Raw genomic sequence first — 69,994 nt, forward strand, 5'->3', positions numbered from 1 at the left:
ATTTTAATATTTTATATAGTATTAATCACACTACATTCATTATAATGTGATCGGTAATAAACATATTTTATTATGTATAGAAAAAGTAACATTTTTTATACCAGAATCTTTTCTTTAGTTTGCTGTAATTATTTGCTTTTTGTTTTGTCAGCATGTTGTTTCATGAATACTTTTTTTTTGGTTTGTTTTACCTCCGGGTCCGCAGTCAGGCAATTATTCTGCAGAGGATGAGATGAATGTTTTTTAGCGTGTGTGAAAAATGCCATGCCTGACCGGGATTTGAACCCAGGACCCCGAGTGAAAGGCCGAGATGCTACCACTCGCACCATGGAGGCCAGCATTTCATGAAAACCTGGTCAGATTAAACTTAAATTTTAAAAGTAATAACTTCTGATCAGAAAATGGCTGGTTTTGATGTAAAATAGTCTTTTGAAGGTATACTTAAACATAACAAATAGGTTTAAGTAAATAATATATGAATGAAGAACCATGTGATGGAATCAGATCAGCTGAGAGATGGTACTTTATTAAATTTAATAAGGTATGACTTATGATGGTTCTGGCTTTAGAAGTGAGGTGTAAGTATCACTTAAGATAAGTCATGCAAATCAGATTATTGGATTGAGGTATCGGCAGTCAGTAAAAGGTTACACAAAAAGAAATACAATAAGTGATGAGAAGAATAGGGCAGAGTTAACAGTATGATTGCTTAATCAAATAGTACAGACAGAGGTGAATACAGTCAAAACATCTATTAAGATTGAAGTTTTTGATGCATTCATCAAACAGACCAGATCTTGCAGCGACTACTGTTTTATATGAAGGTAAAAGAACAGCTAACAGACATTCAGAATTTGATTCTTGTACGAGGTGGAGCTTTGCCTCACTTAGACATAGAAATTAAAAATTATCTGGGTGAACATCTTCCAATAGGTTGGATTGTCTAAGTGACTGATGAAAACATGGTGTTAAGTACCAAGAAGTTCTGACTTGCCATGCTACTACTTTTCAGTTAAACATAAAACTATATGCAAGAGATTATACAGACTTCTATAATGTTAACATCCAGAAATTTACTCCCAGGCTCACAAAACTATCAAGATACATGATGACTATATTGAAAAACAAATAAACATTTGTTCTAATGTAACAAACTCAAAAATAAAGTACTACAAAAATATTTTTGGATCTTTATATCATTACTTTCTGAAAAGCTAAAGTAAAATATACAATATATAAAATATTGAAACATTTCATTTCTTTAATTATTGTTTTAATTGAAACATGTTTCATTTTTTAAATTATAAGTAGATGATATGGATTAAAATTTGTGTAGCGCATTGTTTTTCTAAAAGGAATATTTTTTGTGACAGAACATAAGTTTGTACAAAATAATCTTGTACATATGTTGTGTGGTATAGCTGTACTAGTGATAAGTGATAAAAGCAAAAGGTATCCCATACCACGCTTACAAGGGAAAGTGAGGAGTGAAGTGACTTCCTGTTGTCTTTACCAAGCAGAATATTTTGTTGAATGTCAAAGTGAAGGTGATATTGTGCTCTGTAAGTGAAATTGATACTTTCACTCTGTTCACTATAGTAAATATATAGTGAAAATAATTTCTCACAGAAAAATAGCTGATAAGTGTGACATGTACCTCTAATGCTTTCCATGTGTCATAGCCACAAATAAGGTTGTGGTGGATAGCATAAAGTGACATATTGATTAACCCTTTCTCTGGAAAGTGGTACATTCATATACACATTGTCACAAACATACACTGCAGTAGGAAAATAAATAATTTAAAAAATAAAACAACAAAGATTATGTTAAGACAGTTTATAATTAGGCACATTTTACAGAAGACATTAAAGGTGACATAATAGGCAACAGTTTTATTTTAATTGAAAGATAATTTTAAACGCTACATTAAGTATAATTAATAGAATTGTAAATTTTAAATATCTTTTCAAAGAGAAATAAAATGTATATATTTTAAGTAGTTCAATACATTACTACGTAAGAATCTCTTTTTATAACATTAATATTTAAATATTAAATATACAATGAATAGAAAGAAGTTTAGTAAAATCTTATATTACTACAAATTCATCTATTATAATAGCATTTATTGATGAGAGAAAATTGTTTTTATGATAAATGTATTAAAATGATATATACAAGGTAATAAAAACTTTCACGAAAAAAAAATTTAAAGAACTTAAACTAAAAAATATTTAATTTAATTAGTCGGTCAATAGTAATAACGTTTACCATTCATTGTAAGCAAGTTAAAAAAAAGCAATTGCTCAAATGGTCTCAATGGTCCTTATACTGTAACATATTAAAAACATATGTATTACAAACATTGCCCAGCTTTAACTGAAAAACATCTCAAGTCCAAGGTGGATTTTTTTGCAACCACTAGATTAAAAACAAGAGCTTCTAAACAGGTCAATGAACAAAGTCAAAATATACAAATACATGTGAAAAATTAACCATTCAGGCTCCAAAATCTTTACTATATTATTGAAGGAGATTAAACTTAGACATACACAAATACAGTTCTCCATTACATTATATTTAATTAGGTGTATCATGTAGATTAAATAAAAATAAGATGCAAAAATTTATTTTATACAAAAATCTGAGAAAAAAAATTAAATTTTATAAGGGATCATTAAAAAGATGTCATGCTTTTAAGAAGGGTTTGTTCAACAGCAAATTGAAAATGATTGATGAAGGAAGTGCATGTAATAAACAACTAGTATCCCATTCTATATCATATAGTTCTCTTCTGACTAGAACCAGAAGAACTACAAAGACACGTACAGGAACTGCAGATGGTTGGTAAACCATCTGGTCTAATGATGAATAGTAAAAAGAGCCAGGTCATGTTCAACAAGTTTGCCGAGGAAAAAAGGATTTGGTCTCTGGAGAAGAACTTGAATAGATAAATAAAAATCTTATAAATATCCAACAAATATCTACATAAATATCTTGGCCAATGGATGTCAACTGAAGGTGATAAAGTTGAATGACGAGTTAAGCTTGGATGGCAGGCATTCGGGATACTTAACAGCATTTTCAAGAACAAACTACTCTTTTGCCTTAAAAAGAAGTTTTCAATCAATGCAAACTGCCAGTCTTTGCCTATGGAAGTAAAACTTGAACGTTTACTTTAGTCTAGATTTTGGTAAATAATACCAGGTAAGTCAGAAATTGCATCTTTAGTTCCAGTACCCTTTCTAAAATCATACTGTAAGTTAGACAGAATATTTTATCTTCAGGAAATTCAAAATTTTATTATGTAATAGTCTTTTATATACCTTAAATAGCGATAAAGGTACAGATTTTTATGCAATAGCCGAAGCAGGAATATCAACTGATAACAAACAATTCTTTCAGTAGCAGGATTACCAAACATCTCTTGAAGAAATCTAGAGTGGTGGCGTCCAGATTGCTTTTGGCGGCTAGATTTAAATCACCATCTGCTTTAAAGAAATAAAATAAATGAACGACGTGGACAAATTGGAGATGGCGGAGCTGGAGATATGGAAAAAAGAAATCCGATGCAGATTTATAATTGCTTACAACCCTTCAAGAAATCAACCAGATCTGAGCTGTCTGGAAGACACGTGGGATCGCCATTGTGTCCTCATAGGTGACTTGAACGCCCATTCAACTATTCCACATGGCTTTGGACATAAAATACTTTCGGTAATTCTAATTAGCCGGATGAAGATTCTGGAAAAGTTGCCAGCAAAAGGACTGTAATGGAATTGTAAAGCAGACTGGAAGTTGTGCAGGGAAACTGCTGAAACCCTACTGACTCAAGATTTGGTTGACGGAAATATCGATAGGAGTTGTTCTAGGATTAGAGAAGCACTCCTGAAAGCCGCCAAAAAAGCTATTCCGGGGGTTAAGGTAAAACGCTACTCCCTCTTTTGGATAGAAGAGCTTCAGCACTTAAAAGAGGAGCGGGACTTGACAAGAGATCAAGCAGAAAGAACGGGATCAGGGGAGGATAGGCTTATACTAAAACACAAAACTGTAGTCATCAAAAAGTATATAATTCACTGTAAACGTGAAATACAGAACGTTTTTGAGTGATAGCGATTTCAGGAAAGACGAAGTAAAGGCACATAAGTTCAATAATGACCCTTGTTCAAAAAAGAGAAATCCTTTCTCTAAGGGAGACGACAAGCTGTTCACCACTGATATTGGCGTAACAGACTAGTTTTGCAAGCATTATCCAAAATAAGTAATTTTACTCTGCATAAAGAGAACAGATCGCCAAAGACAAATGTTACTTGGGTATCCAAATAATGATGAGGAAAGGACGAACCTCATGTATAAAGATTTTGATATTTGAGAATTAAATTTTGCTTTGCAAGAAACAAAAGTCGGGAAAAGTTCAGATCCAGGTGGAAGCAGACCTGCATTTTTAACACACCTCGGGGATAAAGCTCGCAACCATCCTGAAATTTCTCAATAACATTTGGAGAAGATACTATCCCTGTGATAGTGCAAAGTAGAGATGATTCCTATACCCAAAAAGATAAAGAACCAAATCTGTCGGCAAATTTCCGGCCCATTCCACTTACGAGCGTATTTTTTAAAGTGTATGAATTTTTTTTTGGGGAGGCTATTTGAGCGAAAAACGCTTCGGCGTTATCATCGCCCGAACACGATGTATGTACGTGTTTCAAAAAACTAAATTTTAAAAATCAATTGAAAATGAAATAAAAACTCTGAAAACAAAACATGAAGTGTAAGTAAAAGACCTAATAGAATAACAAAATAAAAACTTAAAGTAGAAATTTAAAAACACAATCTAAACAAGCTAAAATACTAAAAACAAAGACAAAAAAAAACTTCAAATAAAATGTTAAGACACAAAACATACTACTGTAAAAAAAAATCCAAACACTATTAAAAAGTATGTAAAATGATAGCACCCCGGAGAAACAAAAAAAACCTGGTTCAAAACTTCTTTATTATTGCCCACGATTTGACGAAAATTCCTGGGCAATAAGGAACTTTCGTCACCGTAGCCGGTAGAATTACACCGGCTACGGTGTTATCTACCGTAGCCGTCCAGTCATCTTGCCACTTTGCGCGAAGGCGGAGCTTCACAGAGTTAATAAAGTCGGATGTAGTAACATGGGTACTGAAGGATAGTTGTCTACATGCATCTTTAGCAGCGGAATCTGCACGTTCATTATCCGGAATCCCCACGTAGCTAGGGATCCAGCAGAAACTCACTTGTGTTTTGCGATGGTTCAACTCGACGATTGCACTGTACATTTCGGCGACGATATGAAAAAATGCAGCTTACTAGACTAGGCGGAAATAGAAAATAACCTTCTTCTGTCCGACCGGCATTCAGGATTCGGTTAACATAGATATGCTGTTGAGCAGGTAGCCAAACTGACTCAAGAGATAAAGGACGGCTTTCAAACACAGCAAAGCACACTGGCAGTGTTTATTGACTTTCGCACCACCTTTGACAGGGTCTGGAGTAGAAGACTTCTTAGCAAGCTGCAGCCCTTTGGAATTAAGCCCTTCGGCTTTATATGTATAAAGCAATCCACTCATTCCTAGCCCAAAGATACATAAGAGTAAAACATAACGAGGCTGTATCATTCTTTAGACAAAGCAGGGATTACTACAAGGCTCAGTAATCAATCCAACTTTGTTTAACCTGATGATTAACGATGTAGTCACAGCGGTTCAATCTATCCCTGGCATCAAGCTCTACTCTACGCTGAAGACTTGATAATCTGGGCTACTAGTAGTAACATAAAAAGTCTGGAATCAGCATTAAATCAAGCCCTGGTAAGATTGTCGGAATGGGCTTTTGAGAACGTGTTAACATCCCACATCTCATCCTGCAAGCCCCAGTTCAACCTCCCTCCGCGAACTTCCTTCGACCAGCATAAGCCACGATGCAACACTTGCTGGGCACCTCAGCCAAAGGAGAGAATCTTAACTCCATCACCCACAATAATGGACCCAACACGCTGCCCTGGGGGACATCCCTAAGACAGCGTCATGCCAACCTCGTGACTGCCCTCGCGGAACAGCATATCCCGATGACTGAAGTAACTTTGCATAACTTGCAATTCACTTACAGTATATTCTCTTTTTTGGAGTTGGAGCTGGTCACCATAGATTATTAAATGCTTCGGAAATGTCCAGGGAAATCTCCAGAACATATTCCGTTTCACTGGTCGTTACCACACTCATCACACGGAGTTTGGGAGTTGGGTCTCAGTACCTTTTTCGGGACGAAACCCGCACTGATTCTCCATCAACAATTTTTGCGAGGTTAACCTTTCATTTATACGCAGATACAGAACCTTTTCAAGGACCTTGCCAATAACTGGAAGTAACTCAGAGGCCCATACGACGAACTAACAGCAGGATCCTAGTCGCCACCTTTAAACAATTTCATAATCACCTTCTTTCAACACACAGAGAAGTATCCTCCAAACAACAATTTATAAATACACGTGTGACAACTCTCACATTCATCCCAACTGAGCGAACAAGAAGCTCCGATGTTATTCCATCAAAGCCTGGGGCCTTACCCCTACCTAAACTACAGATAGCTTGATGCACCTCAGCCTCGGTAATCTCGAAGTACACTGCACCCCCACGAAACTGAGCAACCTCTCACCGCACCCGCAGATGGTATGCGGTCTCTTCAGCTTCACTATCAGGCAGTAAATCGTCTAGTAATTTGTGTAAAGTCTCAGAAGCATCCGAAATTACACCAAACCTGCTCGACAGAGCAGACAGAAGAACCTCCTTTCGTCGTTTGTGTTCCAAAACCCTATATACAAATCCTCAGGGATTCCAGTTCCCCTACTCATGAAAAAAGTAACGCCAGTTGTCCCTTTTCGTATTCCGGACTTTATGAAAGTAATGACATCTTAGGGTCCCGTATTCAGCAACAACACTACCCGTCATTCCAGATTACTTTCACGTTGAGAAACTCTCCGCAAACGACAACCTCCTTCATTCTGGAGAGCTCCCCATTCCACCATGATGCAATCCTCTCTCGACGAAACTCCGGAGAATCGAATTCTCAGCGGCATCAAGAAAAGCCACCGACAAACCAACTGCCAGATATTCCAAATCCAAGACATCCAGACTCCGATCCAAAACTCGGAGCCTGGTCAAAAGTAAATCAACAAATTTCTTCCAGTCCACACGCCTGTGCAGGAAATGACCTTACTGAACCGGAAGATTACATCGGTAGCGCACACTCAAGCCACCAGCAATCTCAGACAATCGATCAATTATCACTCGAGCAATCATCAACTACCTTCCAAATACAAACACTGGTAGGGATAAATCTATCAACGGAAACATCGATGTTCCTTCCACCAAACAATCGACGCCCATCTACCACCAACCTACGTAGGTAGGCAACTCACCAGGTACGTTATATATCTGATCATGCTGGGCTAAAAAGCCCTCTATTACTTCACCGCCAACATCGGTGTAACCGCTATGCCAGAAGATTGACTTAGCATTCACATCCGCACCTTTAGGGACTGGACCAGTGCCAGAGAATCGTAGGATTTTATTCCAGACCACAAGATGACGATAAGCAGGATCTCTATACTGGAAATATGAACTAGCAACATACAGATGCAATTTCTGAACATCCACACGGACATGATTATCCGAGAGCTGTCGAATAGACACAATTAAGTTCCCTTCTGTACAAAACAGCGGACATGCTTCCAGAACCATAATAGAACCAATGGACAAAACATGTTGACCAGCTAGTGCACAAAGAAAGCAAGCGGCTTGGCTTGCGAAAGCGATTAACTGGAACCAAATGGGGAGCCATCCCAAACCCGTAGGAGGAAGACACCTTGTGACGTTACTGGTCGCCACACCACCCCCTCTGTTCCGAGCCCAGAGGGACTTCACCGGAGGTCGTCTTTAGACCCTTTAACTCTCTCAGTCATCAGCCAGGTCTTGGTCGGGATGGCACCGATGTAAATGCCTCAGCAGACATATGCATCAGTAAAATACAAATCAAATTTTGCCTTCACGTAGGCCTCCAACGGACATCTCGATTCCCTCAAACTAACTGACCGAAACCGCGGACGTGCGAACCCCGCACCTAATCCAGATTTGACAGCACCGTTCGTGAGTGTGAATGCCTCAGAAAACAAACGAGTTGAAAGTTAAATCAGTGCTACACTCATACCAATAAAAATTATGTTTTACGCAACATAGAAATTCAGACATACAGCCAAATAAGTCGACCAAATTAAGTCACCTAACAAGGGGAACGAAACCTCATTCCGGTTCGCGCAGGAGCCGGGGGCACACCCCGCACCATCACCCGGTCCCATCATGGAGTCTCGTGCGGCATTACCAAGTCACAATCAGGACCGCCACCGGCGGAACGAAGCCACGCCCCCGGGTAGCACGGGCTACCATACCCCGGCAAGCGGGAGCCCCAAATCGAATCATAAACAATACCAATGTAACCACGATGCCAATGCGCCTACCTCCAACCAATCTAATCCCTAGGCCGGAACCCTAGCCACCCGGGATCTTACCACGATCAAATACCTCGACTAAACTTCCTCTGCAGACCTACACAACGCGAGGGCGCGAAGAAAACCAGCCACTATAGACCACTCCTCACGGATCATCCAATTAATACGGAGATCCAGAAAGGAATGTATTCTCTCAAGTTCCCTAACAGCTCGTGAACGTTCGACTTCAAATCGGGGACAGACATAGAGGACGTGGTTCACTGTATCATCAGTCCCACAATCCGGGCATCGACTCGAATCCACCAAATGAAACCTAGCCAAACTCGCCCGAAAGGCACCGTGCCCGGAGAAATTGTGTGATATAGCCGATTGGGGGAAACTCATCTAATCGCACTTACATCAGACACTAAGAAATATACCATGCGTGTAGCGACCTGTGGAGGATTTGTCCCACGTGACCTGCCAAGACGTAAGGCCCCGGTCTTCAATCTCCTGCTTTCGTTCTGACGTCAATAGGTTATTTACCTTGGAAGTATATCGTTCCTTATGCTCATTAGCCAAGATATCTATTGGTTTGATACCGGCTATAACACAGACTGCCTCCCGCGAGACTATTCTATAACCGCATATAACAACCAGCAAGAGGAGTGGCTGGGCACGAAGCAAAACGTCCGCGGACCACCTAAAAGCGAACGGTGAGCCCAGAAGGTGCAGCATATAGCATAATAGACTCACCGACACCTTTGTTAAGGATACGCATGGTACGGTAATTCAATCCCCAATCGGGATGAACGACGCCCTGTCTGTGGGTTATGCAACTCGGGAGATCTTACGAATGGTGTTCATCTCAATACATGAGAAGCACTGACTGAAGTCTGATGACTGCTATAAGGGCAGGAAACATTATCATACACGTATTCTTTATTGGGCTGCTCAATGTAGAATGTTAAATCAATAAATATAAAAGGCGTGAAAAAAAAAGTGTATATGCAATGTACATAACATTATATATATCCATAATGTTGATAAAAAAAAATCTGTCATATTTGTTAGAGTTAGAACACTGATTAAATTGTTATTAGTAAAAATATACTAATTTAATTAAACAAAATAAAATAAATTTTAAATATAAGTACAGGTATACAGGTAAAATTGGTTCTTTTTTGGAATCGCAACAGTCCCTTTATCCAATTTTTTATTACTTTTTCAGAAGGAATAAACAAAAATTAAATTTGAGAAATAATTCAAAATAACCTGTGAAGAGTAACTGTGTTCGTATTTATTTCTTCTGACTACTTGTGATTTGCATGTTATTATATCGCTGAATATAATGGCTCTATACACTTTTGTTTCAATTGTTCGAGATGTTAAGAGTCTGAAAAAGAAGTGAAATTTTTGCAAGAAAGTAAAATATTGCACACTGTAAGATAATATAATTTTCAGTTTCAAATTTTATTCTGTGTACTAATGATTCATACGTATATCACCATTCAAAAACAAGCTATTTTACAAGTATTAAGTTAAAAAATTCTTAAAAATTGACAGTTGGATTTGGAAGAACCATAAAATTACCTACATACCTAACCACAAGATGGATTTTTATTAATAAATGTATAATTTAAAAATATAAATTTTATTACATAACTAACAATAAAATCAATTTATGTAAATTAATCAGAATGTAGTAAAATATTACTATGGTACGGATCAGAACATTTTCAATTACTTCTTACATGATAAACATGCTTATTATAAGTGCGACAACCTGAAATTTTATCTGGCAACATTATTTAAAAAAAAAAAAAAAATGTGGATTTGAAACGTGGATAAATTGCCACTCACTAAAGACATTTAATAAACAATTTCCCATACATAAGTCGAGTTAAATATGTCAGCTCTTACATGTAATTAACAAGCTGCCTTGTCAATTATTTCTCCAATTCATAATCCATTGGAAGACTGATCAACATCTTTTGATAATGGTGAATGATAATCACATACCAGAGCAAATTTAGTCTACAAAGTTTTTGGCTGAATAACTGATGAAAATTTCAAAAGAAAACAGCATGTAGAATTTATTGTGCCTTTGCCTGATTACCTCTAAGGCATTTTTAACATTTTTTTGATACATAAAAGCTGGCAATCACATAGTTGAATTATCCTGTAATTTAAATAGAGTTTAAAAATTTAATCCTCCTGCCAGTGATGAAGTGGAAAATGATTACTTTTTAAATATACTTGTGGTCTAATTTTAATTTTGGTCTAATAAAAATGTTCATTTTACAAAAATCACTGATAACACTATTAACATGTTGCACACAAATAACAATAACATGAAAACTAAATGAGATTTCAACAGAAGAACATGTGGTTACAGAGGAGGTATGCGGAATACAATGTTGCCAACCGCATGTCACTAAATATTTCCATTGGCATGTAATTAAAAAAGTTCGGTTATTTTTTGAAGAGACCTCTTGTGTGTGTGTGTATATATATATATATATATAAAACAGGGCATTATAATGTAAAATCACATTAGATAATGAAGTGACATATCATTACAGAGATGATGGTATATTACCTGCTATATCTCTACCAGTAAAGTAATTCAGAATTTTCAAATTTGTTACAAAAGATAAATATTAAAAAACAACTGCCCAAAAAAAAAACTTGCTCTTTAATATACGATAATTAAAAAGAGCGTGCGGGTAACAATTTTGTATATAGTATAATCTTTTCCAAATTTTTTAATTTTATGTAAACATATACATATATATATATATATATATGTATGTATACATATTTATATACCTTAGACTATGACACTTCCGGTAACATAGGGATTCCAATGCGGGGTCATATATCTAAATCGGTTCAGCCGTTGAGTTGCTATGATGGAACAAACATACATACACACACCCTAAACACACAACACTCCTTTTTTCAGGACTCCTTCTAAGAGTGATGTGTTAGATCGAGAGTGTACCTGTGCATGCAAAAGTTAGCCTTCTAATAAATACTCCATTTGGATTTTGAAAATCAGATGATTTTTTGCAGAGATATTATAAGAGCACCCATTGCATCTTCCAAAACAGCGCCCCAAAGGCAATTCATTTGTTACCAGTTGTTGGTGATGATTGTCTAGCCTCACTCAAGGTGCTCCCATCACCTCACCACTCATATGCAATCCCCAAGTGAGATTTCCTGAGGGAAAGCTCATTAATATTATTATTATTTCAATTTAAAATTGTTTAACTTTATTTATATTACTTTATTTTATTTAATGTAAATTTAATTCTATTATTTTTATAAAATTATTAATTAGATTTATTTGAAACATTCAGTTTAAGCCATGCTCACACAGTGATAGAGGCTCACAGTTCATTGATTAAATTCATTAAAGTTTGTGCTTCAACCGACAAATCTCCATTACAACATACATATAATATATATACACAAAAAAAACTTATAGGATAATTAAAGAGCATTCGGGTGACAACATTGAATATAGTATAATTTTTTCAACACTTTTAAAATTTATTTAAACTGATATATATAAGTATATACGAGGTGCGACAATAAAGTAATGAGACTGATTTTTCTTTGCAAGATGTGGCAACCCTGCAGCTTGCGTAGGCACACTATCTTTGACCTTGGTCTATAAGCTACTTCTAGTCCAAGCGGCACATTGATGCAATTGCTCAGTCGTGAGTTGTGCTGTAATAAGTGAACACGTGTTTGTGTCTCTCGCCACAGAAATGAAATCGCAAAATATTGCGCAACGGTATGCCATTCCTTTTTGCGTTAAATTGGGTGAAAACGCGACGACAACTTATGGTAAGCTTCAGAAGGCTTTTGGAGAGGAGGTTATGTCAAGAGCTCAAGTTTTTCGGTGGCATAAAATTTTTAGTGAAGGCAGAACGAATGTTGAAGATGAAGACCGCAATGGACGACCATCAACCTCACGGACAGATGTCAACTTGACCAGGGTGCGTGAAATCGTACAATCTGATCGAAGATTATCTGTGAAAATGATTGCAGAAGAACTCAACATCAATCGAGAAATGGTTCATCTAATATTAACTGAAGATCTTGGTATGAGAAAGATTTGTGCAAAAATGGTCCCCAAAAATCTCACACAACAACAGCGAGAAACACAGAAAAATGTGGCAGCTAATCTGTTAGAGAAAACTGAAATCAATCCAGATTTGTTGAGCCGTGTTATCACTGGTGATGAAGGTTGGTTTTTTCAATACAATCCAGAGACAAAACGCCAAAGTTCGCAATGCTGCACAAAGGGATCACCCAGACCAAAAAAAGCTCGCATGTCAAAGTCAAAAGTGAAATGCATGCTTGTGTGCTTCTTCGATTCCAAGGGAATTATTCATAAAGAGTGGGTGCCTCCTGGACAAACAGTTAACCTTTATATATATACACATCCTAAATACATTACACATATTTTTGGGCAGTCGTGTAAAAATTGTAGAAAAAATATTCAATCTAGATAAAGGTATCATTTAAAGAATAATGAAATCATATTTAAAGAAAATATCATAACTTAAAGAAAAACAATCAAATAATTTAAATTTTAAAAAAATGTTTAGATTTTGTTACTAAAAATACGTTTTTAAAGTAAAAACACATAAATGAGTAATATTTCATAATCTAATTTCCTTCAGGATATAGAACTCACTTTTTATCACTCCAATCCTAGTATAACTTTTTAAAAATTTAATGAATCTCTTATGCATAATTTATCATTATGAATACCACTATTCATAATGGTAAGCTTATTTGTTTCTGAAAGCCAACATAAGCTGAGATGCACTCAAAAATATGCAGTTAAGATTTAATTTTTTAATAAAAAATCTAAATCCATTACCACTAGCTGGAAACCAAGAAAGTGAGCAAGAAATAGCAATTTAGCTCTTTACCAGAAGTGAAAAAAAATCTCTTTACGCAAGTATCAACAGAAAAGGTTTTGCTAACTATCTTTGGGATTGAAGAGGTAATCATGAAGTGTTACATACCTGGAGGAGGGAGACTGTTACTCATGCAGTTATACAGATCTGTTCAAAATGCATCATGACTGTGCGGAGACAGTTCAATGTGGACTTCTTAGTACAGGTGTTTTGTTGCGACACAACAATGAATGATCTATACCCATTCAACAATTGTGACTATCTAACATCTGCCTTTCAAGTGTCTTATACATATCTGCTGTATTTGTCTGACTTCACCTCAACTGATAACACATCTTTGGATCAATTGAAGAAATAATGGAAAGCAAATCTTTCTGGTTCAATGGAGATAATGCAGACTGTGGATAAGTATATGTTCTCAACCAAAAGATTTTATTTAGATGTATTATTGTGTAGTTTAGCGGAATTACTCTCAGATTTTTTTCCCCATCATTATACTAAATTAATTCCTACATTAAATGAAAACCTTACATTTTTTTATACTGTAGTTTATTATTGAATCAAAAAGTAAATACATGTATCATTTTTGTAAGTAGTCACCGTTTTATGAATTAATTTATAAGTTAAAAAAAAAGAGATAATTATATACTTTAATTCATTAAACTACAAAATAAACAATATAAGGTTTTCCTTATATTGGAGATTAATCCATGAGATTCTATCTCATGATTTAAAATGATTTAAACATAGCATCCACTATATTTTATTCATTATCAATATCAATATTAATAAGTAAACCACCGAGTTAACTGAACAGAACTCAGTGTCTATAATTATAATTAAAAAAAAAAAAACAAACAAATAAAATATTATAACTATATTAATGAAGTAATCGCAATTTTGTAAAAAAAAAAAAAAAAAAATATTCAAGGTAAACAACCACTATCTTTTTGATACACAGTGTGTATCAGCATCCTACCATTGGGATCTTACACACAAGATTGTTGTATTTATTTTTAAAGTAAAGATAATTAATATTATTTAAAGAAACATAACAAAATTTAAAAAAGTATCAATTTAATAATATTGAAAAATAATCATTACACAATCAAAATTCATGAAAATCTAGGCAAGTCACTATCAAAAATTGTTATACAATATATTGTCGATAGATGCAACTGGAAATGAGTATGCTCCTAAATAGTTATATTTAGGGAAAAATAAAAATGTCTAACAATTATGTGTTGTATCTAAACATATTAGAAAAACTGTGATTTAAAACAATGAAGTTGACCACCATATGGGAAAAAGGTGAAGATTTCAAACATGCAAAGGGTATTTTTAATGAGCTCAAAAATCGAGGAAATGTCCCCCATTTCAAGCTTTTCATGTTTATAGGATCCTAATAGAAGGATACTTAAAATGAAGTGTATATGTGAGGAGAAACCACTACTCCACAGAATATGCTTTGTGAAAAGTCAGATATGACTTGAATAATTAATTAGAAAAGCACTGCTAGCAATTTACCAAAAAAAGTTTCTTTAATCATTTTTTGTTTTTTAAATCAAAATTAGATTTTTCATATAAAACAGACGTTAAAACATTACCTACTGAAGTTATATTTGATGTTAGCAAATGTTTGTTTGATATGATAATTTGAAGAATCAAAAACAAAATATTCAACTAGCATAATTATTGAACAAATATTCTGATCCGTAAATACAAGCATAATTTAAATCTCATTATTAGACTTTAGTTTGCGCTTTAAGATAAAATTCATATGTTATATTACCAGTAAAAAAATGAATGTAAATTTTGAATAATATGTTAATACAATGTAAAACTAACCTACTTTCATACTTTTAATTTAGGAAGGTAAGTTATCAAATACATTCTTAGGGAAGTATTTTCATACATTACTACTAACAGTTTCAAATGTAATCAGAATAACTAGAAGACTTTCTATGGTAGTTTAGAAAAGTAAATTAGTATATTAAATTCCTATTAGTTTATATGCAATAACTAATTTTTCTGAAAAATCTAAAATTTTAAGTAAACTTCTTTCAGAAATACTTTTTGATTTATTATTATAATAAAATTAAATTCAACTTTTTCTTCTATCGAGTAAATTAAATTCTCATTTTAAAATTGTTAATTAAAATTCAATAACTGATATATATTTTTACATGAACTTTTTTTATGGATAACATTTGATGTTATTGTCAAGAATACATATGAAAGCACATAATATTTTGGTCGAAAATATTTCTAATTAAAATTTAACATTTAGAAAGAAATTTAAGGCATAACATTACAAAGTAATATAATATAATTTAGTTTGTAAGCTATATAATCTAAAATTCAATGGTAAATTTAATATTAATTATATATTAAACAATTAAAATTAGTTTTACCTTTTAATTAAAAAGTTTTTAACCGTTATCTATAAAATTCTGCCCATAACTTCTTCCTAATAATATCTTTAACAAGAATTCAAAATATTCAACATCTTAATATTAAAGATTTTTTACTTATTTAAATTTTCTTATACATTAACAAAATGTAACAGAAAAAAAGTATGGCACATTGACCATAAGACCAGTTTTGACTAGATTTGAGGTATATGCGGTAACAAAACTGCTAAGGACTTTATACTAATTTGTTTATTAATTTTATAAATGAAATAATTTATCATTTATCAGTAATGAATTATAATTTTAGTGCCATAATTTAAATTTAAAATCTCCCAACCACCTCAGGGGCAGTGGAAACATTTCTACCTTTCATTCAAGTTTTGGGTTCAAGCACTGTATGTAAGATTAGGCATTTTTCATACGATAAAAATTCATTTAAAGTAGCTGGAATCAGATCTAATTCCTGTAGTGCAATAAAAAATAATATTTTCCAATTTATATAAAAATGGAATTAATCAATTGTAATGGAGTACATATGCCTATTTAGAAACTTTTATGAAATTATTTGAATTATTATGTTCATGGAGAATTGATTGTATGAAATACCTGTGAAGATAGACATCTTTATAAAATGGGTAAACCAGCTTTTAATTTAGAATGGTTTTAGTATGTGAAGAATTCCTTTTTATCCTCAATAACAAGTTTCTAAGTACAAAGATCAACATTTAGGATCAGATTAAATTCAATTTTTGACTTGCTCTATACAGAATCACCAGAACACGGCACAACAAAAGTTCAGTTACAGTTGCAGGTTGACAATAAAATAATATTTCTTAAAACAAAAATATAAGAAACTTAATAAAATAACAACATAAATAAATATAAGTAACAAAATAAATATAAGCAACTTTTTATGTTGGATAAACAGAAAAACAATTTAATAATTTTATTCTAAACCGAAAAAAATCTATAACTTTTTTACAAGATTAACAAAAATATAAAAATAAATTGAAAATTATACTTCGCAGTTATAATGTGGAAATAATATCTGATCTGACTCACTTCAAAGCCAAACTCGAGTCAGTGGTTCCAGTCAAGACTGTTTTCTGATGCCACACACTGATTTAGTATGAAATGATAGCAATAGCTAATAAAAATAGAATTATAATAAATAAAAAGTACTGAATAGATGAATCATATTTAAAAATTAAGTGTACACACACACATATAAATTCAAAAAAATAACAACTTAACCACCAAAACACAGTAACAGAAAAATTAAAAAAAATGAATACTAATAGCTGACTATTGTGGGATCCTGAATCATCAGTCAGTAAACAGTTCTATAATTACATGAAACAAATAATAAAAAATAAAAAAAAATTGTGTACCGACTGATGATGCAAGCTCCCATTTTAGGTCCTTGTACGAAGTAAAGAAAGAATTGTGATCACGAAAAATTTCGGTTTTCAGATTTCTACGGAAATATGACAAATTTCAGCATGATGTCTGTACGTATGTATGTATCTTGCATAACTCAAAAACAATTAGCTGTACGATGTTGATATTTTGGATTTAGAACTGTTAACATCTAGTTGTGCACCTCCCATTTTGATTGCAATCAACTGAACCAAGTGTCCAAAAAAAGAAAAAAATATCAGTTATTAATGAAATAGAAATTTTTGTACTTTTCATTTTAAAAAAATGCATATATGTAATTTAATAGATGTACAAAGAAGTCATGTGATGTCTACATCAGATTTTTTTTAAATTAATTAGAACAGTGGTCAATAAGTTGACTTATTATTTGGATCTTCATAAAATTATATTATATATATATATATATATGTTGATTAATATTATATTACTTTAAATGTATTACATATTTATTAACGTACATTAAAATGTTACACGCAATAGTACTACTACCAAAACTACATTTCTTTAATATTACAATAATTCCAGTAAAATTTCAAGAAAAAAGACAAATACAGCAGAACCCTGGTTAAATTTAATTACATTATCAAACCTTTACTGCATGATATATTTCAAACTAAATGTAATTTATAAAAGAACTGCTGATCTCATAAGACATAAGCATATATTTTTAAGAAGTGTACATATGTACTATTTGATACTAAATATTATTTCTTCAAATTACCTTTTCAAGAAATAACTTGCTTATCTGAATCTGATATCACTGTAATAGAAACAATATAACCTGTTACTACTTCCCTTTCAAATTGCAATCAATTTGCTTATACAATTTTTGATTGCTGAATGTGTCTAATTCAAACTCTCTTAAGCTTATATTTAAAGATTTATGTTGTTATTTTTACTTTTGCCCATGTGACGTTTTTTAATGACTTGGTTTTAGAAACGCATTTAGTCATAATAACCCAAGCGACTGAAAATATAAATAAATTATTTAAAATTAACAAATAAATACAATTTAAATCATACACACTCTTTAAACACAAATTTAAAGATCATTTAAGAAAACAAATTATCCTTCAAAAACTAATCTTTATATTAGTGCTACATTCGATGGCGTGAAAATTTTCACTGCTCCCAGTGGCAGTTTTTGAAAAATCTGATTTAAAGTGAAAGTTAGCAGCTCAGATCATACTGGCATTGTATAATTTTTGATCTCTAAATTTTTAAAACAATGATCTTAATTTAAAATATACTCTAGTAAATAAAAACTATTTTACAAAATTTGTTAAGTGTTTCTTTCATTTAAATTGTTTAATATTGGTTAAATAGTTTACCAAGTTTAAAAAACAAAACAGAAAATCTATTTTATAATCAGATTGTCATTAACGTAAAAAAGAAAACTGAACCACAACTAACAGTCTATACTCATGTTATCATCATCATCATCAGCATCAGCAAATTTGCTGTTAAACATTGGAGAAAAAATTATGTAACTGAAAATTTAGTTTTTAGAAAAGAACTCATTTCAAATTTTAAACTGAATTACTTTCTACAAACTGACAATTTTCTCAATTTGATGTTTATAATTATAGAAATAATTCAGTTTAAAGAAAGAAAAGATATCTCTTATAGCTTATTTCAATTTTTAAAATAAAAATTTATACCTTTCTTAAAAAAAATTATCTTCAATTTTAACTGAATGAAAATAAGTAGGGGTTCTGCTTTATTTGAAAACCACATGAAACATATAGATTCATACATGAAAAATATTTATTTTAGAATACAGTGCTAACACACTACAGAATTACAGGTACCTTCTTATTAAACAGAAACCACCTGTTTTCAAAAGGAAAATGATGTTTTAAGAAAAACTCAAACATCTGGTTAAATTTACATTAATCTACACCTACGCTTGCTTTACTCGCTAGTCAAGGTTAGGTTAGGTTAGGTTAAGTTTGGTTAGATTATATTTATAATTATATAAAAACAAACTCAAACATATACACACAGTATAGGCCTTTATTTATATCCTCAAGCTAATAGTTGCAGTGCACTGTATTAGAATGGCTTCTGTTTAATCACAAAGTACTGAATTACATATTGCTAGAGCTAATATTATTACTTCAGTAGTAATACTTACAACTTTATTTAATATTATTTATTATAATAAATTTAATTTTATTTACAAAATGCATACTAATTCAACAATTATATAAATGGATATCTGAGAACCTTTATCAAAAGATAAAATTACTTAAGATATAATGTGACATTAATTCAAACAGTAATCTAGAAAAGTACACTGGAAATTAATTATAAAACTTTATTATCTTGGCAAAAACTCATTATCTACAAACACATTTTCCTACATGTGCAATATAATTTATGTACAAATATAAGTATTTAAAGAAAATAGAAATTCTAAAAACAGAAAAATATTTTATACTTTTAATAATGTAATATATTTAACACAATACCGAATAAAACAGTTAAAATTTATCAATATATTTATGTGCAGTAATAAAATAACAATTTGTTTTAATCAGTGCCAAGTGGGTTCTTTATTGCTTGTTACGACTTCATTTCTTGAAGTACCAACCAGAATAGGTGAAATAAAAAATTGTCTTATTTTACCTATATTTGTACAAACTACAACAGGTGCTGTCTTCAGATATGGCACTTGAGATTTCAATCCAACTAGAAAATCTAGATATCTATTGCTAGTTTTAATAATGAAATCATTAGACTAAATGAGATAATCTTTGTTGATGATTCTGAAGCTTCACAATAAAGGTAAAAAATTGAGGGCTGTCTTATTTTATTTCCCATTCATTTTTCTATTAACTTATGAAATTTCACTACAATACTGGGATTCATTTTAAAAATATCAAAAAAGGTATTCTTTTTTGATTACTTTTCAATGTGGCTATTCTTTATGCTTATATTAAATGGACAAAAAATCTAGAAATACAATCAGTTTATTTCCTAATAATAAATATTTCCTCATTCATTACTTGTCCAATTTTGACTTTTTTAGATGAATAATTTTCCAGTTACCTGGTATTTTTTCAAGTAATACACATTTCTGTCACAATCAATTTTTTATATAAGTAAAATGAACTGGTGTGTGTTTAATTGATAATTTGCATATAGAATATATATACACATAACAAATAATTACTATGATGTTACAGATAAGGTAATAATTGTAAATATTAAATATGTTGTACTAGTACCAGTACAATCAATGTATGATACTTTAAAAGAAAATTATTAGCTGATGCCTAGTATGATGTAGCTGAAGCAGTCTACAATAGGCAGCTACATTACCTATTTATTTTGTGAACATTAGAATTATTTTGTATTTAAGTAATGATTACTTTTAATATGCTTTTTGACTTAGGTTATCAAAAGGAACAAAATAGTTTAAAATTTCTTAAAATAAATCAATCCTGCTTGAAATTGATGTTACTTGAAAAATAGTCTACTTGATAAACTGAAAACCTTTGGTGTAAAAATTCTCACATTCACCAAGTACAATAAGAAAAGATTGTTTATATGATAACTAAAACAAGATTTTTTTTTTTGCACTTCTTAGGTAAATAAATTAAAGTCAGGCCCAAAAAAGGTATTTTCAGATTACTTTTTTTTTTAATTTTCAGTAATAAAATTTAAAACAGTCACATAAAAGATAATGGTTAATAAAATAAGACTGCTCTTGCTTTTTTTACCATCATTATGAAACGAGTAATTATGCTTCAAAATTGTATACAAAGATGGAATGTGTTTAGACTAATAAAAGTAAATGTGATTATTTTTTAAGCAATTAAAAAATTCTTATTCTATATACTACCTCATATACAATTCTTAATATTATTACAATAATCATTAGAATCAACCATTGTCAATTAAATGTAACAATATTAGCGACATGATTTTATATAAATATACCTCACTAAAACTATAAATAAAGTCAGTATGTTTAAAATTTTAAGCAAAATCAATTAATACTATCCAGAAGGCATTGTTGTACAAGAATTAAATAACCTAAAACCTGATTTCTAGAATGATGGAGACTAGATAAACAAATAATATAAAATTTTTAATCAAACAAAAAGAATGTTTGTAACCATTACAAATTCTGACCTAAATTTAAATTAAATTGAATTGGCTTATTTAAATTTGCGAATTTATTTGTTATTTTATTTTATTGTATATTGTGTTATATGGATTTCTTAATATATCAACGAACAATATTTTTTTTAAAAGAAATTAAATTAATAGCAGCATGATTCATTAGTTATCAAATTCCTTCTTAAAATAGAATTTTAAGAAATATGAAATCATGCGTGAAAAATGAGCAAAGTTTTTTACACAGAGTATTACATTTGTGTGACTACACATACTCACACAGACTTGGACAATTCGGAGAAATAGTGTTGGGGTTAGACCTGTGACACCATCGAAAAGCGCCAGTTTTATGCGGGACTTCGTCGTGGTTAGATGAGTGTTGTATTTTAAAAAAAAAGAAGAAAAAAAAGCTGATCAGGAAAGACTGTGATTTGTACGGATACAGGTATGACAATTTGATATCGAAGGCCACTACATAAAGACACTCATGGATTTATCTGGATTTCTTATCCGTTGATTTTTTATATAATTTAAACAAAATATTATTATTGAAATTATAACATATTAAAATGACAAATTATGTTTAAAATTAATTTTGGATTGGCCAATTCCTTACTATCATAAGTATAAATAAGATATTTTGTTAAATTTTGATGTATACAAGTAGTTATATAATAACGGTTCTACAAACTTAGACTAGTTATGGAACTTTTGAGTCAAATATGTTTATTGTAATTTTTCTTTATTTTCATAAGTAATGTATATTATCCATCGCTGTTACAAATATTTTTTGATGTGCTGAATTATTTTAATTATTTTTTTTTTTGTAAAACTCGAGAGAGAAGCATAAGCAACGTAGTCCTAGTACATTGTTTCACAAATCCCAACATAGTAGGTTTATTTTATTTGTTTATTAAAAATTTATTCTTATAAAATTTTGTTTCTGTGTTTTATTTAAATTTGATGTTTTACATGAAGCTCACGTTCAATATTATTTTAGGAGCACACATGCAATTTTAAAGTTAAGAACCACATGAAGTAGATCCAAATAATGGCCAGCTAAAGTGTAAACAGAACTTAATTTGTAAAAAGAATGATTTCACAGGATGAATAATAATTGTAAATATGACTTGACCCAAAGAAAGTAGAAAAGTATAGTGGTAATAATTAAGATTAGCAAGAAATTTTTTCCTTTTCGATCTGCTGTGCCTTATTATTCAGATAAAGATATTACTAATATAATTATAATAAAAGGGAATCATTTACCACACAATATGTAAACATAATTTGTACACCTCAGGAAAGGAGTTATACCCAAATTTCTTCCTCTGGTGATGCCCCTGATATTATTACTGATTGTTAGTATACTATAAATTACTCATCTTCTGATTTTTAATAACCATTAATTTAACATCTTAAATTTTAAGGTGTTAAAATTCACACTTGATTCTGCAAAATTCAATGTTAATTTCTCAAAACAGGTGATCTACGTTCACAGGAAGTTGAGAAACTAGATTCTTAAACATGAGACAGTCAGCAAATTGGTGCAGCATCAAAACAATTTTAATTGTAATTATCAAACTCCTTAGGAGGAATGACCTGTTTTTTGTCAATACACTGCCCTACCCAGTTTACTCTTTATTTACTATCTTCACTTATTTTCTTGTTAACTTAAGTTCTTCAGTCTTCTATTTTCATTTCCCAAATTAATTCTGCCCTTGTTTTTACTTTCTCCTGTCTATATATATTATTAAAAAAAAATTAATTTCCCAAGTTATGATTTATTCATTTATTAGGGATAGGAATAGAAGGCCTATCTTTTTTCAGTGGCCACTTCAGTCACTATTTTAGATTCCCTGCCACCATCATGGATAGGAAAGAGTATACATTTGAAACTACTAATAAAAACAATATTTCAGAGCTTTATTTTTCCAAAAAAAAAATAATTCAGTTTGAAAGATTATATATATTACTTTGAAATTATTTCAATATTATAATCATGTGCATATAAATACATAGATTAAATTTGTATATGCATAACGATTGAACAAGAGAGGTGTAGCAATGAACTATCAAAAATTCTAGTAAACTTCATATTCCAGCCACAAAACTAGAATATACTTAACATCTAATTTATTACATGTAAAGTATAAGTAAGGTTGTGAGTTTGTGCAACATCTTGTTCACAAAAAAATACAGCCAACAAGCAAAGGCTAGTAAATCAATTTATATTATTCTATAAAAAACTGTTTAAATAAATAACATTATAAATAACTTTAAAATGCGATAATATTAAAATATTTAAATAGACAACCAATACATGTTTAGTTTAAGAAAGTAATGACTTAATGGCATAGCTACTTGAAATACATTTAAAAGAAATCTGTTAATTAAGTTTTCTTTGCTTATTATCTAATGAAATAAAAATTATTTACAAAAATTACACAGCAGTACATTAAAAGAAAACTTAAACTAACTGGAAAGGTTTTAAAATAATCAAAAATGTCAAGAAATATAATGAATACAACTACAAAATTACTAATAAAAATTGTTTCATATTTTAATATTTTCCTAATAAAGTATACTAAAAAAATTAAAAATATGTAATATACATTATTTACTACAGGATAAATAAATATTAAAAATTTTACAGTTAATATAGCACAAACACTATTAAGAACTGTAAAAATTATTTTTTATACAATTTTTTTATTTCTTCTAAACAAATATTGGCTTCTTTTATGCCTTCCTCATTTTTATGTCTAGTAGCATTTTGAAAACCTTCTGTACATGATTTTTTAGCTTCTTCGAACATACCTTTTTGTAAATATATGTTACCAAGATTCACATACACTGATGAAAAATCTTCCATATTAGGCAAGTGCTTACCAATTTCAATGGCTTTAATCATATAATCTAAAGCATCATCTTTATCACCTTTCAAAAATGTTATTGTACCGATATCATTAAGTAATATAACATTTTGCTCATGTATTTCACCATTTAATTTGACACACATATCATATGCTTTTTTATAAAACACTAAAGCTTCATTGAATCTACTTTTTTGTTGAAGGAATCTAGCATACCAATCTAATGTCATTGCCCAAAGTGTTAGAACATCTTCATCTTCAGTTGATTTATCAATACGTCTCTGAAGATTTTCCATGCAAAACTGAAACCCATTTTCTGCCTTTCTGTAATAATAAATAAATAATTTTGAAATTTTAGGAATATAAAAACTGAGTACTAGGAGTGATTACAAGGAGGAAGCATTAACCAATGGTTAAAACTATCAAGAAGACTCAATTATCAATTAAAACATGGAATGTATTATATATATATTTCATGATGTTTGTATGTATATATATGTACATAAACATATTTATAAACTGATAAATATAATGCACTTAGTCTACTGTATTGTTTCTAAATAAAATTCAAATTTTTCTAACTTTTCTTTGTTTTATTAAAGTTAACATATGCCATTTTGTTCAGGATTAAATTTTGTGTGTCTATTACCTATTTAACAATGTACTACTGTATGTCACACATAAAAATCTGGGATTTTTTACCCCAATTTATTTTTTTCATCCAATATTTCTCAAAAACTACTGAAGATACAGTTCTGGTACCTAAAATATATTTAATTTCTCACGTCAAAAACCATAAGAAATCACTAATTCTGCCCCTTAATTAACATGTTCACCATGGATTGGCACATCTGTGAGTCAAAGCAATGAGTTCATATACGTCGCTACAGTATACCAGTGTGCTGCTGCATATTATGTTTGATAGGCATTGCGGCACAACAGTGTACTAAATGACTCTACTATTTTACATCTGTTTCACTACTTGCCGTCTTACAATAATGACATGAGCTTGGTGGTATCGGCTCTACAGAACGATTATTAGTCTACATTTCTTACAGGCATTCATTCTGATTTCCAAACGAGTAGCTGTGTAAGAATACTTTTTTGGGAATATACTGTCAAAAAATAAGCCTTTCTCTTCAAGGAATCATATTCTCATAGATTACTAATTTTTCCCCTGGCTTTATAACTATTTGAAAATTATGTAGTAAAATATTTAATACCATTGTTATCCTAAAAATCCTATATCATCATCATTTTCATTGATGGCAAAATGCCAGTGGTTTAAAATTGCAATAAATCTGTCTCTGAGCATCATTCTTTTTATAAAAGCATTCGCAGACATATCATCATTTGACCGGTACATGTGTATATCTGGAAAGTGATCTGTCCATCAACATAAGAATCGCAAAAAATTTTCTCTTTCATTTGCATTAGTATCGGCCCATTTAAATAACATCTTTTTTTTGGCTTCTTTACTCAAACATCGATTAGTGAAATGATTAATTTCAGTAACAGTAAAATCTAATATATCCTCTGATAAAAACATGGAAAACAGCTCAAATGGATTTTCTATTGAAATGTAAGATGTAAAGTACTGGTCATCATCTTGTAATTCCTTGAAAGAAATTACATTTTAAATCAGTAATAGGAGACCGATCAGGCCAGTTTACTGTAGCTTCATTTTCACTTGATTCTAACGCAAGGGAGTTACGTGAAGAATAAAAATCACTTATCGTGTTTCCCTGACAATCCCTGTCCTCGCAGATATTGTCAGAAAAATCTTCTTCAGTAGATGCGCGGATAGAAGTTCTGGTGCTCAGATTAGCGGTTGAAGTGTTGGTCTGAGAGGTAATTGTAACACATATGAATAACACACACACTGAATAACTGATGTACTGGGTTCAGAAGAATCTACAGGATTATTTTCTGCTAGATTAGATATTAACTTGACAGACTCAGTGTTATCAATAAATAAATATGAAGTCAGTATCACAATCGCACCATTTTTTATGTTAATTCTTCATCGCTTGATGGTAATAACCCTAAATTTTTCATCATCAGCGCACTTCAACCAACAATAATGTTTTGTTTAAGTATTTTTTTCAGTAAAATGAAAAGAAATTAATAAAATTGAATGAACACTGAAACACTAAAGAAACGAACACTGTCGAAAAGAACGCAGATACTAGTCATGTCTGGTAGACAAATAGGACTGACATCAAGGTCTTTCGTAAACAAAGGCGTGACGTGTAGCTGTGCTGCTCCACAATCATTTCTAACTAGCAAGACTTTGTACTGCTAAGTGATTCGGTATAACAAATAGCCGATGCAGTACATCTGAGTACTGATACGGTCCTTTTGTAGGTTGGAGCGTAACACTGAAGTGCCGACAATTTTGTTTGAGATAAAATAAAAAAAAATTCACAAAACTAAAACAAATCACTATTAAATAAGACTATTTCAAATAGATTTTTCAAAAAAATTTGAGATGTCTGATAAGAAGACTCTTTGTGACATCAAACATCTTTTTATAAAAAGCAGGGAAATAATGTGCTGGTGGAAATGTGTTAACGTCCTACAAATTTCAGTATGACCTCATTTCACCAGGGTAGCTGAAACCCGAATGGAAACTTTCACTAACTAACTTGCAAACAAAGCATTTTAGGAAATATGTTTACATTAACTTTTTCTGTTATTTTCATGAGTAGAATAGGTTGTGAAAGTCCTGGGGGAACTTACTGGTACACCTGTGGTATATAATATATAAATTCATATGGTGTTTTCAAAACCCATCAAGATTTCAGGGGATGATACACCATATCAAAATAAAAAAATGACTTTATATCAACATATATTCAGAAATGCTTAGCTTACCAGCTATCTGTCATTTTGTATCTTTAAGATAAAAATTTATTTCTCAGGAATGGTTACTAATACAGAGCTGAAATTTGTTTACTACTAGGGTACCAAGAGATTTACTTGTACAAAAATAATGAACCTGATCTCTCAATCAATTTCAAAATGGCAGCCAAGCCGAAAGGAACATCACAGATGATTGAAGGCTGCATGAAGTAATATGCAGATTCATTGTCCTCATAATTCATCAATTTCTAGCGAAGAAAAATATTTCCACACTTTCATATCTACTCTATAGCTCAGATTTATGTTTTTGTAATCTTTTTTCCTAAGTCTAAATCAAAGTTTCATCATTTTGGGACTGTGAAAAATATACAAAATTCTAACCAATGAGCTAAGAACACTTACAACAAATGATTTTTAGTGTGATCAGTGAAAAGAATATTAGAATCATTATGTAACTTCCCAAGAAGCACAACTGAAAGGAAATCACTTGTAATTTCAGGTGACTCAAAAATAAATTAAACAAAAAATCTGTATGGTTACTTTTGACAAACTTTGAAAGAAAAATAAAGCACAGTTTGAATCAACTTCCTTCTTTTTTTTTTAAATGAATTAAAATATCTTTTTAAAATATTTAAAAAAATGTATGGACAATGTGATCTGAATAGTCCTTCCTTGTAACATACATTCAAGGTGAACTTTTTACCAGTATTCTGGTTTTAATTTTTTTTTTTAATTTGTAGAAAACGTTCCTCTGACAGACTGTAATAAGTTTCTTACTGATAACTTAAGGATTATAAAAAGTTTTTTTTTTTTAAATTAAATGGCTTACATATAATAGAATAGAAAATTTATTGACTGGATGATATGTTCAGTCGTATTCAGAATTATATAACTAAAATAAAAAATTAATATAAAGTTAAATTTATATTACAATCTAAAGAATACAAATACTAGAGTATAATTAAATAAAATAAATTAGCTAACACATAAAACTAGGAATCAAAAAATGAATGTTGCAAAATACTTAATACTACTGCTACTTAGGTATTATACTGTTACAATATATATTACAAGGAATTTATTTATAATGTATATAAATAAAAAATAATAATAGTTAAAAATAAATAAAATAATAATTAAAATTAAATTCTTTCTCATACAAAAGCAATTAATTTTTAAAGATTATATGGATAGAATAAAGAATATATGTATAATTATAAGTTAATTCATTACCTAAACGATAAAATAACTAATCTTATGATTTTTTAAATTCATGACTGAATAAAATGGATTATGCATGAAAATTTTCTTTCCATCTTAAATTTGAAATAAAAATCTTGCAGTGATTCTACTGACAACAAGACTATTGCATAGATCAGAGATGCAAGGAATAACCCCCTATTATTGAACATGGTTCTTTTTGGTGATACATGAATACAAATTATCATTTTTTTTGTTCTTTGTGAAATAATCACGAAAATCTATATTGAAGGAAAATCTGAATGTACTTTTCTTAACGAAGATGATAAATAAACAGTGAAGGAAAAGACATTTGCTATCAAAAAGGTATTATGTTTAAGACTATGAGGGCCTTTTAACACGAATCACAATATCAGATAAAATCCTGATGACTTGTTTTGAATGTTAACTTCACTATCCCAGAAAAACACCAGTGAATAAGAATGAAAGTTAGCAAAGGAAACTGTTTTTTTATATGGTAAAACTACAAACAATTTAAGAAACCTAAGCAAAAAATAATTTTGTAGTAATTGAACAACTCTCAGATGTGATTTTCCCACTTCATGGCGACTTAATAGTGATGCCTAGAAATTTGGTTGTGTTGACAAATAGAAGACTGCAGAATTCTTACAGCAGAATGATTATGATTATATATATATATATATTATTATTTTGATTATATTTATATTATACATATACATACATACATATAAAAATTACAACTTGGTGTAATTATTATATTCAAAATATTTTTAGGTGAAATTTAAGTTTGTAGTAATTTCATATTACTTCCACCTTTCTTTTCTAATCTTTAACAATTTGCAAGTTTCAAACATTTTCTGTTTCTTATGAATGGCTTTTACACAAAACAAAGAGCGTTACCCAAATACAGAAACCATTAACTAAATAACTTTTCAACTATTAACCACAGAAAAATTATATTTATCAAATGGTCCTACCTCCACACGATTATTTTTCAGTATTGAACCACCTCAATAGAAAAGAACAACAAACAGGGAAGATAGGTCATGAAAATGGAACCAAATAAAGTGGCAAAAGGGAATGAAAATTTCACGAAGGGAGAAAAAGGTCATCAAAAAATCAAGATAGTTTACAGAATGGCTCAAGATTCCAAAACTATACTTACTCATCCTGTTTAAGCGATTCATATATTTTGGCGAGCTTTAAACTCATATGTATTATTTTCATATCATCTTTGGCTAAACCTGCACCCAATTCTCTCTGCATAACATTCACAAATAACTTTTCTGCTTTTTCCCATTCTCCTACTTGAAATGCAACATTAGCTAATAGATCATAAACGTATGTAACACCATCTTCATTCTGTTGTTCTTGTGCTAACCGTAATGCAACATGTAATATTTGTTCTGCCACTTTATATTCTTCTCTCTGAAATGAAAAGAAAAAAATTACATTTATAATTTAACAGCATTTATTTTGACATAATAACTAAAAATCTCATACAAGTAGCAAACTGAATCCTCTTACAACTAAATGGAGCCCAATATACTTGAAAAATTCTACATAGTATCATTCTGAATTATATGAATATATTAAGTAAGGATAATAATTCAAATTTTATGAACCATTAGAAATTCTATATTTATCTCATCTATTAACTTCATCCTTCTTCTTCTTCCTCACTTCCTTTCTCCTTCTATTGGCCCTTCCACTACAGATGTCAAGATTCCACTTCCTCTAATCAGTTTCCTTTTCTTTGGTGTACTTCCTACATAAAACACACCAGTGCTCTTTCTTTAATCCATTCATTCTTTCTCATTCTTCACTTCATCCATCCGTATTACTTTATATTACCAGTCCCTTCTCTCTTCCTCAACACCAATGATGTTTCACTTCCATATAAAACACTCCATAAATAGCACTATGCTAACCAAAATTCTAAATTAGAACTATCCTTTACCAAGTAAAAAAATACTAAATCAACAGAATCCTTTTTGTAAATTTAAAAATTTTCTTCCTTTATCTGCCAGTTGCCAAATTTTTTCTAATGTGTTTCCTTAGTTGAATGTTAAAAGCATAAATTAAACAAATTAACAAAAACTTTTTGACAATAAAAAAATAACTTATAGTAAACTTTTAGGTAGAAGATAAATTTCATTTAAAATAACTTTTTGAGAATTAAACAGACTGAAGGTAATTTGAAGTTAAAATATTGTGATGATATTTTCTAATAATTATGCTGATTATGATAATTACATTATTACAGAAAAAGCTGCTACTGCAAGCGGGTAAAATGAAGAAATATTTACAAGCAATTTTTGTTTAAGATAGGCTACGTGATCAGAATTGATAAATAAGTATATGAATACCAGCTGAGGAGTTATAATATTATTATGCGGCGTGTTTAAAGCTAGTCTACACTTAAATGGAAAAAATATAATCCACAACATACATATTTATATTGAAGATAGATTCAATTCACTTGTAACAAGATCAAGCCATCTTGCTACATTGTGAAGCACCTATACAGATTGCTGAGCTTGTCATAATTATTAAATGTTAATTATCTCTATGCATACTTCTAACTCAAACATTATATTACATATAAAATAATAAGCCTACTACAATAAGCTGAATTTTCTGGCTAAAAAAATGGATTGTGAGATCTTTATTTGGTTTCAATAAATGTAATTCATATTATAGGCAGATTTTTGGTAAATTAAAAATTCTAAAATTTCCATACATTTATATTTAAAGATAAGTAACCCTCACTAAAAATAAGCAGTTACTTATTTCAAATAAAATAACCCAACTTAATTGTACAAAATGAGGCAAAATAACTATTTTTACAATACATATCTCAAAAAATACTTCAGGTCACTAAAGGGCATTATTGTTAGTCATCTCTATTTTTTTAATTTATCAACACTAAAGGTCTCCTAATAGACTCATTTAAAAGATTTCATTTGACAGAAAGGTAGTCTACTACTGTGTTGATGACTAACAAATAATATTACTAACATAATCCTGTTTTACTATATACTTTTTGAAAGTGACCTTAAATATTTATCATTCAACATCTTCAAAGTAAATAAAATAAACTTTTTACTCTGATCAATACATAATATCAAATTATACAGATCACTTCAGGAATGGGTTGATATCCTACTTCATAGAGGATAAAATAAAGGAATTACCTCATTATTTAATTGTCTGGAAGGATCAAGGGTAAATATGATCAGCCTGAGATCACAGAATACAAAATTAATTACAAAATAAAAAATGTGATTAAAGTCCATATCATTAATAATCAAAAATGTGAAATAATTAAGGTAAATCCATGAAGGCTTTAATAATAAAACAACAGGGTTCCCACTGAATTTTGAGATTCATTTTTCCTGTCCTTTAATGACCAATTTAGTAAAACTTTCCTGACTCATAATGTTATGTTATTGCCATTTCCTATGCAAATATATAGATTTTTTTCAGCCTCCACCATCCCCGCAGCTGCCCAACTCATGCTTTTTTATTATTTATCTAATTAACTAGTCTAGTACTAGCCATCAGAGACTCAACATGTTTTATGATATCAATTTATAACTAATTAACATACAACAATGTTATATGTACAAAATATAAATTTAAAGATCATAATAAAATGTTATGAAATATAAACTAAATAGGAATGTTATTTATTTTACTGAATCAGCGAATAATTAAATGGTTAGAAAAATTAATCCAAACCGAGGTAATAAAACAAGATGGAAGTTGTTCAAACACATACAAAATCATGCATGATACACATCTCTACCTCTTCTTAACCAACTGAATTCTGGGTGTAAGTTTATATCTAACCACTGGTCATTAAACAGAGTCTTTTTAGATGCAATTTAAAAGTGATTAATTATCTAAAATTAAAAAAAAAAAAAAATTCATTGTAGTTTGAGAGAAATTCCAAGAAGACAGTTAACAACCTTTAAATTTTTTAATGGTAACCTTTTGTTAAAATTTCACCAGTGAAAAAATTAACTGCAATTTGGAATATTGCTCTTTTAATATAAAAGAATAAGTAAAATATAGGAATGTAAGTAAGAACAAGAGATGGCTGCTTGAAGTCCTAGTAAAGGCAGTTACTTTTAATTAATTTGAATACTAGATTGTGGATACCGGTGTTCTTTGGTGGTTGGCTTTCAATTAACCACACATACATCTCAGGAATGGTCGACAGTACAAGACTACACTTAACTTACATTCGTATACATCATCCTCTGAAGTAATACCTTACAGTGGTTCCAGAGGCTAAACAGAAAAAGAAAGAGGCTGCTTGAAGCATGTAGTTGCAATTTGCTGGGTGATTAATATAACATATGCATATGGCTTAACTAACATAATCTTAATTTGGTAACAGAAATGCAATTACCTGAAACTTTTTGCAAATTTTCCTGAAAATCTTTCTAAAAATTCCTGATTTTATCAGACTAAATTTATATTTCCTGCTTGGGGTGGCCGCCATAAACAACTACAAAATAATTCACTATTCAGGTGGTAATGAAAATTACTTGAGGGCATACTTATGAATACATTGAAAGGAAGATGCAGAAAACTAGTTTTAAAAAAAAGCTTTTTTAATTAATATTAGTTAAAAACTTATCGATAGAGTACTATTATTAATGTAAAAGAAAATCTTTTGATTGTGTTTGGTTTAGTAATCCATCACTCTCTCTTGGTGAATATAAATAAGCCATCTAGACTTTAATATAAGAAATTTAAATTAAATTAACAACCTAATGCATGATTTTATGTACCTACATGAATAAAAAAATAAAAAGTAAAAAATGTATAACCTAATGAAGTAGCGTTTTTTAAGGTGAACAACCAGAGGGTTAATTATTACCTGGGAAACACAAACAAAAGTAGATCAAATTATGAGAATTTCTGATAAAAATTTGATGAAAAAGTACAAAAAAAAACATAAAAATAAACTTTTAAGTCTACTTTTAAACATATCACAGCAGAATTTTTATAATTCTAGATGGTTAAATGAGTAGAATTAAAAATTTCTAAATTCTGTCATGATTACAAAACCGACTGTGATATGCATATAACAAGATAAATAGATTTTGCTAATTTTTTTTTGATTAAGTCACAACCATATCTACTAGGCAACAATATATTGAGTAAATCCTAAAACATTATAGACTTCATTAAACAGGGGTTACAATTTGACCAAATTTAACTGTTAATTAATGAGAAAAATATGTGAAGTTTTACAATATATTGTAGTTAATAAAATCCCATTGCACAAAGAATATGAGTCTGTTACAAAAAATCTTGGGAATAAGTAAAATTAATTGGACATTTTAAAATGAATACTATCATAGCGTTGCTCTATATTCTCCATCCAACTATTTCCACCTATTCCATAATACTAACAGTTCCTCTGTCTTGTGTGTAATTAACGTTTGATGAATTCACTGCAGCTGAAAATAAGCAGGGGATGCAGAGTGGGTGAGAATGTGGCATAGAGGGATTAAACAACAGATAAACTGGTAGTCAGACTTCTGTGAGAGAGCAATTCAAAGAGATATATATTTATGTGATTTTTTTTTATCAATGTCAGTAGAATAAATATCTAGACTGTCATTAGTGTTGGCATATCTATGAGTAGTCTCAATGCACCTGTATCATCTAAAGATCAATTGAATTCAATATTTTAAAACACCTCATATTACAACTGAAAAAACACTTCACTGCAATACAACATAGATAAAAATACATCACTATAAAACAAAAATACCAAATACATGGAGTTTTAGTACTCTAAAAATCTAAAACAAAAAAGCTGGATATGTAATTATCAAACAAAAATATAAGAATATCACTTCAGGAGACAGTACATATGGTACTCCCTTTTTCCCTGCTGCAGGAGAAAGAGGACAAAAAAAGCTAATGTTCCAGCATCTGCCTGTATGGACTAAGGAAAGTCTTGGAAAAACCTTGATCAGAACAGCATCAAAAAATAAAATAGCTTAAAGTCCAAATGAATAATTCAGAATATAAATATATGAAATAATAGTGAATTATATGAGAGCTACTAAACAACTAAAAAATAATTAAAGATTCAGATGGCGTTAATGAGAATGATTTGCGTGCAAATATATATACAATGGAGTTGAAGAAAATTCAGGTTTTTCTTATCAAGCTTTTTAACTGGTATTGTATAAAAACTCATTAACAAAATAACATTGTTTCTAAAAATTAAAGTATTTTAATTTTATTTATTATCAGAACTAGTTTACCCGTTTAATGTTCTTTCTATGATGAAAAAATTGGATGTAACTTCAGACACAATGTGGCTACATAAAAAAGCAATCTATAAAAAAATCTACAGTCAACATTTGCTAATCACTTTATAGTTAACCACAAACCCACCAAAATTAATATTTTACACATGCAAAACAAGGAAACAAAATGTCAATTGATACCAGAGTGGTACACAACAGCAAAGGTCGCTGTATACTTACTAAAAGGATTATACATACATTAATATAACATTACATTACAGTAAATTCAACTGGTTTGTCACAAAAATAATAAATTATTGGTACTTTACTGTTATTCCTCCCTCAATTTTTTAAAAATATTTTTCATTATGAATCGTTGGGAAAATGCTTAAATGTAAATTAGTGTTGTTGTGTCAACACTTCTTGTGTCGGTCTTATATTAAATACCTACAAAATTTATTAAACAAAAATCTGTGGAACTTCAAAGCTTATGAACTGTTATCTAGTGGCCGAGTTCAAACCTGTTCAATTTACTTAAAATAGCATTTCTAAGGTAAGTTGAATTTTTCTAGTAATAAATTTCTGCTACAAACTATTAGGCACAGATGCTGATCCGAGCAATTAACCACTGGTTTTTAATCTACTATGCTTGGAAATAACATATATTAAAAAAAAAATACAATAATGAACATTACCTGGATAGAAAGTATACCCCTCTTAATGGTCATAATTAACTCTGACTCTTTATCTTCCTCTTTACCATGTAGAAAACTAAGAAGTCCAGATAATGTTATTAATTTAGCGTGCCTTCCGTAATGCAAGTGTTCATTATAAAAGGAGTGCCGGCTGTGTGTTTTTAAACAAAAATTATTATAGAAGAAAAACCTTTTAAACGATTCGAAATCTGAGATACCATTTTTCGTTTGTTTGTGAAGTAATCGAATAAAATATGACTGATTGTAATGCTGACAATTATTTTTCGTAATCAAAGCCGCTAACGAATTAACCGTCAATAACCTATACGTCCGAGTACAAAACATGGTCACTCTATCCAGACGAGATCCATTCCACTTTTACAAGTTGGTCAACATTACGTAATTTAGAAAAAAAATAATTGTTTTTAAAGTTAATTAAACTCTTTTTGTCAGTGTAAAAAATTACACGATAATTTTGTGAAACTCCTAGCCATTTTACCCGATAACAATCACGGAATGTGAGAGTACCTGGTATTGAAACATTCTGTTACTTATGCGCTGGCATAGCGGGAACGAGAAGGCTGAGATCAGCTGACAAAGAATACGACGCGTTGTGTGTGGTTTGCTTGGCGTGGTTTGTTTCTCTGTTTGATGACGTTCAGTTATGTTTGTGTCGTATATGTTGATTACACTGCATATTGAGTGATGATTAGAGCGCACCGTAAGTTAAATAATTCTTTACAATATGGAATCGAAAAATTCATCTGTTGCAGTTAAGAAACGTTCTTTATCATTTGATAGACAATTTTTTAAACGTTTGATCTTAGGGGTTATAGTGGTTTTAATATTTCTTGATTTTCCGCTTTTGTGTAGTGGGCACGAACACGGACATGGACATGGACATTCGCACGACCATAATCATCCTAAAGAATCACCTTCTTTTAAATACTCTCGTGTGGCAAATGAAGAGATACCTATCAAATATAGTGACAAATTACACGCTCATTCACATGAAGGTGCTACGAAATTAGGTAATACTAATTTGCAATTATGGATACATGCACTGGGTTCAACGTTATTAATTAGTGCTGCACCTATTGTGATCTTATTTCTAGTTCCATTAGATAATACAAAAGAAAAGGAACCTTTTCTAAAAGTACTTCTTAGTTTTGCATCAGGAGGGTTGTTAGGGGATGCATTTCTTCATTTAATTCCTCATGCTCTTATGTCAGTCGCTGAAGAAACAAATAATGCACATTCCCATTCACATTCGCATGGTCATAGTAATCATGGTGAACATGGGCATGATATGAGTATTGGTTTATGGGTATTGTGTGGTATATTAACATTTTTATTAGTTGAGAAATTTGTAAGATTAGTTAAAGGAGAGCATGGACATTCACATTCTCATGTTAGTGAAACTGTTAGTAATGTTGTTGATAATACTAAGAAAAAAAATAGTGATGATGAAACTGAAGGTGATAATAAAAACAAAAAGAATAAGAAAAAAGATGTAATACCTGCTTTGCCATTACAAGAAGGTGAGTAAGTTTTCTGTATGAAATTTAATTAGTACTAAGTTATATGAATCATATTGTGCATTAATTCAAAAGTTAAAATCTAGCTATGATTAAATTTCAGAAAACTAGAAATTTTAGAAAATCAAGAAATAAAAAAAAAGAAGTAAAATCAGAATTCCTTAGTGGTGTTTGTTTTCACACTTGTTAAATATAGCTGAAATGGGTATTTGTTTCTTATTTATATCTCCCAGACACTGTTTTTGGGGTTTTATTTAACAACATATTCTGGTCTGGAAGACCTACGATATAACAAACATGAACCTGTTAAAAACTATTGCCAACCCGGTTGCAAGTCCCGAATGGAGTTGCATGCAACTAGGCAGGCATTATAACTATTGCCCATATTCTCTGCTAATCTCTTAGAGATATTGAGAAGTACTTTTTAGTGAAATTGTTTTGTCACTCTTTTTTTTAATTTTTTTCCAGTGAGAATCAACTGTATTAATTCTTTTGTGACAACAAAACACTTTTCACTTGGGATAACTCCCTTTTTCATATAATATCTTTTGATTTCCTCAACCTGAACGAATGTAATTTATTATCTTTATAACTATGTTCCTAATGTGATTCATGGGTAATACTTGAACACATAAATTTTGTTGGCATATCAAACGGTGAGTAATAAAAATATCATTGGTTTTAATGCCTCTGCAATATAGCTTATCCATAAGTAATTTTACAGCTCCCTTATTTTTATTTCGCTAAACACTGTGGCCATACAAAAACCTGTACAAGGATTCATCGTCCTGTAAAATAATAAACTGTGATGTAAAATAAAACTGTGTCATGAAATTGAATTGCACGATCCTTGAACGTTGACCTTCAGACTTGCAATAAGTGGGTCATCAGCTGATACCAATAATCTATTCAATTCAATGCCTTTCTGATTTTCGAGACATCTTTCCTATCATTAGCAAACCATTTCATAGAATATATCCCAGTATCAAAGAGTTTAGAGGCAAGGGAGGGAATAGTAGTAAAAGATTACCATATACAAGTTTATGAGTAACATAACAATTTTAAAGAAGGCCATGGAAGAGTTGGGAATGACAGTCCACCTAGTACGTCTTTAATCAGCGAAACTGAAAACCATGTTTAATTTGCACATGTGCTGTGCAAGTACATCACTGACCTTTGAGCTATCTTTTTAACTCGTCAAGAGTGAAAACATTTGAAAGGGATGACTATTACTTTAGCTCTTTGAAATTAATGATTTTGTGAAGTTGGTTGTTTGTATTTTATATCGTATTTTATATTCAAAATTTGGTTTATAAATTGCTATATTCTTTATTCTGATACGACTGACGTGTTTTAAAGTATACAGTGTAATTATATTATGATATTTTAATTTAATGTCATGGAAGATTTTTTTATATTGAGTAATGATAATATCTTTGTTTATTTTAGGCATTGTTTGACAGATAAGGAATGTTGTGAACTTAAGCAAGTATACCTAAGTTTACTATAATTTATAAATTTATTTGTAATTTGGGTATAAATAGTTATATTAACATAACTTACTTATCTGAATTATGCTACTGCAAACAGCTAATTTTTGCCAATTTTTGATTCTTGCCAAATCAATAATGCAAGTCTTATTTATTAGTTTGTTGCAATAAATCAAAGGGACAAAGGAGAAAGCAAATAAAAATGAATTGCAGTTTGATTTCTTTCTCTCTTTTTTTTTTAAATAAGTAAAACATGTATATTTTTCCTTTAACTTGATGATGTTACCCATGGTTTAGAGGCAAGAGCTTCCTAACTCTGACGTATGCCTTAACTCATTTCCTAGCATAATGATGTATTCTTTTATTTCCATTCCTTATATTCTGTAAAAATAAAAGTTAATTTCATTAAGTTTTCTTCTATTTATACTCTTTTACAAATAGATATAAACAAGAAACCACAAGAAGTAAAAATACACTTATGGATGCAGTTTTTACTATCTTAAACTAGTGGTTGCTTTTCTAAAACCAGATATTTAAGGCTTCTCAAGTTGGTAGAAGACATAAAATTGAAGAGATGATGCAAAAAGCAATTTAAGTACTTAGACTGAGGATATATTTATTATATAATATTCTTACTATCAAATAAATTAGCTCCTCAAATGGAACAATAAAATTAAAAACCTATCTTTAAAAATCAAAAAAGTAAAAATTTCATTAGGATTAATTTAACTCAAATCTCCTCTGTTAAATTATTAATTAGATCAAAGTTATTTTTAATTGAAAAAAGTAATGGCTTATGTAATTTACTTTTATTTTTTCAGTGTATATTTTACTGAACGGTTTATTCTGGAAGTAATTGGTCACATTTAACTATGTGGTTTATATATTTTTTAGGGGCAATTTATATAACTTTTAATATTATAAGAGAAGGCTTGTATAAACATTATATATTGTCCTACATATAGCTGCAAAGTGAAATAATATTTTTTAAAAAATAACTCTAATATTACTGTAGCTGCGCGTAAGAATTTGTCTGTTGTCCTTGGAAATATTAAAAATAAAAATAGATCCATCAAAGTAGCAGTCATTTATAAATTAATTTGTAAAGACAATAATTGGAATTTAGGTTATGTAAGGTAAACTAAGAGAATAATTGAAACAAAGAATTAAAAATAATAAAGAAGCAATTCATTATAAGTGTAGAAAACCAAAGAAACTACTTGTAGTTCAATACATCAATACATGATGTAGAAACTTCATTTTTGAATTACAATTGGAAATTAATACAATATAATCTTTGATGATTTGATGATGTGAAATGTTAGAACGGGCCATACTTTGTTTCATGTTTTTAAAAAGTGTAATACTAATAAAAAATAAATAAAATTTTAATGTTATACTGTGATTCAATATAATTAACTCTCACGTCTTAATTAATGACATATTTATTTATCGTTTCTTTCACTTAATTTTTATAAATCTATATTTATGTTGCACATCTTAGCTGGTTTTCTAAATTCGCATCAGTGATGTGATGTCACATGATTCATGTGATGAACTTATTTTATATTTAATCTTCGAAAAAAATGTTTCACAAACATATGTGGATTCAAAAGCACTTACAACTCGTGCAAAATGTCTTAAGTTGGAATGTCTCTCGGATGTAATATAAGTATTGTAAAAATTATTTTCTGATGTGGATGCAAAAATTTGTTTCATTTCATTGTTGCACTGCAACTCAATTAACTCCATTTGCAGATTTTCAGGAACACTGTTCACGTTAACATGAAATGGGCATGAAAATATTTCAAACATTTTATCATATTTTGCTAATTCTGAGAAACGACTATCAAATGCAGTTATACGTTTTTTTATTTCATTAGCATATTTCAAGAAATTCTTAGGTTGACTTTTTGGGAAGTTATTTAACAGCGGATAATGTTGGGCATTATTATTTCTAAGTTAGCACTCAAATAATTTTTTATTAAAATCTTTGATGAAATTACAAGCATCAATTATTAAATTATCTTGCCCTTCCAAGTCCTTATTTAGCTGATTAAGTTTTTCTGTTGTACCTATTAAAAAACATAGGTCTAACAATGAATCATCATCACTTAATTCAGTAACAGATTCTTGTTTCTCATTCATAAACATATCTATTTCCTCCTGTAAATTAAAAAATCTTTTTAAATATTTTCCACGATTTAGCTATCTAACATTGGTAAAGTATACAATATCACCATATTCAGAAGATAATTCGCTAAGGAATTCTTTGAATATCCAATGCTGAAGAGCATATGAACAAATGTAATTTATTATCTTTATAACTATGTTCATAATGTGATTCATGGGTAATACTTGAGCACATAAATTTTGTTGGTGTATCGAACAGTGAGTAATAAAAATATCATTGGTTTTAATGCCTCTGCGATATAGCTTATCCATAAGTATTTTTAAATTATTTTTACCTACTAAAGAGGTGCTCCATCTGTTGTTAATCCAGAAAGAAATTAAAAATTTAAGCTATCTTCAGCTAAACATTTTTCAATCACCTAGAAAACATCTTCTCCTCTAGTTGCGTCTTTTAAATTTAAAAGATTTAACATTTCTTCTGTCACTTGTAATAAATTATTCACATTGTGAATAAATATCACAAGTTGAGATGTGTCTGAGATATCTGTACTTTCATTAAATGCCAAAGAATATGCTTTGAATCGTTTAATTTTATCTAACAAAGTTACTCATATTTCAGCTGAAATGTCATTCGTGTGATGACATATAGTTTGGTGTGAAAGACTGATACTTGAAAATAATTTGCTTTTATTGGACAAAACATCTTTTATAACTGCTTCCAAACAGTTCTTCACCAGTTCACCATCCGAAAATGGTTTCATTTTCTTTGCAGTCAGCATGACAGCAAAATAACTTGCTTTGACAATGGTATATGGTTGTTGTAATGATGACCCAAACATCATTTGCTGAGCTTTCAGGTGTGATTTAAGCTTTTAGGTGTGATTTAAACTTTTTACTTCTTTACTGAAATTTACATATTCAATATGTTTTGTCTCATGATGCCTTTTAACATTATGTTCCTTAATACAGCGACTGTCTGTACAAATTAAATATATTAATTTTGAGTTCTGCATTGTGGAAAAATAACCTTTTTCCCAATGATCCTTATATTTCCTGTTTTCATCAGCAACTTTTCTTTTTTTTTGAATTCATCTTGAAATGTTAAAAAAAAATTACTAGTTGGAAATATAAATGCTAATTGGAGCGTATTGATATATTACACAGAGCAACAGAATTTAATTTTTTAAGTAAATTTAGTATTCTTGTTTTGTAATAATGTATTAATATTATGTAAAATTACCATTATTTAATAGCTTTTTAAACTTAATGCAAATAGTGATCACTTGACACTAGAAAAGTTATAATAACTTATATCAATTTAACATTTTATTAAATTCTTACTAATTTTCAATTTTACTTGCATTAATTTTGACAATATACTCACTTGAATAAATTTCAGAATTATTTGGAAAAAAAAATCTGATTTCTTCAGATGTCACTTTTATTCACAGGGAATCAATGTTTTTTCAAACGTCGACTACTGTACCATGATGTATATATATTTATTTATTATTAAAATTATAGCTAAAATGAATTTTATGGGTGACACACGAGCTCTCCATTTTCGTTTACGTTGTACACCTCTCTCGTTTGGCTGAAAAACAACAGCGCATTGGTTCCTCATGTACAACCCGCTGCTCGATGTCATCACTCCAGTCTCCTATATTACTACGAGCAAAAATGTGTGGATTGGTTCTTTATTGCATAACTGCATTCAGATTGCAGATGAACATTACCGATGGTTGCCTAACAGAACTGATTGTTTCAGTAACATTTGGTGTTTGTGGATAACAAATGTAGAACTGATGTTCATAGTCACACTTGCGCATTATAACTATGACGCATGCAAATTTTTGTTAATTTGATATTTTTTGTATACACACAACAAGAAACAAAAGTTTCGATAGAAACATAAAATCGCCCGGCGGGCCACACAATTTAACATGTGGGCTGCATGTTGGCCAGGTCTGATTCAAAGTATTACATTTATTAAAAATTCTTTTACGAATGTTTTCTATTTTTTCATTAAATGGTTTCTCCTTCCTTCAATTTTGTTCATGGAACGGAATATCTGTTTCGTTGTTTAAAGTTTGTGTTTTTTGTGTCTTAATGGAGATAAATCTTTTACCATGACCCTACCTTAAGAGGTACATCATCAGGTCATGATGAGCAATCTGAGTTGTTGGTTTTAGTGCTTTAGATATTTTTAGGCCAAATCCATGCTTCAGTTGAGATTGATTAAATGAGAATAGTTGCTTTATTAACACAAATCGCTTTCTTAAACACTTAAAATATACTCATTTTATACTGTTTAAGAAGTATTTATTTTTTGCTTGTCAGTTAATGTTTATTTTTATACATATAATTTTCTTCTTATCCAGTGATTGTGTTACTTAAACATTAAATGGCCTATTAATTTTAGATTAAATAACTTTTTTTGTGATTTTCAATTTATTACTGAACAGATTAAAAAATTGGAGCTACTGGCTCATTTTTGGGATCTTGATTTTATGTGTTATTGAGGGCTGGATCAGTTCGATAAATCTATTATAAACTAGTTGGCTGTTGCTGTTGAGATTTGTATTATGGTGAGGGAGTAGCAATTTTTATAAAAAATAATTAAATTGATAAAATTGAAAAATTGACTTCCATGAAGTCCTACTGAGTCGTTAGGGTTTGTGGATTTTTTCCTCTATACTTTAGGGTAATTAAAATTATTACAATTTCATTTTTTCAAATTTTTTTTAATGATTTTGGTGTATTTCTTAATGGGTTTAATGATATGTTGGTGAAATTATCTAATATTAGTGACGGATTTTAATCAGCATGATATAAGTAACCTATATCATAGCTTACAGTAGTAAGCTATAAGGTTAAAGATTTGAATTATGTACACTGGATATCACTTTCTACATGCTGTCAGAATTACTGACTGGTCAGCCTGCTTGATTGATAATGTACATACAAACTGGTTTGTATAAGAGCTAATTAAAAAAATAAAACCTCATTAGATGCGTATGATAATTTATCCACTTTGGTGAAAGAGTTTAGCCAGCTATTGATATAACAATTTTTGGATAAATTTAGTACAAAGTTATTCATTTAAATAGTCCCACAAGGGATGAAAGTTACTGTAAGTATTTCTGTACCAATCAAGTGCATTCTCAAGAACCCTGAAATTACTGGCCCATTTCAGTAATTTCTACACTTTCCAAATTATAGAGAAAATAATAACACCCAATCTCCTTATTGAGTCAAATTATTTTTTTGTTTTTTCAGTTACTCATAATGTATGGGTTCAGATAAAACCTTTCTGCATTTGATGCAACAAAAAATTTTTTAAATAGGTTGAACGCAGGTGTTGATTCTGGATTTAAGGAACTGGGAATGTATTGTGACTTCACAAAGACACTCTATGCTGATAATTATTATAAGCTTCTAAATAAGTTTAGGAAAATTGAAGTTTACAGTTTAGTGAAGCTATGGTTCATTAACCGTGGCTTATTTGGATCATACTTTATGTTAGGTATCAGATAGTCAGTGTCTATAATCATTCAATTGTTAAAATAGAATTGCTACCTAACCTGCTTAAACACCATGTTTCAAAAAATTATAGTCTATATAGATGAGTTGAAAGAGACAATTTCAGAAATAAGTTTTGTTTGTTTTATCAACAAATGTTTTAATAAAGGAAAAACTGTAGAGATTTATTTAGAAGTTAGAGTTATACTTAAAACCATTGACTGGTTTAAAAGGAACTTTTCAACATTCAATCGTAAAATAAAAACAGATTGTGAGATTTAGTGCTGGGGGCATTTCTGATGTTTACCTTTTTAATCTTTTGTTGTTTGTAGTGAGAGGTACAATTTAATGACTTACAGATTGAGCAGAGCAGTTGGTACATTGAGGTGGGATCCTGAAAAAGTGGCAGTGTGATGAAATGATGTATATTTTTTTTAACTGACTAAGTTAAAGATTCAAAAATTGGTTTTGCAACTTTTAAGTAAACTCTCTTGTGAATCTTAGTAGCAATTATTCTTACATACTCCTTTTGTAACATTTGATGTTAATGTCTATTGAGTGAGCATAAGACAACTATTAACATACATGAACAAAATTCACTTCAATTAAATTACAAGTTTTTATAACTTAGACTGCTGTGAATTATAATTCTTACTTTTTTATAGAAAAATTACAAAGAAATAAAAATTGGGCACTAAAAAGGAAATACAATTTAATAAATTTTGACAGTCATAGGTCGGAGTGACTGTACAGAATACTAAATCGCTTAACTTATGATTAAGTAACTACCCATTATAACTTCTGTCATTAATGCCCATGAACTGTACAATTTGTATTCTGAAAAAACTCAACATTACTGTATTCAGAGAAATTCTTGCGCAGCATTTAATATTTGGGTTTAATTTTTATTACATATAGACTACCTTCTAAATGTTTACACCAAGGGAGTAGGAATTGTAGGATAATATACAACAAAAATCAAAGTAGAGTGTAGCAAAAATCTGTTTTAACATGAAGGACAGTACACGCCCATTGGAATATTACTGTAATGCAGTGTAGTTTTAAGTTGATTTGAAATTAAACCCAACATCAAATTGTAAACTTTATGACTGTTCTGACAAAGTTTTCCTGATACTTAACAGGTGAATCCTGAAGTATTTCTTTTTATTAGCAATAGAATAGCCTACTTACTATTTTTAATGTAATCTATTTAATGTATTGTTTTATACTGATGTAAATAACATATTTATTAGAATTTTTTATCATAAATGTGTAAGTAATGTCGATTCATTTGTTGTTCTGTTTATTTTGTTTTAGAAAATATTCAAGTAGCTGGTTACCTTAATTTAGCAGCAGATTTCACTCATAATTTTACAGATGGTTTGGCAATTGGTGCATCATATTTGGCTGGTAACAGCATTGGTGTTGTTACCACTATTACTATTTTATTACATGAAGTTCCTCATGAAATTGGAGATTTTGCTATTCTTATTAAATCTGGATGTAGTCGGAAGAAGGTAATTTCTATTTACTGTTATTTTTTATTGTTATTATTTGTTGGAAAAAGAGACTTCTTTTGGTACATAATGAAATTAATTATTTATTAATTTTGCAGTGGAAATTGAAAAAAAAGATTGCAAAAAATTTGAAATACATATATAGGTTTTTTTAATGAATTTCTTACAAATCATAAAAAAAATAGATAGAAAAAGGTAATAATCAAAACATTTAGTTTTATTAAGAATCTATTTTATTTATGTGAAATAACATTTGGTTCAACTACATAAGCATGTCCATATAAAAAGAAAATATTGTTTCTTATTTTCTTCCTTTTATGTGAAGTCTTTTTTCTTTTTTTATACAAACCAGCAGTAGTCATCTGTTATTCATTTATTGCTTAGTCAAGATTTCTTGGAAGAAAATCTATTTGCAAATGTAGAAAATGTATTTTTAGCAACATTCAACATTCCACACCTCAGTAGGATCTATAAGACTTGTACTAGGATCTTTTTTGTAGTTTCTTTTTTTTTGCTTAAAATTCCTTTTACCACTTTATGATTTCCACATTGTTAGTTTCTTTTCGTTGAGTTTTCCTTCAAAAATAGGGTCGTCAATCACCTTTCTAATATTAGGTCCAGTAAATATATCCTCTTTAAGTTTGACTTCAATTAATTGTGAAAAAAATTCTAAGCCGTCATCCTTTTATCCATGGCCTTTAAAAATTTTTTCATCAATCATGAACTTGATGTGAAGCAGAGGAAGAAGTATATTGTTGGTTTCAATGAGAGAATGTTGGAGACATTTTGTTTACCTGTTCAAAAGAAGGCTTTTGAACAAAAAAAGGAATCCTTTAGAAAAAAAGGAATCTTTAAAAAAGTGCTGTTGTGCTGCTCTTCCACCCCATAAAAATAAAAAAAACAATATTTTGTGAATCTAGTTTGAAGGTCCATCAGAGTGTAGCTATGTCCTTCAAATCTCTACAAACTTGCCAAATAAATCACTTTAACTAATCATATTACAGCTTACATAACAAACATTAAGAGCCAGTTTTTATCTGATGTCCAATTTTACAACCAATAAAAAATAGGTTTTTTCACATTTTTTTTATAATTGTACCTTGTATTTTAATACAAAATATATATCCATAAACTTAAATAAAGCTTATCTGATGAATTTTTACAAGATCTGTAATGAAAACTTGACATTTTGAAAGTAAACTTCATTTAAAAAATGTAGTCACATTTAACAAAGGCTGTTTTTCTACTGGAAGTAAACATAAAGACAACATTTCAGCATCCCTATCAATAACCAGAAGAGTTGCCATTTGCAAGGTAGAGAAAATACTGAGTTATGGATGGGGTGCAACTAATGATATGGTAATATTAAAATCTGATGTGCTGAAAATTCTTTAATGGTGAATATTTAAATTAGAAGTGAAATTATTTAGTAGATTTTACCTATACATTGTTTGGTAAATTCCTTTGTAATCGTATAGTTGTCTGCTCTGAGTCAGATCTTTTGCTGTACTAAGTCCATCTCATTTCCCATATATCTCCAGATAAACTTTTGAATTCCTTTCCGGAATTCTTTTAGATCGTCTTTATTTTTATCCTTTTCTTGCCGTTACTTCTTTTTATCTTTTACTGATCTTGATCTAGGACTGACTTTCTTAATCCTTTCTAATGGTGTCAATTAATTAGCTTTCCTATACTGCATTGTACTGATTAAGCTGGTATTTTTGGTCAGTTGTTTGTTTCACATTTCAAATGCCTCTGGCTTTTTTCCCCTTTTTTCTTAATGTTTTTATTTTACATTTCAAACAGACTTACACTCTGTCTATACTACTTAAAGATTTCACTTTACAACATGCAAACTGTTTCTTTCTGTGTGATTATTTATCTTTGGCAGCTCTGATTTTTATTTCCGCAATATTTTGTAAACATTCTTTCAAAGTTCCTATACAATTTTATTCATTTAATTCTTAACATTTTATTGATAGTATATTCTGTCAAAGTATTTTCCGATTCCAAAGTTATTTTTAAACATTATCATTATGCTTCATCTTAAAAGTGACCTACAAACTTTTTAAATTTGTTTTACTTCCTCCTATCCTGATTCTTTCCATGCCAAAGGGTTGGATTATCAAGTTTTGTAACCTTTATTTTACATCTGTTTCTGATTCAGATATAATTTTGAATTAATCCACTAATCTTTTGCTTTATTGTTTGACTTTTTAGTGATTCCCTTTGATTACATACTTTTTTATGCGTGTTAAAAAATTGTTGTGGCTGTAGATTATTTGTTGAGAATTCATCATGGAGAGGGTTGAATTATCTTTTTTTATTTTTATTTGATTTTTTCAAATGTTGCCAATTTAATGTGTTAAAATATCCCAATATATTAACAAAAACAAGTCCATGGGTACCAAATTTTGTACATGAACTAGTAGTCTCTTGTAAACCTTCATTTAAAGTAAATGGAAGATTCATTCTTAATAAAAAATTACTTATCTACAGGATTATTTGAAAACAAAAGCTGACAATGTATTTCATAACTTTCCTGGCTATGCTGTTCAAGTTATGCAATTCATTTTTGGGTATGTCAGAAAGTTTTTTCAATTCAATCATTTTAAATGTATCTTAAAGATAAAATAATAACTTAATATTCATTTTTTCACAAAAAAAATGATTTATGAATATCTAAAAAGCTCAAAAGTATAAACTTCAATACCCAGGAAAAAGATGAAATACAAAATCACCATTAAAGAAAGAATAAAAGTAAAAATTCAAAAATTACAACAAAAAAGAACAATAAAAATGAACAATTGAGTAAATCACAACTGGCCAAAACTCTCTTTGCGGGAAAACCTCAAGAGATTCCCCCACCGGGACTCCAGTCTTGACACCCTGCCTCTAATGGAGAACACCCAGAGGGATCCCCCACTGGGACTGCGATCTTGCATTCCTCAATGGCGTCAGCAAGGGAGTCCCCTCCTGATCATTGGCCTCCCATCCCTCCTGGCTAGGGCTGTCCCTACAGACACCGCAGCTTTGTTCTGCAAACTCCAGCGAATTTATGACGTGGGTGAAGTCACCTTACGTCCACAGCCTCCAGGCGCACGTCCATGCAATTTGCATGTGAGGCACCAAGGTGCCTACATACAGTCCTTTCACAGGTGGCCAGGCTTGCTACAGGTAAAGCAGTGGCCACTGTGATCTGGTCCAGATCACAGATTATTTTTGGCCTGGCTTCCAGTACCAAAAATAAGTCATCAAAGGTGTGCCTTATCACACAGCAGGTCACCCATCCAATTTGAATACGCCTATTGTACAGAAGCTTGTCTGCCAAGATGGGCAGCACTGCCAAAGTGACCACTTGCATCACCCCAAATGCTGGCAGCATGGATAGTGTATCTAGTGAGAGCGACTCCCCTGTAACCTCACAAAGTTCCTTTAGGAACTTGTCCTTCATAATAAGTACGTCCATGTCCTTAACAACATGGACTCTCTTCCCATGGTCACATGGTGACATGGTCACCTCTTCCCATCAGAGCCATAGTGGCAACTTCCACCTTTTCGGCAATGTCCTTGCTAAGTTGATCAGTCACACCACTACCAGCTCACATTCGGAGGTATAGGTCCTCCCGCTGCCCCTTTTGTACAGGACCCCAAATTCACCTGGCAACACTGTCCCTTTGATGAATAGAATGAGGTCAGCATAGGTCTTGCCTTGTGCTCTAACCACCACCACCACCTTTGTTGTTGGCAGACCCACAGATGGTCTCTTGCTCTTTAACGACATCGCCAATGGTACTTGTGAAAGACACACATATTGAAATTTTGAATTTATTCCTGTTGTAACATCTATTTGTGCACATTCCTTTTTAATTGCAATCGACTAGACCAAAAGTGTCCATAAAAGCCCCAAAAAAAATTGGATTTGGACTTTTTCTCTTAACTGCAGAAATCAGTCTTCATTGAGAGCTTTTTAATGATATGTCATAAGTGGTACTTATTTTCATTGGTTCGAGAGTTATAGCCAAATAAAATTTTAATTAATGAAATATTTGGATCGTACAAGGGGAAGGCATGTCGGTTTGAATCCGACTTTTTTTTAACATTTTTTTTTTTAATTTAAATATATTGATATATTAATAATTATTAACCTCTGATTGTAAAAAAAAAATATGTGTATATGTAATTTAATAGGCGTACAAGGAAGTCATGTGGTCTCCACATCAGATCTTTTTTATTAGTGTGAAAAGGGTTTATTATTGATTGGAAAAAGTTGGAAGATTCTCAAGCACTTGATGGGTTTTTTTCGGTCTCCACATCAGATCTTTTTTATTAGTGTGAAAAGGGTTTATTATTGATTGGAAAAAGTTGGAAGATTCTCAAGCACTTGATGGGTTTTTTCTTAATTAAGTGAACCAATTTAAAATTGAAGTAATTGAACCAATTGCTAATTGAAGTACTGTTGTTGGAATTTTTTATTTTAAAAATTTAAGAATTTAATTATTATTATTTTGTATTCAATATTTTATTGGTGCAGTTGTGTTCTTGACTTTATTTTATTACTAGTATTATTTCTATTTTTTAGGCTATGTGGCTACAGTTAACAACAGCAGTCGGTGCTCTTACTGGGACTGTGATATCATTATCAGTAACAGGAATTGGTATGTTGTAAATATTTATTAAAAATTACTATACTGTAAATTAATAGAATGTAAAATTATACTGCAGTAAATGCATTAACCACTTTCTAATAAAATATTACATTGCATTTTGTTTTAAGAAAAAAGGTAAGTGATCAAGTGTTTTATATTTTAGTTTTACCCAGTTTTTTTGTGTTAAATTACAGTACATTTGAAAAGTAACTGCAGTTGTTATTGGAAGTAATCCCCATAAATCTCCATACATATCTGCACATATTTCTTCTTGCACTGGAAGACTCGCAAGTTGATCATGTATAGTGTTCTTGGTGAAATCATGAATTGCAGTTTGAAGATCCTAGAGGCACTGGGGGTTTCTTCAACGAAAGTTACTTTTAGCTTAGAAGTAAAGTAAATAACTCCTGAAATAAAAATCCGGTTGGCTGAAGTCCAGAGAACAAGGTGGCCAAAAGCCCTTTGAAATGATTCGATGTCTGAAAACCTCTTATAGTAACTTCATAGACTGTCTACTAGTATATATGGTCGTATTATCTTGTTAAATTCAAGGATTATTAATTTTATACTCAGTTAGTTCTTCCATAAACTGGTAATAAGGTAAATTGATTGTTTCTACGAAGAATATTGCCTGATTATTCTTTTCCTGGATGTGTCAACCCACAGTCTAATCTGGTCATTTAGAGGAATTTTCTCTTTTTTTTTATGGCATGTGGATTGTTGACAGACCAAAAACATAGCCCACCGGACTATGTTAACTCGTATTGGTTTGCTTGGCATTTCTCCTGCCACCACACCATTCGGTCACCCTAAAGCATAAAACCGAATGTCTGTGCCACAAACGGCTACTGAGCCTCAAAACAGTTTAGTGACCAGTGTCCTACATAGCTCCTACAGCTTACTTAACAGCATGAGCGGACTAAGCGTGGTACTGTACATTACTGGCTTACGTGTACTACTACTAAAAATATATTTGACATCCATAAATTAAAATTTAGTTTGTCAAGACAGCAATTCGCTGCCACACTTAGGCTGCTGAATGCCAGCAATTACCTGTCCACCATATTAAAGCGCTTGGAGCCCTAATTGGCACCAGCCAATTAGCGCTTTGGTCAGCCATATATCTCAAGGTTAGCTTCCCACAACAGTGCATTTAGGAGTCTTTCCCTTAAGTAAACTACTGATGTCGGTTGAACATAGAAACTGCATCAAGGAACTCCCACATGGTCCAACAATGCAGCTCTCACCACATTGACTCGCTGCTTGTGAGTGGCCAATTTTCCCCTTGACATCTAATTTCCAGGGTGGCCCGGTCTCTGACCCCCCCCCCCCCCCAAGAGCAGGGCAGTCAAACACCATGTGTTCATTTGACTGGACCTCCCTGAAGATGCACAGCTCATCAGCTGCCAGGCAGAACCAAAACAGATATTGGTTCAAACTTACATGGTTGGTGAGCACCTGGGCACCTGTTTCCTTTAAAAATGAACTTGAGGCATACCATCCCTCCAGATCCCATATAAACTTGTACAGGGATCTTTCCTGTACAGAGGAAAGTAAAGAAAGTAAAAGGAACTATCAGCAATTAAGAAATGCTATAAACAGGAAGTGCAAACTGGCGCAAGAAGAGTGGATTAAAGAAAAGTCTTCAGAAGTGGAAAGAGAAATGAACATTGGTAAAATAGACGGAGCATACAGGAAAGTTAAGGAAAATTTTGGGGTACATAAATTAAAATCTAATAATGTGTTAAACAAAGATGGTACACCAATATATAATACGAAAGGTAAAGTCGATAGATGGGTGGAATATATTGAAGAGTTATACGGAAGAAATGAATTAGAAAATGGTGTTATTGAGGAAGAAGAGGAAGTTGAGGAGGATGAAATGGGAGAAACAATACTGAGATCTGAATTTAAGAGAGCATTAAAAAATTTAAATGGCAGAAAGGCTCCTGGAATAGACGGAATACCTGTAGAATTACTGCGCAGTGCAGGTGAGGAAGCGATTGATAGATTATACAAACTGGTGTGTAATATTTATGAAAAAGGGGAATTTCCGTCAGACTTCAAAAACTTCAGGCTTCAAAAAAAGTGTTATAGTCATGATACCAAAGAAAGCAGGGGCAGATAAATGTGAAGAATACAGAACAATTAGTTTAACTAGTCATGCATCAAAAATCTTAACTAGAATTCTATACAGAAGAATTGAGAGGAGAGTGGAAGAAGTGTTAGGAGAAGACCAATTTGGTTTCAGGAAAAGTATAGGGACAAGGGAAGCAATTTTAGACCTCAGATTAATAGTAGAAGGAAGATTAAAGAAAAACAAACCAACATACTTGGCGTTTATAGACCTAGAAAAGGCATTCGATAACGTAGACTGGAATAAAATGTTCAGCATTTTAAAAAAATTAGGGTTCAAATACAGAGATAGAAGAACAATTGCTAACATGTACAGGAACCAAACAGCAACAGTAACAATTGAAGAACATAAGAAAGAAGCCGTAATAAGAAAGGGTCCGACAAGGATGTTTCCTATTTCCGTTACTTTTTAATCTTTACATGGAACTAGCAGTTAATGATATTAAAGAACAATTTATATTCGGAGTAACAGTACAAGGTGAAAAGATAAAGATGCTACAATTTGCTGATGATATAGTAATTCTAGCCAAGAGTAAAAAGGATTTAGAAGAAACAATGAACGGCATAGATGAAGTCCTACGCAAGAACTATCACATGAAAATAAACAAGAACAAAACAAAAGTAATGAAATGTAGTAGAAATAACAAAGATGGACCACTGAATGTGAAAATAGGAGGAGAAAAGATTATGGAGGTAGAAGAATTTTGTTATTTGGGAAGTAGAATTACTAAAGATGGACGAAGCAGGAGCGATATAAAATGCCGAATAGCACAAGCGAAACGAGCCTTCAGTAAGAAATATAATTTGTTTACATCAAAAATTACTTTAAATGTCAGGAAAAGATTTTTGAAAGTATATGTTTGGAGTGTCGCTTTATATGGAAGTGAAACTTGGACAATCGGAGTATCTGAGAAGAAAAGATTAGAAGCTTTTGAAATGTGGTGCTATAGGAGAATGTTAAAAATCAGATGGGTGGATAAAGTGACAAATGAAGAGGTATTGCGGCAAATAGGTGAAGAAAGAAGCTTTTGGAAAAATATAGTTAAAAGAAGAGACAGACTTATAGGCCACATACTAAGGCATCCTGGAATAGTCCCTTTAATATTGGAAGGACAGGTTGAAGGAAAAAATTGTGTAGGCAGGCCACGTTTAGAATATGTAAAACAAATTGTTAGGGATGTAGGATGTAGAGGGTATACTGAAATGAAACGACTAGCACTAGATAGGGAATCTTGGAGAGCTGCATCAAACCAGTCAAATGACTGAACAAAAAAAAAAGTAGTAAGTAGTAAGTGCCTTAGTCTTCTCTTTCCCCTTAACTCGTACTCATAATTCTTCATTATTCCCTTTCCTAAGGAACAACACTTTTCCAGCCTCTTCTCGGTCAACATTTTTTTTCATAGTCCTTAAGAGATCTGCATAGGACCTGCCCTCTGCTTTGACTATTATAGTTCGGCTGTATTGTACAGGTGGAGTAGCATGTTTGATCCATGGACTTTTGCTTTCCTTATTTGCATAAGGAAAGCAAAAGTCAGAAGTTGCAAAACTTCTGACTTTGGAATCAACACTCTCATTTGGTCTTCTCTACCTTTGTTAAATATACTAGTATTTTTCTAATGAGGTTCCCAAGTCTGTCTCTTGGTAGCATAAAAGTGAATCCGCCAGTGGAAGTGATCTTCTTTCCATTGTTAAACCAAACATCTAATTGAAAAACTAATGCACGGACTGTCTTCAGCGCCAAATTTCGCTTAATTGGAATACCCACTCGCCAAAATTATGGGGGGAGCTTTTTGAGGGGGGTCAAGGGGCTCTTTGGTGGTTGGGTTTCAATTAACCGTTCGTTTTAGGAGTGGTCGACCTGGGACTATACTTAATTTGCATTCATACATATAATCCTCATTCATCCTCTGAAGTAATACCTTACAGTGGTTCCAGAGGCTAAACAGAAAAAAAGAAGAGAACATAAACTTCTTTGTGTGTATATATCCTGATAAGTGGAATCACTCATATCAGTATAGAAAACATAGTCCAAACTAACATCAGAATTATTTACTGGAAACTGGTGAAACTATTCATAGTATTGAATTTACTTTCCATAGTCTGTGGCCAATAACTTTTGAAGCACTTTCACTTTCTGTGGGATGAGACTGAGCTTCTTACGAACCGTCTTGTTTGCAATTGCAACACTGTTGTATTTTTGTCCAATCAACCTTCTCATATCTCTGCTGCAATGCAGCTTATATGTGAAAAACTTCAAGTACTGATTGTCTACCATTTCACTCAGTCCTTTAGTAATCTCATTTCCCTAAATTTCTCAATTAGTGCTTGACACTATGTCAATTAGGAACCAGTGTACTAGAAAACTTGGAAACAGAAAATTAGTCTTTCACTGTGTGTGTACTCACTATGCATATGAAAGACATATTAAATGAGAAACATTTGCCATTTTAAAGTTAACACTATTCTGATTCACACAGAAAGATCCAGTCTCAATCATTCAAAAGAGATAAACACAAAACGAATAAACATAGTTCATTTCATTGACAGACTGGCTCACAGAAGCAAAGTTCAAAAAAAGTTAGTTTGAGGAAATCATGTTAGGTTGGATGTGAAGATGTCTGTTTGAGGCCTACATGAAAGCGAAATTTGATATGTATTTACTGATTACTGATGCAAATATCTGCCGAGGCATTTACATCGGTGGCATCTCGACCGAGGCCTGGCTGATGACTGTAGATGTAATCAGTTAGAGGATCTAAAGCCCTGAAGGGCTTTACCGGAGGGTACAGTCCCTCCGGGGTTGGAACAGAGGGGGTGGTGTGGTGACCGGTAATGTCATAAGGTGGGTGTCTTCCCCCTATGAGGTTGGGAGTGCATTAATAAATTTTCTTTTAGAATAAATGTTTTTCAAATTGACATTTATTTTAGTAATTAAGAGGCATGTATTGTTTTACTTTATGTATTGTTACATGAAGTAAAACTACATAGGTAGTTTACCTAAGGGAAAAAACTACTACCGTGCTGCTGTAGGAAGCTAATCAAGAGATGTGACTGGCTACCAGCCAGATAAAGGCTCCAAGTGCTTTAATGGTGGACAGGAACACTTGCTGGCATTCAGTGGCCTAGGCGTGGCAGCAAATTGCTGTCGGACACGATAAATTTAATTATTGATAGTCATATATGTTTCAGTAGTTGATGGGGTGCATCTACCCATTTTAGTGATATATGTCAAGTGGGCAGTGGGACACGCGAGCAGTGTGTGGTACTACGCATTTTTCCGCTCAGGCTTTTAGGTTAGCTCTAGAAGCTAAGGACACTGGTCGCTAAACTGTTTTGAGACTCAGTAGCTGTTTGTGGCACAGATATTTGGTCTTATGCTTTAGGGTGACCGAACAGGGTGATGGTGGGAGAAATGCCAAGCAAACCAATTATGTATTATTAAAAAAAATATATATATTGTGATTGTAAAAATGGATTCTATATTACGATGTTTTATTGTATTTAAAAAATATTCTCTTTCCCATAAAAAAGGATGGTTTTTTTTTTTTTTGGGTTTGTTTGTTGTATGTGCTCACATTTATATATTAGCTGCTATTGGTGCAGAGCGGACAAATGGTGGTGCCGAGCTGCTGTGTGCAATGCACAAATGATTCATTTGTTCAAACAAATTAAGATTATATTTGTGTTTTGAGGATAAAAAAGGAAAACATTGGGGTTAGACCTGTGTTAAAAAATCACAACTCTAACAGCTGATCAAAAATGATCAGGATTTTGATGGTTTTTGTTGTTAATATGCTAAATTCATGAATATTATTTAGTTACAGTTAAAACATTAGTTTAGTTACATTAAAAAAATTTAACAAAATCATGTGTAATGAAACATAAACAATGAAAGATTTTTGCAGCGGGTTGTAGGTTCGCATTTTTTCTAGTAATAACAACAATAATAATGATGACTGTTAGAAATTAGCTGCTTTTAAAATTTGATATATGAAATAAAATTGTACTTTATTGTGTCAAGTATATAAGATATAATCCACTTAATTTGGATCTTCTACAGGAAATTTGTAAGTTTTTTCTGATTGTTGTACTTGATTCGTAATCCAAGTACAGAGTACTGAAAAATTAATCGTTTCGAGGTTGGGTTATTAGCAAAATTTTGTTTTTCTATGCTAAACTGATGAGGTTAATAAACCACTTTTGAAATTACCTGTGAAAAAAGAACAATTAAATGGCTGTCACTTTGGTTAGGGTTGTCTTAGTTCTAAGTATTTTCTGTCAATTTTTGTGTGTGTGCACATGTTCGCGCGCGTGAGAGAGAGAGAGTGAGAGAGGATTTTTAATACTTGTTTGTATAAAATAAAAATCTAACAAATAAATCTAAGAAAGCTGATCTATTTTTCTTTTACAGATGGTGCAGCCACACAATGGATCTTACCATTTACTGCTGGAGGTTTTATTTATATTGCAACTGTATCTGTCATACCAGAACTTCTGGAAGATACAAAATTTTGGCAGTCTGTTAAAGAAATAGTTGCATTGCTGTTGGGCGTTTATATGATGGTTCTAATTGCTAGTTATGAGTAATTTTATTTACTAGCTTTTAATATTAGGACAGATGGAGTGCCCTAATATGTTTTCCTTTAAATAAAATTACATCTATAGGTGAATGAAGTTGAAGATTAATTCACTTCTATTTTGAAGATAACATTTTCAGGTTATAACCTAATATTAGTGTTCATAAAATTTAAAAAGCCATTCTTTTAAAATCCCAGTAGTGTTCATTACTTAACTGTTATACTCGAAATGTTTTGAATGACATTTATAGAACATTTGTTGGTTTTTTTGTGTATATTTTTTCACAATTGTTACAAATACTTTTATCTAGTTATTTTATACTCTTTTGTAATATAAAGGGTAATATGGAAGGGTTTCTTATTAAAATAAGTAGAAAAAAGTAATAAGTTTAAGTAAGAACAAATATAAATTAATAAACCATCAAACTGATTTTGAATCAGATGAATATATTAAATATTGGCAGCAATGAATTGGGATAAATAAATGTTTGTGTGCAAGTTATACACTTTATTGATCTGGTGGTGGTTGTTTTTTGTGAAGATTGATGGGTAATGGCCTGAAAATGTTATCTTGGGATTTGATATAAGTTTATCTTCAAATTAATTTGTGTGGAGCTATATTAGTAAAGAAAAAACAAATTATTTACGTACATTGGAAACATATATGCTCTGTTTATAAAGGTTTGTTTTTATAATATTAGTTATTTTTATAATATATTGATTAGAATTATTATTCTCATACTGCAGTTAAAATCTCTTTATATATTTTTCATTTTAATATTTGAATGTTTCATGTTTGCTGTTTTATATTTGATTTGATATATGCTCTAAAGAATTTTGTTATAAAAAATTGTAAAATTCCTTAAAAAATTTAAAAAAAGAATCTAGCTATACTTGCCTACTATTTTGAATTTTCTTTTTTTCTGGAAACTGATCACATGTAGATCACAATTGTGTTTTGCTTTAGAAAGCGATGCAGGTTAATACAAACATTAATGCTCCACATACAGGCGTCCCCCTACCCTCTTAGTCCAAATGCGGCAGATGCCTTAGCTGACCATTTATTAGCAATTAAATTTTGTTGATAAATAATTTGGGTTCAAATATATGACAATTATATTGCTTTTCCATCAAAATCTAGAGTTTCTCCCTTAAGAATCAACTGAGACTTTATAGTGGATTACGAGGCTACTAAGCTGTTTTTTCATATGTTTTTTCAATTTGTTTTATTACAAACCTATTAGGAGTGAAGTGTTATGTAATTCTAAATATTGGTATAAGAATTATATAAAATGTATGTGGGTGTGTAACACTGGAAAGTAGTGCCAATAAGAGTAAGACTTGCTTAATTTTTGTTTAACCTTTGTTCTATTTCCCAGTTAGTTAAAAAAGATTATTTAAAATTTTTTATTCTTCTTTGAGTGTATCATTGCTATTAACTTCAATAGTCATTCTCTATTTAACATTGTTCTTTTTTTGGACTTATCATATTGCATAATAAGTTTTTGAATACCCTTGCCTTATTACTTCACTGCAGGTTCTAAATGTAATGTTTACTTCCTTTAACTTTTTATCACTTGCAAATCACGTATTCTACTAAGCTATAATTAAGAGGTAGTTGAGGGTAAATCGAGGCTTTTAGGTGGGTATTCAAAAACTTCAAAGCCTCCAGGAATTTTTTTGGATAATGGTGTAAGAAATGAGTGAAAATTTTTTTAGATTTCTCAAAACTTTTGAGGCTGATCTTACCTGACAGATTTATCGAATGAAATAGCATATCATCAGAATGAAAGTTGGATTCCAGTTTGTTGAATCATCATAGAAATTCTTTTTTCTTGTATTAAAGTTTTAACACTCATTATATTTTATCCATCCAAAAATGAACATAAGATAGACCTGTTTTGTTCGTTGATAAATCTTAATGTCAAGTTTTTTTCATTAAGAAATGAAAATGGTTTTAACCTAATACAACATAGAATTTTGAAATTAATTATTTATTATAAGAAGGTAAACCGCATAAAGCATGACAGAACTGTAGTGAAGTATTTGAAAATTTATTTATTTATCAGTAAGTAGTATATAAATTTATAATTTAGTTTAATTTATTTCTAAAAAATCCAATTTTTGTTTGTTAGATTTTTTTCAGCACTGTGTATCTAGATTCAGTTTAGTATTTGACTCATTTCCAATCTAATATATCTAGGGATGAACGTTAAAGATGGGGAGGGACTGGTAAAATGATAACGTGCTGTAAAAGGATTGGTACAATTTTAATATATTTATTTTTAAATTTGTTTCTTTTTTCTTTATATATATATATATGAATTTTTTTATCTGAATAAATATGTAAAGTAATAAAGAGATTCCCTGTTTTATTTAGTATTAATTTTAGTAGTTAGTCATACAGTTTTTACAGGTGTGCTGATTTGTGCAGAATTAGCTTACTTTCATGTAATTGGTTTATATATATATATATATATATATATATATATATATATATATATATTTATGGAGATTGGTGGTTATGTATTAATTTATATTGTATGTTGTATATAATGTATTTATACTTAAGTTGAATTATCATTTTTTTAAAATTTTTATATTACAAGATTATTTTTTTTGTTTATTATTTTTGTATGTATTTGTAATCAACTATGTTAATTAAACTTATCATTAATTATATATCAATAATTCCCTTAGGACATTTTATTGTAGTTCATTATATTAATATTTTTAATGACTGTTCGTTTCTTAATCTCTCTCTTAATAAAACATAAAATGATTATGTAATTATTAATTTTATACATGACTTGGATGATTTCTCTTGAATTGTATAACTATTAGAGTTTGTTGTGAATAAAGTCAGAGTTATAAAATCATCTTTTGTATTTATTGAACCAGACTATCTAGAGTTAGTTTATCATAATCTAATTTCAGTGTGAAAATTGCATTAAGGATTAATAATTTAATACTTTTCCTATGAAATAAAGACTGCTTAGTTAAACAGTGTAAAAGTGATCCAGGTCCAAGTACTGTTTTATTTTATAACTTGTAGTCAAGGAGGTGATGTGACCATTTTATAATGTCTTTAAAAATTTAATTAATAGATTGTAGAAGATGGAGTCAAAATAGTTAACTCTTAATACAGGTACTAATTTTTTTTTGTGTTGGAAAAATTACATAAAAAACTGTAAAATGAATAATATTTTTTTAAAGAGGTGCAGTGTACTATATTACCCAAGATAGTCCTCTGTCGATTGTGAATAGGATATATGAGGGTCACACACGAGTACCTGAAGTCAGGAAGACACGCACCCCTATGCACACGATGCAACTGCCGCATGACTGTGCACCACATACTCATAGATTGCATACGTTATGCGGCGTTGCGTCATAAATTTAATCTACCCAGAAACATCCGTGGTGTACAATGATAATGAAATTTTAAACGAGATGTTTCTATTTCTGCGTAGTACTGCGTTAATACAAAAATGTTAATATTGTCTTGTACATTTTTTATGTTAGATCTTTTATGGTTTTTAGTTTTCTTTTTAGTCTTTTTATTATCTGAGAATGGCCCTTTACACCCATCTCGGACTTTGTTAAATTCTATTCACTTTTGATTTTATTTTAGATTTTATCTGTGATATTAGTTTGTAAGTTTTATTCATCTTTTAGATTAACTTTATTTTCTTTTATTTTTTAATAAAAAATAATTCTGGGTGATGATAATGCGCAGGCGTTTTTCACCCCCTAAAAAAAAAATAAAAAAGTACTCTGCACCTCTTATAACCTGAAGGCTAGACAAAGACTGGAAATCTCATAAGGTAGCAACTCACGGAGATTGAATTTTGTGAAGTAAAAAAAATGACAGTAGTCAAAGAAAGTCCTTCCTCTTCTTCACTGCCTTCTTCTCTTTCTTTTTAACAGTGTGTCCAGTGACCCTCTCCTCTTATTTGACTTGATCAGTACTCTTGCTGATCCACGCTTCTCTATTATAGAAGAACCACCATCCCTAGCTTCTGTCTGTATAACTGGATAATTTGTAAGTGGAAGTCTCGTAGATGACCTTGACAAATTCCTCTTAAGCTTGAAACATTTTTCAGCCAAAAAAATGTTTTCAAGAAAACAAAAACTGCCTGCCTAATATTCAACTCCCAGAAAAGCATGTAGACCTACGAAGGAATGTAATAAAAAACCAGAAGCCAAATGCACAGTTTTTATACTATTTATGTAGTCACACAACCAATCTCTCTGTAGTATTGACAATTGAAAATTTGTTCACTGTTATTAGTAATGGACAAAATGTAACCTGACTTCATTAAGCTGACTAAGCACCTAAAATTATACTTATTGTTATACCTTCCTTTTTTTGTGGAGGAATCCTCTTACAGACCCGATCCTTATAAAGAGTGTGTCGCACACAACAGGTTCCACTTGGTGTTATATAGGCATATGTATGCTTGTGTATACCAGCTAAATCTTTATCTCTCCATCATTTTTACCTGGGACTGCAACAAAGCATCAGTTCAGGGAAGGAGCAACTTTCTTGTCGCAAGTGGGTTATGCAGCTGCTGACAAGACCTGTCAGAACCAGGTGTGCACCCTGCCTCATCGTACACGGATGATCCCAGCAGGTCAGGCCCTGTCCTGACATAGCAGGATGCCTATCTCCTGATCTAACATCTCAGAGGAGGCACCACTTTCCTCTTCCTGATGCCCTCCAACAAATGTAGACTGTTCATAAACGCACTGGTTCAATCACAAAATGGCTTGCCAGTTGGCCCATGCCAGCATCACATCTTCAGTATCCTCTGGGCAGAACATCCTGTCTGTTTTAAGTTTAGTGATTAAAGTGTTCCTGTCGATTGCAAATCATGGACATTCAAATAATATGTGGAGAATGGTTTCTTCCATGTGATCACAGCTTTGTAACATGACCCCCCCCCCCACGCATGCCCTTAGAGGAACTGTGTGAAGGCAGAGCTCATGTCCCCATGGTCCCTGTATATTCATCTTTCTATGTCCCGGGTAAGCTGAAATGTCCAGAGTCCCTCAGCAGTTAGGTTCGCTGGTCGATAGTGGCTGGTTTCCAGCGTTTTCTTGCATTACGTAGGTTAGCTGAAGGTGTTTAAACGAAGTGGGTTCCCAGGTGAATAAGAAATGATTTTTCTTGGTTTTGGCCAAGACATTTAATTGGTTGAGTGGCAGAGCCGCTGTCGGTTTAGGGGTGACTGCGTATCAAGGGCATGGTTGTTCATGTAGTTGTAAGGTATGGCTCTGTCTTGCCGAGAGCGGTCTTCGAATGTGATTGAGTAAATGTCACATGGCTAATCAGAGCAGCAGTTGTTAAAGTTGAGTGGTGCAGCTGTTGTTGATGGGGGAGGGGGTGACTGTGCAGCTGTGGGCATGGTAGTCCATGCAGCCATGAGGTGTGGTACTGTCTTGCCAAGGGTGGTCTTCAGGTATGATGTTTATAGTGGGTGATGGGTTATAGGTCTGAATTTTGTTGTTATGATAACACATTTTGAAGATCAACATTAAAGCAAATACAGAGTACAAAATTTTTAAAGAAAAATAGTGTTTTAAAGTTGTGTTTTGATTATTGTATTGACTGTTGTCAATACAATATGTAGTTCATATTATAGTTCAGAATGTAGTTCATTCTACCAAACTAATGGTAAATTTTTCAATTATTTGTAATTTTTAAGAAATTATATTTTTTATACCATACAAACAACTTAACTAGTTTCTCTTCATTATATTTTTTTTAAGATTTTTTTCTTATAGTTATTTTTTAATAAGTTTTTAATAGACATTTTTATAAAACACAATATAGGAAATTTTAATTATGTTTGGATAATTTTATAAATTCTGATTTTTTTATTACACTGTACGTATCTCTGAGTATCTCTTAATTTTACTGAAATATGAGTATATTAATTTTTTATATTTTCATATTTTTATTAAGTACGACACCCATTAAACATTTCAATCATATGTACTATGTGTGATAGACTTTTTTAATTTTCCAATTATCTGGATTTCTGATTATCCAGGTTCGACCTTGGAAAGTTCAATTTAGATAATCTGTGCTCCACAGTAGTTACATTTACAACAAATGAAATTTGAGTGGATTAAATATCAAATGCAGATGAAGCAGTGGCTACAAATCATCATATTTCTCTATTTAGCAAGTTGATAGCAGTTCAATTGGTTTTCATTAACTCTTAGAATCAAATTTTTATGTTTTGTTGAAATTTAATGTTAATGGTCAAAATGGAATAATTTACTTTCGTTATTTTTTTAAATGTATTTTGAGCAGCAATAATTGTTTGTCATTAGCTATAAATGTCATTAGCTATAAATCTTGCTGTTAATTGTACCCACTGTTTTTATCTTTGGTAATCTATGAAAACCATTTCACTGAATTTACCTTTGGTCATTTTTTTTTTCTTTTACTTTACCACAAACCCATCAATTTCTAGGACACCACTTAATTTTCAGAGATTTATCAGACATGTTCTAGATATTCTGGAACCATAAAGTTGTAAGCAAGTAGTTTATACCATTTTATCTGGGACTACTTTTTCTAACAATTAAAAGTGATTTAGTCAGTAACTTAAAATGTGATTGTATGAAATTCATCGGGGTTTGACAAACAATTATTAGAATTTAAATAGAATTCAGTAAATGTATAAAAAATTATCAGGAAATAAACAGTGAAACAGAATATAAAATGATTTGGACTGTGTATGGATCGTAAATAAAAAAAAATATTTTTAAGGGATGTCAACTGAACTAACTTAAGTAATGTCGATAACCATTAACCTCTGTAATACCTCTGCCATTACTGAAAGACATTTAAAAGAAAAAAATGTCAATATTTTGAAGGTGAATGATTAATATTTAATGATTGTAAATTTTATTATATTATAGAAATTCCCAAAAGCTTATATTTTTATTAAAAAAAAAAAACAACACATTGGGTGATATTCTATGTCACAAATATGCAAATAAAATTCTACAGTAAATCAACTTGTTCCTCTAATTTTGATATAGGTTCTAAAATATCTCATGTCTGCAACCAATTTTTCATTAACAACACAGAAGCGATTTTAATTATTACAGATATTAAAGAGTAGCTGCTGAAATGTTAACAATTTAATTCTGAGAATATTTTTCTTAGAGATTTTCTGGATAATAGAGTCAAACCTCTCAAAAATGAAAAATTTCCAGGACTAACAACAGTTAGCCTGGCCCTTTCTGATCATTCACATTTTTTTTCAGAACTTGCACATTCTTTTTTCAGATTATTTAATTCTTTTCGATATGCACATTCTCATGAAATTTATATGTTAAACATATTTTACTGAAAGTAATATTAAGAGAAATATTGTTTCCATAAAAGAAAATTTTTTAATTGTATTTTAAATAAATCGGCGGGAAGATTCTTGAAATGGTTAAGCAATTTATTAAAAATGGCAGTGGAAGTATGATAAGCACCTTCTTGTAAGCTGAAGTATTGTGTTGATTGTTATTATTTTTTAAGGAAAAGTGACCATTATTTTAGCAAAATAGCAAACTCATTAATATAAACAGAAATATAGTAAAGAGATAAGTTTGTTGTGTTCAATCACCACTCTTTGTAGCAAAGAAAGAATTTACTTCCACGAGGATTCAAAATTTTAACCCCTGAAACATGTGGGGAGGTTGTGAATTGAAAGTTGACTTCCTAGCAAAAGAAAACCTGAAAGTTCAGGTGACCTGGCTGGGCACAAGTTTTCTATAACTGGAGTAACATAACTGGGTAGAAATTCTGCAAATGTACATTGAAACTTATGTGCTGAGGGTCATTGCACCAAATTACTGAAAGAATTTATTTCTTATTTCCCGGATAATGAGTTCAGAAATTAACATGAAAATGTTGCAGATTCTAGAAACCTTTCTCTTTCACATAGGTTCAGTATTAAGTAAGGGAAAAACTGTATACTATGCAAATTCAGAAGTGTAAAGAGATTTAGTGCCGTGGCTTTTGTGCAAAACTACGAAGAGAAGTTATGTTTATTAATACTCTTTATTAATGAAAATGAGTCTCATCACTCACCAAGTAGTTTATCAGTTCTTGTGTTTCATTAATTACCTATAATGACATTTGGTAAAAATTTGCAGTTTTTGTAGTCATTTAGATGTAGTGCGTTAGCACCTTTAATATTATGGGGTTGGAAGTAGGTAAGTTTTTTTTTTTGCGTTGTAGGAGGGAAAATGTCACTCCTACGTAGAAGGCTGTTGTAGACACGTTCCATAATAGGGGGCCCAGGATTGACTCCTGGGACACCCCTCTCTCCATGGCCACGAAGACTTCCTCTCCCTCGTCCGAGATAATCATCTTCCTACCAGATGACAGATATTCTTGTATCATTCTCAGGTAGGGAGCCACCTTCCTCTCCATCAGTTGATCAATAATTGCATCCCATGTCACTATTAACCATACTGCTTCTCCGACCAACCTCTCAGCCGATTAAGCTGCCACTCTAACTGACTAGATACGAGGGCTTTGAATTAATAAGGGCAGAAGGTCTATAGCCTCCAACTCCTTTTAGTATCAGCAGTAGACGAGCTTCTTTCCAACTGCCAGGAATAATTTCTCACTGAATGACCAGGTTGAAGCATCCAATAGTTCAGGCAGAACGTCTGGGGAAATACTTTAACGGCATCCGCCGAGATGCCGTCTGAACCAGGACTTTTCCCCGGTCTTAGTTTTGCCACCGCGTACTGCAGTTCATTCCGCGTGAACGGCGGGATGTCATCAGTCACCATCTCCTTTCTTCGCTAATTGTTATCGGCTGGAAAAAGGTCATGCAAGGTGTCCCTCAGCTGTGCCCCAGGTAGCTCTCGAATTTGCACGTGACTATTTTATAAGCATCCCTGAACGGGTTCCACTCCAAGACTACAGAGCTCTGCCCATTTCGCTCTCTTCGAGCTGATGACTCTCTTCTGGCCTGTTGCAGTAGACGAGTTATATTCTCGCCCATTGATGGGCCGTCGCGCTTCCTTGCTTGTGTCAGACTTCTACGAAGCCTGACACATTTATTCCGAAGTTCCTGTATTTGGGCAGACCACTAATAAACTAGCCGGCGTCTCACACCCCTATCTTGTTCTCCGAGGACCTCCTTGAAGGATTGAAGTATAACTTCATAACCCCTCAGGCTCCAATACATCATGTCCACGTAACTGCATTTCGAAGGTTGCTCTTAGTTTCGGTATCAGTGCTGACTTCAACCGCCAGAGCGGTGTCAACGTGGCAGATTCGAGGATGCTCAAAGACCACTTATATACATCTGTGGTCGCTGAGCGTCTCTTCTTCCAGCACTCGCCATCTCACCACACCCGCATGTGACTCATAATGAAGGTTAGGTCCAGAGTGTGACTGTTGTCTCCCCTGTGAAAAGTATGAACTACAAATTCATTGATACAGACCATACCCACAGAGACCATCGCTTCCGCTAAGAGTCTGCCCCTCTCATTAGTTATTTCATTGGCCAACTCCGAACTCTTGGAATTAAAATCTTCTCCTATCAGCATCAAGGTCCTAACATCGGAAACATCTTTCCTGCTCCATGTCAGGCGTCAAAATAAAATGTATGTCCCCAAATCTGGGGGTCGGATTTGTGGGAAGGGGAGTTGAGATTCGTGTAGAACCGGAAGGATTTATCTGTGAAGGGAAGGGTTGTTAAATTATGGGAAAAGGAAGTTCCCCCTTATAACTCAATGTTAGCACTTAGAACATAATAGCGTAGCAACTTACTCACCAGAGTAATTTATCGAAAAATTTACTAAGTCCTTGTTTGTGTCAAAACAGATGACATCACTTATGCGGTCACTACTTCTCTATTGACATTTTTCCACTATTATAGGTACAATACACAGTTTCTTATGAAGAAAAAGCAGCATAACCAAAAAATTCGAAATAGTACGTATTTATAAATACGAAAATTTCACAGGAACATCCATCAAATAACCACCTACAATAACCGTTAGTCCGAACCAAACAATTAACCGAAAAAGCAATCCAAAAAGTAGTGAAAGCGCAGAGCGAAAATAGCACAACCACTCCGAGTGAGATCTCCAACTCGACTAGAAAGGAGGTAAGTCCTAATGTAAAAATTCTGCCAAATACTGGCTTTTGACGAGGTCGAGAGACATAGTTTGGTGTAAACTCTGTTTGATGGCTTCTCCATGTACTCAATTTAAAATGCAAACTCTCTCTCATATTGTATCACCAATAGCTTTAAAATTTTAATAACAATTATGATAAATACTTAAACGTCTTCAAAACCCATGCTTCAGTTTCACAAAATTTATGTTTTAAGGATTTCACAGTAAAAACACAACGCAAAAAAGTCCACGATTCCAATGTAGTGTGTACTATTAAGTAGTATCATGAATGCTGAAAAGATAGTTATCTGATTGAGAAAGATGGGATTTATTATACAAGTTTTAGAATAACATAACAAAACATTGAGACACAGAGTAAATAGTTAAGTACATAAATACCCATTCTCTCTGTTGTTTGACTCAAAATCTAAATAATAGATGTATTTTTGACATCCAATTTACTGTACCAAATTTAAAAATTGTCTGAAAAGTGTGTGTTACCTATAATTTGTTTCACGAAAGAGTGCCGCAAACGAAAACAATAAGATGATTTTAATTTAATTTAGTGCAGTCCATCTGAGAAAAAATGCTCTCTACCTTAAAGATAAAAATTAAGTAAAAATAAATTGTAATAAAAAAATTAGAAAATTGTAATAAATGAAATATTTACCTTAAAATAAACATTTTTAAAAAAGCCTCCGGGATCACAGTGAGGCATTGTTTCAAGGATCTTCTCAGGACAGTTAATAACGCGGTAAGCCAGCCATCAGCCTACGTGTACAGCAATACACCCCGCTGTACCGGCAAAGCGAACAATTTGTTTATTCTGGAATAAGAAAGCTCACAGAATAATGGAAGAAGTGCCTAAATAAAGGAGGAGATTATGCTTGAAAGTAGCGTTCATTTTTTTATAGTAATTTTGTCTTTAATTTTTGAATTATTTTCTTAGTAATTTATTATTAAAGTGCTCGCTATTTTTAATTTTATTTCAACTTTTCTGATTCATCGGTCATTTTACCGATTTAATGTTGTTTTTTTTTTCAATTTCCTTCTGCTTAGTGCTAATCTTTTAATTAAAAATTCTTTATTATATCCTATGGCTTCAGTTACATGTTTTATAAGTTTCAAATGTGTATTTTCTTGTGCAAATTTTCCTTCTACGGTAGAATTTCGTAAACCTCTATTGTTATAATTTACAGCGATTTGTTTATTATATTTTTAATAACTTATTTTTCTGTTGGTTATAATCACTCTTAGTTAATATTAGCATTATACTATAATTCTAATTAAAGCTTGACGGTTTCTCCGTCTAAGACCGACAATTTTTAAATAAAGTTTCTCTATTGACCAAAGTACATTGTTAACACTGGAATTAAATTCAATTAAAAATAATTATAAATTTATTGGATTTTAATTTGGCTATATTTAATTCTATTTTTAATAATTAATAATAATAATAATACTTTTTTATGATAAAATATAAAACGAGGAATTAATTTAATAGATAATTTTTTTAAATTTTAATATGAGAATTTTAAATACTCCCAAATATCAAATTTCAAGATATACAACTAGAAATACGTTTTTTTTTATGTTTTCAGAAATGATAAAAATATAGCTTGTAAGTGGCATTCAAAATATTATATTAAGGATAATTGAGAAAAGCCTGAAGAAAGCCTAAAATAAGCAAAACTCTTCTGTTTTGTTGAAATAGTGTTTTTTAAGCGAGAACGAAATAAGACCATTAACTACAAAGTTTAAGGAAGCATTTAATAAAAAGGTACTATTATTATATGTAGTTGGCGATGATGTATTATATGTAGTTTGGCTTGTGATGTATTACGTTTGGAGTGTCCTTTTGTATAATTATAAAATATAAACGTTAAAAAAGGACTTAATATATCTCAAATGTGGAAATGGGAGGAGAAAACTGATGAAAATTATTGGACAGAGAAAAAAATGAAGTTAGAATGAGAATAGTAGTTTAATAATAACAATTTAAAGCATGAAAATAACCTATTGGAATAATCACGGACAGAATTTATTAAAACTGTTGATAAAAAGATCAGAAGAAAGTATTTAGAAAGTACAGAAAGAGACAAATAATTATTAATGATCTATCAGAATTTTCAGAAACAGAAGTCTAGAGAAGTAGAAGAGAATGCTGACGGAAAGAGTAGAACGGAATGCGCAAGGGACCCGGCTAATGATTTATTTGGTTCGACGATTTTCAGGAAGATGAGCTCGAGTTACGCTAGTTCCGACGGTTTAACGAAGCAGTAGTAATAACGTAGCAGGTATTGATTGCCAAATCTCATTTCTTTGTTTAAAACGCGACACATGGAATAAGTTTATGATTTTAACAATCTTAATAAGTATGAATTTCATTATACTTTAATTCATGTACGAGTTCGCTCTGTTATTTTCTGCGTTTCGTATTCTTACTCCTGCCTGTGATTTTTACCTTATTTTAGGAGATTTAAATATCTTAATCCCATCGTCCTGTGACCTAAGACCTAGCAGTTATTTTAATATTTGTCCTTTATTGCTTATAGGGTTACCGGTTACTAAAAAAATCTACTTAATATTACAAAATGGTTAAAATTATTGAAACACACCCGATCAAATTTATTACCTGAAAACCATCGGACAGTAGCAGAGTCGGAACCAACACAATGACCTCAGTGCAATCATCATTGATCCTGTCGTATTCTATTCTTTTAAAATAAAGAAAACGATGAATAAAATTATACCGAAGATTTTTTTTTGAAACTAAAAAAAAAAAATATTAATATCGGTACTGAATACTATGATTTCCTTTCGTACGTTCGAGGCAAACGTTTTATTACACGAAGCACTCTGAAGTGAAAACATTACAACAAAAATGTTACTGTTATT

At 31.3% G+C, this 69,994-nt stretch overlaps 3 protein-coding genes across 6 annotated transcripts in view; 2 read left to right on the forward strand and 1 right to left on the reverse strand.

The window, feature by feature from the left end:
* Window positions 1-79, forward strand: part of LOC142319058 (putative methyltransferase DDB_G0268948) — an 80,889-nt gene extending 80,810 nt beyond the window's left edge. For 3 of the 4 annotated variants that reach the window (XM_075355911.1, XM_075355912.1, XM_075355910.1), the window contains exon 7: window positions 1-79. This exon is cut by the window's left edge and continues 100 nt beyond it. The gene's annotated coding sequence lies outside the window, so the exon portion shown is untranslated. The other variant, XR_012755100.1, reaches the window with a different exon arrangement.
* A 16,689-nt stretch (window positions 80-16,768) lies between these two features.
* Window positions 16,769-35,924, reverse strand: Ttc19 (tetratricopeptide repeat domain 19). The gene is made up of 3 exons (XM_075355915.1): window positions 35,377-35,924; window positions 29,563-29,825; window positions 16,769-24,635 (listed from the first exon to the last, which is right to left on the reverse strand). Exons 1-3 carry the CDS (start codon window positions 35,719-35,721, stop codon window positions 24,128-24,130), a joined length of 1,116 nt encoding a protein of 371 aa, XP_075212030.1. The 5' UTR covers window positions 35,722-35,924; the 3' UTR covers window positions 16,769-24,127.
* A 37-nt stretch (window positions 35,925-35,961) lies between these two features.
* On the forward strand, window positions 35,962-59,811 carry Catsup (zinc transporter catecholamines up). The gene is made up of 4 exons (XM_075355914.1): window positions 35,962-36,917; window positions 45,377-45,576; window positions 50,159-50,234; window positions 56,773-59,811. Exons 1-4 carry the CDS (start codon window positions 36,122-36,124, stop codon window positions 56,946-56,948), a joined length of 1,248 nt encoding a protein of 415 aa, XP_075212029.1. The 5' UTR covers window positions 35,962-36,121; the 3' UTR covers window positions 56,949-59,811.
* The last annotated feature ends 10,183 nt before the right edge of the window (window positions 59,812-69,994 follow it).

This window comes from Lycorma delicatula, chromosome 2 (assembly GCF_047948215.1).
Source record: "Lycorma delicatula isolate Av1 chromosome 2, ASM4794821v1, whole genome shotgun sequence".
Taxonomy (NCBI): domain Eukaryota; kingdom Metazoa; phylum Arthropoda; class Insecta; order Hemiptera; family Fulgoridae; genus Lycorma; species Lycorma delicatula.

Coding starts and splice junctions, on each gene's coding strand:
- Catsup (XM_075355914.1), top strand. CDS start 36,122: ATGGAATCGAAAAATTCATCTGTTGCAGTTAAGAAACGTTCTTTATCA. Junction 45,577..50,158: donor CTGGATGTAGTCGGAAGAAG/GTAATTTCTATT, acceptor TCTATTTTTTAG/GCTATGTGGCTACAGTTAAC. Junction 50,235..56,772: donor ATTATCAGTAACAGGAATTG/GTATGTTGTAAA, acceptor TTTCTTTTACAG/ATGGTGCAGCCACACAATGG.
- Ttc19 (XM_075355915.1), bottom strand. CDS start 35,721: ATGTTTTGTACTCGGACGTATAGGTTATTGACGGTTAATTCGTTAGCG. Junction 29,826..35,376: donor GGGGTATACTTTCTATCCAG/GTAATGTTCATT, acceptor TTTTCATTTCAG/AGAGAAGAATATAAAGTGGC. Junction 24,636..29,562: donor GAATCGCTTAAACAGGATGA/GTAAGTATAGTT, acceptor TTATTATTACAG/AAAGGCAGAAAATGGGTTTC.